This window comes from Toxorhynchites rutilus, chromosome 2 (genome assembly GCF_029784135.1).
Source record: "Toxorhynchites rutilus septentrionalis strain SRP chromosome 2, ASM2978413v1, whole genome shotgun sequence".
Lineage (NCBI taxonomy): Eukaryota > Metazoa > Arthropoda > Insecta > Diptera > Culicidae > Toxorhynchites > Toxorhynchites rutilus.
Window position 1 is genome coordinate 255,636,156 of NC_073745.1, and position 60,948 is coordinate 255,697,103.

The window sequence follows — 60,948 nt, forward strand, 5'->3', positions numbered from 1 at the left end:
AAATTACACCACATTGATATTGTTTCCCTGGATTTATCCAAGGCCTTCGATCGGGCATGGAGGTACCCAGTGCTGAAAAGCCTTTTCGACTGGGGGATTCGTGGGAGATTAGGTCTCTTCGTTAAAAGTTTTCTAGAAAACCGGTCTTTCAAAACCGTTATTAACAACCACCAATCTTCTCTAAAAATCCCAGAAAACGGCTTCCCACAAGGCTCAGCACTTTCACCAACCCTCTTCAACATTGCCATGCAATCTCTATTCGAGATTATCCCGGACCATATAAAGGTCATAGTCTATGCAGATGACATCACTCTTATCTCTACGAGCTGCTTCGGCTTAATTCAGAGAAAGAGGCTTCAAAAAACCTTAGACTCCATCCAAAACTGGGCTCTAAAAACAGGTTTTAAAATTTCCCCGGAGAAATCCAAACACATACATATCGGAAAAGCTCTCAGAAGGAGAACCTATCTTCAGCTCAACAAAATCCCGATCCCTACAATGAGGACATTGAAAATACTAGGGGTTACTTTCGACAAGAAACTCAACTTCCTATCACATTCCCAAAAGACCAAAATAGCCACCAGAAAGAAATTGAACATCATCAAGTCTATCGCAGGCAACCTAGCCTCTGGTCATAGAAAGACGTTGCTAAATGTTGTAAATGTTTGGTTGGTCCCACAAATCCTTTACGGAATAGGCACCTTCAGCCGTGGAGGGGACAGGGTGTTAAACACCATTCAACCAATTTACAATAAAGCAATTAGGCTCGCAATTGGCGCTTTTCCCACCAGTCCCACTCTTGCTGTAATGGCAGAAAGTGGGCAACTTCCCTTCACCCACCTGGTAACAAAAGCCATCACCAATAAAGCCATCCGTCACTTGTCACTCCCCGAAAGCGACCACAATGTCCCATTAATACATAGAGCTAAAACATGGTTCAAAAATCTCACGAACAAAGATCTTCCCGATATATGTGAACGTTCATCTGCGACGGGAAGAAATTGGAACGTCAAACCGCCGAACATTAACCTTGAACTTCTCAAGACAGTTCGAGCGGGAGACCCTTCTCCAAAAGTCAAAGCCTGCTTCAATAACCTCGTTGCATCCAATTTTCAAATCAACCACCAGGTATACACAGATGGTTCAGTCAGTGCCGATGGAGTTGGATGTGGAATCTTTGAGAGTAGATACACTGGTAGCTTTTCTCTTCCACCGCAATGCTCCATCTTCAGTGCGGAAGCTTTCGCCCTTTTAATAGCTACCCAAGAATGCACCCATGAGTTTCTTCCTACCACAATATTCTCAGACTCAGCTAGCTGTCTCCACGATCTTCTGAGTGGAAACAGCAAACACCCATGGATTAAGCAAACAGAAGAGGCTGCTTCAAATAAAAACATCTCCTTCTGCTGGGTTCCTGGTCACTCAGGAATCCGTGGAAACACAGCCGACGACATACTGGCCGGCAAGGGCAGCAAAATAGATCCCCCAGACATGCCCTGTCCTCCATCTGACATTGTCCGCTGGGTAAAACAGCAAGTCCGTGAAAGCTGGGACATAGGCTGGATAAACAGCCGTCCCACTCATCTTCATAAAATTAAAAATTCCACTCTCCCTTGGGATGACCGCCTCAATAGTAGGGAAAGGCAAGTCCTTACCCGTCTTCGAATTGGGCACACTAACTTCACCCACTCACACTTGTTCTGCAGAGCCGAAAAACCCCAATGTGCTTGCAACGAAGCTCCGGTTTCCGTTAGCCATCTTTTACTTGAATGTCAACATACCAAAGATGCTCGAGTCCGACACAACATAGGTCAGAGTCTCCGAGATATCCTCAGTAGAGACGAGACCCAAGAAACCAATTTAATTGCGTTTCTGAAAGAAACCGACTTCTTTGGTAAAATCTAAACCGAAATACTAAATACCTTGGAAAGTGCTTATTAAAGTTCGCCACTTCACAGTCATGTATGCTTGTTTATGTGTGTATACACATGTATGTACGGGTCGGAAGGAAGGTATTCATACATGTATATACACGCATTCAATAATATTAAATAACAAATAATATAATATATACTTTCATACCCACATCTATCTTCTATCCATTACATTATACTTTAATCAACTTCCTATTCCTACAGCCACACTCACCAAGGAGGATAAATTCATTAAATAAACCTCTCCATTTTTCAGCTATACTATATGCCATTAAATTCAAAACCACTATATTTTATTATCTATTCAAACTGTATTTCATTTCATTTCACCCCACCCCACACCCACTCCTCCCCTCTTTCCTTCCCATACCACTCCCACCCCCTCCCACTCCACTAATCCCACCCAAATCCTTTCCACTCCTTTCCTTCCTATCCTCCTGAGGAGGGCCGTTTTGTTTTTTGGCTTTGGAACACGCCTTTCACTAGGTCACTTGTGCTTCGTTACTGCTTTGGTCCTCGGATCAGTAAATTTTTACTTTTCTTTACAGCATATATTAAATATCTTATGAAGCATAGGATCCCTTCCTACCTTCTTCTTTAACCGAGAGTCGAGTGGACAGATCTGATGAGTGATTTTGTTTGGTTTCCCTTTCGCCAGTCCCCTCTGGGCTGGTTTTATTGTGGCTCTTCACTGGGCTAGAGGCGAATGAACTGCAAAGTTTAAAGCCTCTTAAAAACAAAGAAAGAAGAAAAGTGAGACACATTCATTTTTCGTGAGGAACGCAGAACTCTTTCCGTTAGGATGCCATTCAGCATCGGGAAAGTTCCGGAAAGTTCAATCATTGCTGGAAAATAATCTGCCAGTTCCTCTGGGAATTTTCAAAATATATTCATGTGAAAGAGTTTAATTGAATGTTTTCTATCCATGTTACACTGTGACCAAATATGTTTCAATCAAGTGCTATTAACAGGTGGTTATCGAGTTGGCATTAACCACTGGTGGGCTTCCAGTATCGAGGAAAATGTGGAAATATCTAATCGTTACTGAAAATAATCTGCCAGTTCCTTTGGGAATTTTCAAAATATATTCATGTGAAAGAGTTTAATTGAATGTTTTCTATCCATGTAACACTGTGACCAAATACATTTGGTTTTGTGGTTTTTCAATCAATCGCAATTAACAGGATAGCTTCAGAAGATTATTCTTCCCTATCAGTAGGATATTTCCGTATCCAATATTGTATGCGCCCGCAATCGATTATTGCTCAGTCGCCGAAAGTTCCGAGCTCAGAGAGTTCATTCCCCTCTAGTTTGCCTTCCAAATTGCCATCGTAAACCACACCTTCTCTCGATTCAATCACACACAAAAAGCATACTTAAGCGATATTCTGGTGGTGAGACACATTCATTTTTCGTGAGGACATCGACAAGACAACATCGTTGCCTAACGTGCTGGAGGAGGTGGACGGCGAAGGATCGACACATACACGCACAGAACTCTTTCCGTTAGGATGCCATTCAGCATCGGGAAAGTTCCGGAAAGATCTAATCATTGCTGGAAAATAATCTGCTAGTTCCTCTGGGAATTTTCAAAATATATTCATGTGAAAGAGTTTAATTGAATGTTTTCTATCCATGTAACACTGTGACCAAATATATTTCAATCAAGTGCTATGAACAGGTGGTTATCGAGTTGGCATTAACCACTGGTGGGCTTCCAGTATCGAGGAAAATGTGGAAATAACTAATCGTTACTGAAAATAATCTGCCAGTTCCTCTGGGAATTTTCAAAATATATTCATGTGAAAGAGTTTAATTGAATGTTTTCTATCCATGTAACACTGTGACCAAATATGTTTCAATCAAGTGCTATTAACAGATGGTTATCGAGTTAGCATTAACCACTGGTGGTCTTCCAGTATCGAGGAAAATGTGGTAATATCTAATCGTTACTGAAAATAATCTGCCAGTTCCTCTGGGAATTTAAAATTACATTCATGTGAAAGAGTTTATTTTAATGTTTTCTATCCATGAAACACTGTGACCAAATACATTTGGTTTTGTGATTTTTCAATCAATCGTAATTAACAGGATAGCTTCTGAAGATTATTCTTCCCCATCAGTAGGATATTTCCGTATCCAATATTGGATGCATAAAACCTTGTGGCTTCAACGTAACGCTCTCGTTTTCGAAGTTCTCCAAATATTCATTCATTCAGAATGAATTCAGATTCAACTTCAAACAAATGATCTCTAAATCAACGATAGTCCTACGTCACGCTTGCGGTTTTACCATAGATATAACCCACTTCCTGTTTTTTACTCGCTTGCGTTTCTGAAAATCGGAATGTTTGCCTAACACAGACTTCTAAACCATGGAGCCAGGGATATTGGCATAGCAAATTAGATGCAATTAGTGGGTGCTTTTGTACTCGTTTGTGTTTCTGCGAATTGGAATGTTTCCCTAACACAGACTTCTAAAACATGGAGCCTGGGGAAATTGGCATTGCAAAATATATGCAAACTACGAGTACTTTTACGCTCGCTTGCATTTTTTGCAAACTGGAATGTTTTTCCCAATACAGATGCCGAAACCAAGAAGTTCGGAAAATCGGCATTGCAGATACATTCAAGTCGGCAATACTTTTATACCCCCTAACGTTTTTACAATCCGAAATTCATTTTGCTATCACGGTCTACAAAAGCGGGTACAAATGCAACGCTTTGGCAAAATTATTCAAGACTGCATTGGAAGACTTCATATCACCAGCTCACTGAATTTCTACGCATACCGTTTGATGATTAGTCAAAATGTTGATAACTATTTGCTGCGATAACTACTACCATAATGCATGAATTGATTTAATTGAGATTCCGAGGTGGGATTATTACTAATTAAAGAAATACAATTGATTACTAAGCCAACGGCAGTCCTACGTCAACCTTGCGGTTATATAATAGGTATAACCCATCCATAGTTTTTTTTTTATTTTGATGAACCAACTAGACCAGTTGTTAGTAGGATTAGACTTTTTTGACGTGGGACTACGTCTAACCGGAATATATGGAGGGTAAAATGAAAACCTAAACACAGAACATGCAAGAAAAAATGAAAGATTTCGAATGCTTATAGCTCGAACATTTCGTACTGGATAGGAGAGATGTTTGCATCACTTGATAGGGAATATTTCTACGCATCTATCGCAACTAACAAAATGTTGTTTTTCATTAGATAAACAATTGAATAACTGTAAAATATTAGGCGTTATCTAAACGCCCTAACTGCATCGTTTTGATTGGCCCGATTTACGGTTTCCCTAACACAGCCATCAAAACCAAGCAGCCTAGGGGAAATCGGCATTGCAAATTCATACAAATCGGGGGTATTTTTGTTCCGATTGAAATGTGTTTCCCTAACACAGACTTCAAAACCGAGGTTTCTGGGGAAATCGGCTCTGCAAATAAATGCAAACTGCGAGTACTTTTGTCCTCGCTTGCCTTTGTGCAGAGTGGAATATGTCTGTCCTAACATGATCTTCTAAACTTAGGAACCTGGGAAAATCGTGCAGACACTAGAAGCGAATGAACTTCCCAGTTTCAAGCAAATTCGAGATTCGAGAAGTATGTACACTTTTGGGATGTAAACTTCAGAGGGAAATGTAAAATAAAATAATCGTTTGATAATTTTTTTTTTGTCTTTATTGGAAAGATTTTCAGCCTTAGGCTGGTTCATCAAACGTTTGATAATTCTTCCGTACATATATTTTGTTCTAGTCATCATACCAAACGTAAAAGGTCCGTCATTAAATTTACTTGTAACGAAGAACAATCAATCACAATAAATGAATTGACTTTACACGGCATTTGTTCATTTTTTTCACTCACAGAGCAAATATATTGAACTCAATTGAATTTGGAAACTGTTTCATTCAATCAAGAATTTAATCAATACAAACGAATGATTGCTAAGCTAAGGTAGTTCCACGTGAACCTTGCGGTTATATCATAGATATAACCCACTATTTTTTACTTAACAAGACTAGTGTCAAATGAATTATTATAAATTAAAAAATTATAGGAGGTTGTGTCCAAGATACGACCGCATTGTTGACGTAGAACTACGCTGTTATTTCATATAAGTCGCTTGTTTATACCTTCGGATATTATTCTATAATGCTGTGAAATTCTAGAAACAACTGCTTAGTAGAATAATCTATGAAATGATTTTTTCATTGTAGAATCAGTTGACGATAATTGATTGATGATTCATTCTTGCCCTCGTATGTCGCAATTTATTTCATATCAATGCATTGAAAATTTACCTCGAAGGCTATTCCGGTGGCCTTTTTCGAAATTGACATAGACTCGGCTACAGTCGATTATATACATGTTGCACCAGCACCATTATTCCATATATCATAACTACATCAATATATCTTTGGCGCCGCATGTAAACAACAGCAATGACAACACTTGCAAGTATCAAATATCATGCTACATGTTATTTAGTATTGCCTCAAAGGAATCGCACCTCTAGATATCGTTCGTACAAACTAAGCGTAAACCAAGCGCCAAACAAGCGTTCACCATAGCATGCATACAGAGCCATACATTGGTGGCTTGAAACTACTAGCAATATAAACATTTCTCATCATTTTGCGCTATTCTCAAAAGAAACGCTTCTGTTAATATTACTGGCCTCGAAAAGAGTTGCATTACTTTCTTATGCTCGAGATAAGCGCAGCTGTCTCCCTTAGTGGAGGAAGTTTTGCTACTGGCAAGCAAAACCTAATCACATACAAAATTCCAGAACATTTACTTTCTTGATGACTAAACAAGAGAAATAAACTCTTTTTGTTAATAACAACCTCGAAAACAGTAGCAATGCTTCATTATGATCAATATTAGCGCAAATGCAATCCTAGTTGAAGGCAGTTTTGCGACTGGCACGCGAACCCAAATAACTTATAACATTCCAGTAAGATATTCAAGATGCTTAGTATTCCCAAATAATTTTTTGGTGCACAATCTTAACGTCTGCTTCGCCATAATGTCAGTTTAATGCATCGATGCATTCTCAAAGGCACAAACGAAGCCCTTATGAAGACGGAAAATAAACAATGTTAACTGCTTGGAAAAAGACTGAATTATGCCACACAGCTTGTACTCTGCTGTAACACCCATCGATGCGAATTCGCTGATGAGTTTGTCGAGAGCGACCGCCTTCACCACCAGCGGGGGGAGCTTGATTTTGGTTGCTGTCTGGGCGTTTACATTTTCAACCGACGCGCCGAAATCGCCTACTTCGCTGTTGTTCGGTGCGGTGTCACATTCGCGAAGGCTCGGTTCAGTGCGAGCGCTTTTCACTGCACCAACACCGCGTGTATCATTAGATGACGCTTACCTCGAAATTTTATTGCCCCTGGCAATGCGTTCGTTTTTTGCAGGGCTCGAGCCTGCCTTCCTCTTCTTCTTGCTCATCGCACACTACGCGAAGCGTGCAATTTATGAGGCGGAAAGAAGAACACACGATACGAATAACGCGAAAAACGAACAGAAAAATCAAACGACGATTTCCAAATTGGATTACCACTGGTGGGGTCCAATCTTAGATCGAAACGCAGCGAAAGCAAAGTGAACTGGTTTACTCAACAGTCCGATGCCGAATGAAAGTTTGCCTTCTTCTTCTTTCTTTGTTTTTAAGAGGCTTTAAACTTTGCAGTTCATTCGCCTCTGTGCAAGTTTGCCTCAGCGAGATCCACTGTTTATACTCTAGGCAAGTATTCCCCTTCATTCTTCTTCTTTTCCTTTGTTCACGGAGACTTTAAATCCTACGATTTCCCCTCCGTTGGTCGTCGATATGTTGCTCGTTATTGATAGCTCTGTTCGGGAAAGCACTCAAATGGACAGAACAAAGGTATGGGAAAATAGAAGCACTTAAAGTTTTCATGAATTTTAACCATTTACTAACAAGGGGATTCTAATGTATGGCATATTAAACAAATCTTACGGAATTTCCGATTCGTTTAGTATGTAAATCGCCAAAATCCGTTCGCGGCAAAAATAGTTATTAACGTTAACTTTATTTCATAAAAACGTGACCTGTTTTCTGATTTGACCCCCCTAATGAAAGACGTAGTTCTACGTCAAAAAAATAAATCATTTTCTGTTTCAGCATACGGAACAATCCGTGTTCTTTACATCTACACCAGCCGGGTGCTATGATTGATGCTAGGATCGTTAGCAAAATCTCAAGCAGAACTGTCAGTGGGATACCCAATTCATATGAAAACAAAGGGAAAATGTCAGTGGGATACCCGATATGTTGGTTCCTGTCAGTTCAATGGGGGTTCTCTAAAGACGTCACCCACCTGATCTACACAGTGCCGCATAGCATGAAGTTTTAGCTATTGGCAACTCAAAAGTAATTACCCTCAATAGTCAATCGCCCCCTAACCCAGCAAACATTAAATCGCATAACGAGCGTATATATAACATCATATGCCCTAAAATTTGGTTGGCATATAATGCGCCTAACTGGCATATGCATGCAAAAGTGGAGGCCATATACATACATGGCAAATGCTTACCGAATTTGTTTGGATGAATATGCAACTTTGACCGGCTATAATAGCGATTATGTTGAATTGAATTGCGATCTAATAAGAATATAATCATGAATTGTCAAAGCACCAAATACGGCTTTTGCCATACTCATATACGATTTATTACAGACATAGAAAAAAAACAAATGGCTCAAAATATTTTCGTGAAATGTATATTATAGCCTCACGAATCGCCATTTTGATATATGAGTATTTATGATTGTAGAAATAACAATTGTTTGATTGACTTGGGTTGGGAGTGGAATATGAATGTTCGAAATGGCACAGATTGATGTTTGGTGAAAACTGCTGCGATGTGGCTTCGAATTCCGGTCGTCTGGATTATCATCCACCAGCTATCTTAAATTTAATTCAACAGCAGTTAAAACATTCGAGTGCGTCAGCATTTCATTGACATTTCAATATGATGTAATATATTCTTTATTAGGATCTAATATGATTTACTGTTTCATGATTTTCTTCAGCATGCAACACGATTTACTACAGTACTGAATCGATTTAAATTATACGCTTATACGACACACAAACTGCATCAGCGTAATTTACGCATATGATGCGGATTAAATATGTTTTACGACAATGTACATCATAAAATTGATGTTTTTAATACCGAATTGCGACTTAATTTGATAATGGCATATAAAATCGAGTTTTGACATTTTATGCGATTTCAAATATACACGATACATACTTTGATTGATATTATATGCGATTATGATTTATTCTGATTTATTGTAAGACTTGGCACGTGCAAAATTATACGATTTAATGTTTGCTGGGAAGTGCCTGAACGTGGACACTCCATATGCACCCATCATGCGATCTATCGTACACTTCATATGCAGGCTGACGAGATTGTGCTCCACCTAGCTTTCACCGCACGGTCAACCCTCTGCAGAGAAGTTGTTCCGCCATGTATTCGAGTCATGTGCGAGGGCGGTCCGATAAGTACTTAGCCTCATCGCCCGATGGTATCAGTATCGCAGAGAGATTACTTATCGTGTAGTACATTCTCATAAACGGCTACTGTCTGTAATTTTGACAGTAGCCGTTTATGAGAATCGGACTCGTAATTTTGTTTTGACCGTGTGTGGAAGCGGGCTTGTCCGCGGATTTTAGAAAAATGGAAATTCCGCCGTCGCCACGGGCAAATTGGTCGAATTGCACTACGAACTGCTGCCCCATTCACCGTATTCTCAAGATTTGGGCTCGTGCGACTTTTTTTTTTGATTCCAAAACTTGAAAAAGTCACTCGCCGGGCAGAAATTTAAGTGGAATGAGGAGGTCATCGCCGCCACTGATGCCTACTTAGCAGAACTCGAGAAAACGTTTTTTTCAGATGGATTAAAGAAGTTGGAGCATCGCTGGGTCAAGTGTATCGAACTAAAAGGAGACTATGTAGAGAAATAAATCGCAGCTTTTCCAAAATTTTTGTTTTTTTTTTGTAGGCCAAGTACTTATTGGACTGCCCTCGTATCATATCTTTCAAGCGGAGAGCGACCAACGGTGTACTCAAACTTAATGGTTTATTTTTCCACATAAGGCTTACAACCCTCTTCTCACTTCAGTACCTCACGCTCATTGATAGCAGAATGGTATTTTAGGAGTTCTTTCGGTTACCTTTTTAGGTTTTCCATAATTAAGTCAATAGTTTTGTTTCCTTGTGTGGACGATAGTTTGCGTTTATATAATCACATGACTTACCTCAGTGAATCCTGATACTTACCTTCCCCCTTCTGCCCAACAAGTCCTGAAAATGTTTATAATCGGTACGAGGACCCACTTGTGGGCGATATCCGAAAAACGGATATTTTCTTATCGTTTGTACCTTTGGGTACCTGGATCCAGTTGCATCGATGGTATCGATAACGCTAGCCTAGTCGGTAATTATCAGGATCGGCTTGGTTGACGGAATCGTGGCAGTCTCAAAAACGACAGCTTAAGGTCTGATGTGTATGATAATTTAATAAAACATGCCTATTGTTTAATGTTAACCTCTTAGCCTACGATTTAATTTTCAAAAGAGCGGACCAAATGCAAACGTTTCGAGCGGTCACGCATCGAGTAATTTCACTACTCTTCTGATAAACGTCCTAGCACCCTATGATATGGTAAAGGGTTAATGTCGTTCTGATTATGTTCGCGTAAGCCTAGGAGTTTCTTTCAAGGTATTTCTACTCGTTTTTTTTAAATTGAAAACTGCCAGTTCAAACTTTCTTAGTCCGCTATCAGTATCTGTTTAATGGTACACGATGCTTTAGTTATCCAATGAATATGGAATATTTTTTACTTCTAACGCGACATAACGTTCGGCGCTTTCTAGGCTCAATCTATCGCAGAAATATGCATTTATTTATCATGCTAAAGTCTCCGTTCCATGGTTAGACTGAAATGATATTGTAGAACGAAAAACTGAGCGTTGCGTCCACCACATCCGTGTTAAGAGTTTTGGGGAGATGCGGAATGTGTCGTTAGTTTCTAGGATTAAAATGCACTTTTATTCTTGTTCGTCTTAATGTATTGTATTACATCAACTTTGTAGTCCTGTCCTGCCTGCTAAGAATATCATTCCAGTGAACTAGTTCCTCCTTTAATACGTGGTTTGGTTTAGCTTGAATTTTGAGTTTCTTTCTATGTTTGAATAAATAGAATTAGCTGATTTTATTGCTGATTTTCTGCCTTAAGTTAGGTGTTTACTTCATCTGCATCTTCTTTTCTGTGTTGGTTTACTTTCGTTTTTTTTTGTTAATATTTTTCACTAAACTTAAGCCTAACCCATCAGAGCCTTCAGCTCATCGTAGAACACGAGCACAAGGGCGCCACCAGTGCCACGCAGGACGTTGGAGAATGCACCCTTGAAGAAGGCCTTCGAGCCCTCCGTCTTGCCGATCTTGTACCAGCAGTCGAGCGTATTCTTGTACATAATTTCGGACTTGGCACGGCCAGACTGCATCATCATGCGTCTTCTGACGGTATCGAACGGATACGAGATCACACCGGACGCCGTCGTTACAACCTGCGGGGAACGAGAAGAACGAAAGAGAGAAAATATTAATTTTCGAAGACGATTGAGTTATTGAGCGATTTTGTAGCTGAAATAAGATTATATTAACACCGATTCGCATTTATTATTGTGCATGTGACTGTCAGAACTGATTGTAGTCCTTGTAAGCAACTCAAATTAAGAGTTGTAAGACAGAAACGTAAATGAAGACACCCTGATAAGCAAAGCGATGTAAGCCGTTTGAATCCGTTTATCTTATTCCTTACTAATCGCGCATATCAACGATCTATATCATTGAAATACATATATATGTGTAGTGTTAGTGTAGGTGCTGTTTACTAAAATGCCACGGGATACATGTTGCCCCCGTGGTATCGAGGCTAACGAAACAAAAAGCTCTAAGCTCCAAAACTTCTTCAGTGTCGTCATATCTAGTGATGTCTAAATTTTTCATTTATTCGATTATCGATTAATCGTTGGGGCATTTTTCAATATTCGATTCATTCGAATAATTGTTTTCCAATATTCGATTAATCGAGCGAATATTTTTTTCTTGTAATAATCACGTATCACGTTGTCATTCTGGTCGCGTGGTCTATCGGGTTGCCGCTGTTAGATGGTTGGATGAAAAAATGACGGATAAAAAAATTATATAGCCTAATTCTTAACATAAAAATGCATTAACCTTGAGAAAAATACCTTCTTTCATTAATCGCGATTACAGTGGGAATTATTCGATGTATTCACGTTTTGATTTTAAATTATTCGATACAAAATTACTCGATTATAATTTCAGATATTCGATTATTTGAATTAATCGAGCGATTAACCGACGTCTCTAGTCATATCAATTGTACAAACAACACATGATATCATATCGTTTTAAGAGTCTCCTGATAATAAAACACCCAAAATATGTTTATTTTTCCAGAGATTATTTTCAGGGCTGCGGGAACAAGTCGGAATCGAAATTTGTTCTTGAAAATGAGGAAGGAAGCATAACATATTGATAAGGGACAATAGAGCGAAGCTTATCAAGCCATGTATTGTTATACAACACCTCTGCAGTGATTTGTGTGTTTGAGCTATATGGAAAAAATACAACGCATTTGAAGTTATCATACAGGAGTCGAATTTAAAAACGACGTCATAAACAACGTCATCATTTCGCTCCGAAAAAAAAGATAACGGCAAACAAAAATAAAACAGAGAACAGATGTTACGTTGTTGGCTTTCAAACGCGACCAAACACTCGAGCTATCCCCAGTTTTTGGCACGAGCAGCGAAGAAAAGGGATTTTAAAAATAACTCGCTAGAAGCAAACGAGTGGCGTTTCGAAATAGTTTACATTTTCGTTTAATTGTTTTGAAAATGCTGACATTTGAACTTCGCCATCGTAAGAATGCTAGTGATTCGATGATCTATCACCTCCGATGCAATTAGTTTAGGTCATGATGAATTTGGCTGCAACCACGGCAAAAGTAATACAAGCTTGGATAAATTATATTGATTTTCATTGCGCTCGCGGCGCACGCTCGCATATTACATGTTGTTTATCGTGAGAGAGAGAGTTCTGCGTGTTGGTGTGTTCATCGACTTGGGAAGAGAATGTGTTCATTTTCATAATTTGCAATTGAGGTTATGTTTTCGAATGGAGGCGTAGCATGGCAGTTTTTCATTAGGTTATGTAATTATGGGAATACTATTCGTTGACACAAATTTACGTACGATTTACGAAATTAGGGAACGATGTAAATATCAATTTAATCAAACTGAAATGTGCTATATTGCGGCAAGTGCTAATAGAAATGACCTTGAATTATTTTCTCGCCATTGATGTGACATGTTTGCACTCACAAGTCATGACGTCAAAACAAATACGGTACAAATCGCTGCAAATTCTCGACTAATTTGGATCATAAAAAAAACAAATTGTAATGCTGCCGCCAGATTCATCCCACTTTCAGTCTTATACTCGGCTATGGCATCTGTCGTGTTAACGATCTTCAATGTAAATAATGATAACTAGCACTTGATCTAAAGTTTTGACATGTTTGACAGGGAACGTGTTTCCTGATAATCACAAGTTTATGCGTACTGGAGAGCTGTAGCATGAGCTCCGGCTGTTTCCAACATGCATAAGTTTGCAAACATAAATCGATACTTGGCCTTATGTAATCATTTTGGAAAACTGAAAATTATCCCTTACCTGAGCAATGGCCCACGAGACGAAGATCGAGGTGTTCTTAGGATCGGGCAACATTCCCTTAGCAGTGTCGAAGCATCCGAAGTAGGCAGCACGATAGATAATGATACCCTGGACCGAGACGTTGAATCCACGGTACAGACCGATGACACCATCAGATTTGACGGTCTTCTTCAAACAATCGAGCAAGCCAGTGTATTCTCTCTGTCCACCACGGCCAACGTCAGCACCCAAACGAGTACGAGCGAAGTCCAGTGGGTAGACAAAGCACAAGGAGGTAGCACCAGCGGCGCCACCGGATCCCAGATTTCCAACGAAGTAACGCCAGAACTGGGTGTTCTTGTCAACACCACCCAGGAAGATCTGTTTGTAGACATCCTTGAAGGCGAAGTTCAGGGCCTGGGTCGGGAAGTACCGGATCACGTTGGCAAGGTTACCTCTCCAGAAAGCTCCGAAGCCTTGTTCCTTGGGGATACGAACAAAGCAATCGATGATACCTGTAAATTAATCGGAAAATTGCTGCGTTCAGAGATTTTCAAATTTATAAAATAGAGAATTATGTAATCAACCATAAACCTAAACCGTTATAAATCAAATTATTCGGAAACACAGTGAATAAAAAAAAAACTCAAAACTCTACAAACTTAATTTTCATTTCGTCTCGTTTTTCGCAAAAAGAATCCTTTAAGATATTTTTTTGCACATCGTATATAAAGATTTGATGTTAGTGATCTTAATTTTCTTTCACTTTGTCAAAATTTAACCGAATGGTTAATTGTACGATGAAATATTATTTTCCACTCAACGTTGTTTTAGCGAGAATTATCCGGTTTGGAAGGATTTCCCAGCCGTCACTATTCCACTGTTACATAACCCCTCTTTCAACTCATCACGTGAAATATTTTATCCCCCTGATTACCTAACAACCACACCCCTATTCTTCCAGCGATCCTGATTTTCGCGTGATAAATCTAGTTTGTTCCTCAATGTCCCAATTGCCACCTTATATCGGAACCCGACAAGTCACCTGGTACAGCACCCAGTTTTCATCCGAGCGACCAGAGAAAAAAAAAGATGGCGAAAGGCATATTGGACTACGTCAACCCCCACGATATGAAAGTGGCACTCACCTTTGTACTGCTTATCGGCGGCAATCTGCTTGGAAGCGGCCTGAACCTGCAGCAGCAGCTTGACTCGCTCGATTGGGGCCACAGCGGTCTTGGAAACAGCGGCGGAAATACCACCTGCCAGGAAATCCTTGGCGAAACCGTAGGGATCAGCCTTCTTGCCAGACATTTTTCTGTTCTTTTTTTTTGTTCACACAGACACCAGACGATGAGCGCAGAGGTACAAAGGCCGCGAGCTTCCTAACCGTACGGAGGGCACAATCCAAAGAGAATGAACTATCGCAGATTGAGCTAGTTGTAGCTGAGTCGCAAGTCCAGTACAGTTGTGGGTATTGGTTTCGTTTTTCGTTTTCTCAGCTGGTCAAATCGGAGAAAGATTGAAAAGAGGCTAAGCAGTCGTCCCCCTCACACTCACTGAAAAGTCTCGCAAATGAACGTTTTACATATAATAACAGTCGTCTTTCTCTTTCTGATTCATGCACATGGCCGCGATAAATGAGAGAGTACATTTGAGAGCAATGCAGCAATGTATTGCTCATAATTATTTGACAGCTCGACATAGCCTTGAAACAATGTTCATACGAAGGATTTTCTTGGCGAAAATTTTATTAAAAATGTATGTACAGGTATTCGCCTCTAATTCGACATCTTGCTAATTGGACAGATCTGCAATGCGATCCGAATAAAGCGCGATTCACATACAACATACACGTCACGTTGCGTCAATTATTCTTCCATGCAATTCCTGTTGAAGCATTCACATACACCTGCAACGGCAAGTCGAACCCAGCAAACATTAAATCGCAATCGCAGCGTATATATAACATCATATGCCCTAAAATTTGATTGGCATATAATGCGCCTAACTGGCATATGCATGCAAAAGTGGAGGCCATATACATACATGGCAAATGCTTACCGAATTTGTTTGGATGAATATGCAACTTTGACCGGCTATAATAGCGATTATGTTGAAATTGAATTGCGATCTAATATGAATATATTCATGAATTGTCAAAGCACCAAATACGACTTTTGCCATACTCATACACGATTTATTACAGACATAGAAAATAAAACAATGGCGCAAAATATTTTCGTGAAATGTTTATTATAGCCTCACGAATCGCCATTTTTATATATGAGTATTTATGTTTGTAGAAATATTAATTGTTTGATTGACTTGTGTTGGGAGTGGAATATGAATGTTTAAAATGGCACAGATTGATGTTTGGTGAAAACTGCTCCGATGTGGGTTCGAACTCTGGTCTGTAATATGTTCTTTATTAGGATCTAATCCCAGCAAACATTAAATCGTATAATTTTGCACGTGCTAAGGGTGCTCATACACTGTTTGACCGAAGCCAAATATTTGACTCTTTTTGACAGATAAAATTTGGTCAACGTGTACTGATCAAATATATTCTACACAAAACACGACAAGCAAATATTCAATTATTGGATGCCTAAAATATTTTTTCAGTCTGTTCTTCGAACCTGTCGGTACATGGTTAGGTTACCTTGAATATTTCAGTTGATTTTTTCCATGTTCAGTGTTTGATATTGTTTACTACTGTTGAAAATTGAAGAGTGGCAAACAAAATAGTGTTTGTACAAATATCAAATCAAACCTTATCTGTCAAAAAATATCAAATATTTGACCTCCGGGCAAACAGTGTACGGCCACCTTAAGTCTTACACGAAATCAGAATAAATCATAATCGCCTATAATATCAATCAAAGTATGTATCGTGTATATTTGAAATCGTATAAAATGTAAAAACTCGTTTTTATATATCATTATCAAATTAAGTCGCAATTCGGTATAATAAACATCAGTTTTATGATGTACATTGTCATAAAATATATTTAATCCACATCATATGCGTATATTACGCTGATGCAGTTTGTGTGTCGTATAAGCGTATAATTTAAATCGATTCAGTACTGCAGTAAATCGTGTTGCATGTTGAAAAAAATCATGAAACAGTCAATCATATTAGCTCCTAATAAAGAACATATTACATCATATTGAAATGTCAATGAAATGCTTTAACATTGACCAGTTTCATTTCATAACAGCAATGTCTGAACTAGAGATGGGCAAAACAGTTCACTTTGATGAACGGTTCACTCATTAACCGTTCATCTAAGTGAATCAGTTCTTTTGAACCGTTCTTTCGCTCTTTCGTTCAGCGATATTAATAACAACATAGAATGTTAGCAGGAACCCAACATCAATAGACAGCTATTAATTGATATCGTTCGATTGGACAGTGTACGTATGGGATTTATATTTTTGAAATTTAATGGAGAAAGATAAGCTGCTTCTTTAAAAGTCGCAAACTGTATGTGAAAATATGTTTATCGATCGACAAAAGTTTATGTAATAATTTGATGCGCACAACATATGTGCAATTTTTCAAATTCTCTTTTTGGACAACACACAGGTTCCATGTAAGATCATATTTTATAATTTTATAATACAAACAGTCACGGTAACACGTACACGCAATAGGCCAAACAATGAATTGAAAGCAACGAAAAAACTTTTTTCTCAACATGCCCTCACTATAATATTTTATGTTTACCTAATCCATGAATCGCCCCAGCTTCCCCCAGATTTTTCCGAATAATCAGTATATGATTGTTACGCGGAATTGAAAAAATACATGAAATTGAAAATATATAGTTTTGCTTTTAAAACTACGAAAATCTAATTTAATTTTCAACCCAAAATTGAGTATACATTAACAAAATAAACCATGAGTTACATGCATTTTGCTCATAAATGACAAATCGTTTTATTTTCCTTACAAGCGTTCTCGTTATATTTATCCATTCCGTCCAGCGCAAATCAGTTCAGCTGCACTAGTTTGTTCGCAAACAGTTCGGCCGCAAACACTTCTTTCTCAAACAGTTCGTTCCCAAACAGTTCACTCTCAATCAGTTCTTTGCCATACAGTTCACTCGCAAACAGTTCGTTCACAAACAGTTCACTCTCCAACAGTTCACTCTCAAACAGTTCACTCGCAAACCGTTCTTACGAAATCAGTTCGTTCACAAACAGTTCACTCGCAAACCGTTTTTACGGAATCAGTTCGTTCCTTTCGTTCACAAACCGTTCGCTCGCAGTTCGTGGGGAGAACTACCGTTCTTTGAAAAAGAACGACCGCTCGTTCACTCTTTTCAGCGAACTAGTTCTTTCGTACCGTTCGTGAACGGTTTGCCCATCTCTAGTCTGAACACATACGAAAGAATAAAGTAATTAAATTTAAAAAATTATAGGAGGTTGTGTCCCAGATACGACCGCATTGTTGACGTAGAACTACACTGTTATTTTATATAAGTCGCTTGTTTATACCTTCGGATATTATTCTATAACGCTGTGAAATTTTAGAAACTTGCAAGTATCAAATGTCATGCTACATGTTATTTAGTATTGCCTCAAAGGAATCGCACCTCTAGGCATCGTTCGTATAACGTAAACCAAGCGCCAAACAAGCGTTCGCTATAACGAACAGAAAAACCAAACGACGATATCCAAGTTGAATTACCATTGGTGGGGTCCAATCTTAGATCGAAGCGCAACGAAAGCAAAGTGAACTGGATTGCTCAACAGTCCGATGCCGAATGAAAGCTTGTCTCAGCGAGATCCACTGTTTATACTCTAGGCAAGTGTTCCCCTTCATTCTTCTACTTTTCCTTTGTTCACGGAGACTTTAAATCCTACGATTTCCCCTCCGTTGGTCGTCGATAAGTTGCTCGTTATTGACAGCTCTGTTCGGGAAAGCACACAAATGGACAGAACAAATGTATGGGAAAATGGAATGCTTAAAGTTTTCATGAAATTTAACCATTTACAAACCATTATATGTACGCATGTTATGCGATTTAATGTTTACTGGGTGGTGCCTCGGTTTGTCCAATTAGAAGTAAATCACTAAAATCAATATATGATGTAGAAATTTCCATCCAAATTTTAGCATTCGTGACTTCTAATACCATCGACATAACTGGTCGGTGTTCAGTCAGGCCGGACTAAGTAACATAATTATGATTTCAAGTAAATTGAACTCAAAGTTTGAGGCTGTGCACTTTTAGTAGCTTCCAATCATTGTCTCCTCTGCATTGTCTCCAATTGTTTTACAGCTCTTAGTTACTCTTCAGCAAGATCGTATAATGGTATTATTACAAGAAAAACTCTGTTTAGAGTCAATCAAGAGGGATTAACGATTGACTATGTGTACTTGGTCCAATCTGATTGAAGAGCAAAATATTTTCCGAAACATGTTCCACTATGACTGAACAATTTGATGTAGAAACCATATTATTTGTTCAATAGAACTTCCTCCACTAAACCTATACAATAAAACAAACCGGTTTTATGACTTGAAACAGTATTTTGCTTACCAAAAACAATCGATTAGTATGTATTTTCTAGTACAATTCTAGAATATCAAGAATTGTACTAGAAAATACATACTAATCGATTGTCTAATCGACAAACGGGTTAGCGTGATTCATCGTGCGTCGATCATGAAAAGTTTCGTAATTACAATTTTTTATTCTCTGGCATTTGGTCCACTCTGTCTGAACAAGATATCATAATATATTGAATCAACTTTCCAATAACTATTAATTGTCTGCAAAGCATATACATTGTGTTTCAATATGAGTTAAAATCGGAAAAACTGAAATGTCATATTTTCTACAGTACACTGGATTTTTTTCCCGTAATTTTGTTATGCGATTCTCTCGAAATTACGCGATTATCTTGAAATTACGCGATTTGGAACTGCCTATCGTCGATTTTTCCTGCGCGCACGCATCAATCGGATGAAAAAGAAGAATGATTTCGGGGGGAAACGTGAATGTTCGAAATTATTCAAAACAACACAAAATTATAGTTCACATATAATACAAACAAAACAAACCTTATGGAAATCCGAAATTCTCTGGAATAAGCGGTCGATTCACACGGGAGCAAAACAACAATTTAATTCTGCGATTTGCCGCAGCGTGAAATTGATATTTATAACAAAAACGCTCGGGCACGATGATAAAACACGATACAGGTTTTCAAGGATTTCAAAAATTGTTTGTTCAACTTTTTAAAATGTTTTTGAGTATACAGTAATTTATGTTTAATGCGACATGACAAGACACAATTCAGTGTCGCATTGGAGGCGATTTTGACCTGTAATTGGACACTGGCGATGGAAGTGGCACAGGGTCTGGTGTCACTCCCATCGGACAATCAATTCGTGGCCATAATTTGGGCCCCGAACTCGATGTTTACAAAAATGTCGAATTAGAGATAAAAATGTCCAATTAAACGTGTCGCATTCAGGGGTTACCGCAACAATATTAGGTACACTGGCAATATGAGGGATTTCACGTTTTAGTCATACCCCTTGTCGCATTACAGATCTGAAATTCAATTTAACGAGAAAATAATATGTTTTCCTTACAATATAGGCACAAAATAGAATCTGGCATCAATGTAAGCTCAGCATGATTTGAGGGGTGTTTAGTGTGACATACATAATTTCAGGCGAATTTTACTTTTTCCTTCGATGCTTTCAGATCAGCACACAGAAGAGAAGCAAGCGAAGTTGACATTTTCTAGACAAACAAATCGATATTTTAAAAGTTACTCAAAGCAGCAGAAAAATCTTTAACGCAATTTTGTATTTATTTTTAACTTATATAGTATTAAAAATATATATAGTTACGAATTTACAAGTTAACAATATTAGCGAAAAAGCAGATCATCCTAAAATATGAATAACAAAGCGAACAATGGTGAGTCACAGCGATTGCTACGATTGTGCAGTGGAAAAATGCTAGGAAACATGGTATTGTAAGATCGTATTTGGGAAAAAAATGGACTTTTCCCGGACATTTTGGATTTCAATAAGCAGATATTGGACGCGTTTTGATGAAATCTAACTTTTAAGAAAAATGGGAGTGGAACTTTCTGCATCAACCATGTAGTTTAATGCTATGTAGAAGAAATTTTGTACTTATATCTCATGGATAATCAATTTTTGATGAGATCCAAGGCAGAATGTACGGAATGCTTCATGTAATAATTTGTATGTTTTCCAAAACTTCGACATCACTACGTAATATTGTTGCAGATTACGTATTTACATTTTCATGTGCTGCATGGTTCCACTGAGTCTATACATTTTTGAGATATTACAACGATTTGATGTTATTATTTATCGTTTGTAAGCCCTAAACTAATGTTATTGTTTATAAATAAAATTATCTTCCTGTTGTAGGTTATCCATACGATGCGGCCCAATCAGCAGCGTACCAACAATATGTGAACAGCCAAGTAAGAATGAAAATATGAACAAATAAGTATATTGAGTATATGTACCACCTTAGATGTTGATCTAAAATGCATCGCTAAGATTAAGATTCAGATTTTTACCTAATTATTGATCGATTGATTCGTCATGCAAAAGCTTGAATTGGAAGTATTTTCCTCTGTAAACATCTCCCTTGTGTACACGAATTGCAGAGTAGATTATACCTTAACACTAAAAATACCACAAAATTTCGTTTGAGGATTTAAAATTTGGTTTAAATTTAAAATTGGTTTTTTAAAACGGCTCATGACAAATCAATAGTCAAATGTTTGGTATATTCAGTGTTAAATATATATTTACTTTCTCGGTTTCCTCTATTAAAATCATTCATCCTGTTCCTCTACAAGTTTATTTTTTGATAAATTTGCGCGATCAATAAGTACCAAACTACTTAATAACGTAGCTAATCTAGGATATAAAGTTATTGAATTGATGATAACTTTGACATCATGACATGATTATTTTAATGGGGAGTAAATGTGAGTATACCAATAGGATGTAAACAGCCCTAAAGTTGTGCGACTTGGGAGGTATCAGCGATTATTTTACAAAAACAGTCCCTTACCCGTCGTACGAAATTCTCAACATTGGAAGCTGCGGACTCCAAAGGTTCAAAATTCTTCAAAGAAGTTGATGACTTTTGGAGAGCATTGTATATTCTGTTTAGAAACATTCCTCTGAGAAAGGCAAATTACACGGCTGTAACGGGTTCAACTGTATTTCCCTTGAAGCTTTGTGATGTTCGCTGGGTGGAGAACGAACGTGTAGCGGGACGTGCAGTTGAAATGCAAGAGGAGAATAAGCTTAAGGAAAGTCTTCCAAACTTTAAACGGAGTTTTGCATCAGTTTTCCAGTCAAAGCTATTCGAGATTGTCACTGTGTATGATAGGCTGTTGGTACCGAAATTTACTTTTTGTATTACGACAGCATCGACAGTTAAATCGAGTTTCAATCGAGCGATCGTCGGGTGCAGACGTGTCCTTCTGTTGCTCCGCGCATAGTTTCTTTTGAGATTGAGATTGGTTTCTGTTTGATATTTTGATACTGTTTAAACAAATATGTTTTCATTACGGTCTTTAAACGTAGTACAACGTTAAATGTTTCTTAAAATATAGTCGTAAATAGTGCATGAAATTGTAGAATTGTTTTTTTTCGGTTTCGGTCACGGTGTGGATCAAAAGCTTGAACAGCGCACTGAGCGAGATGTGCGCGTTTGGGCAGTGATAAAAATATTTTGAGTGTACGAGAGGGTGTGCTCCCTGCTTTAATGATTCCGAAGCCAGTGAAATTTTCTATAATTTTTATCTAAATCATCAAAATGATTGATTATAAATCTGTTCAGTGATGTATTAAACGAAGCCAGTCTTGTGCTTCGTATAGGATGGTGTAAACGCTACGGTTGTCGTTGTGTTCTCGGTCGTCGGGCGCTCGACTTAGTGTTGTTATGGTCTCTTTCCGACGCGTGTATGCGCTATTACAGCGAGCATCTTGCTTTTCTTTTTTCTGATAGGGCATGAGAACGCATGAGTGTTCGTTTTTCCTGTACGAGTAGGTAGTTGTAATGTCGTTGTGACTGTATCACACCGAAAGAATCGTCGACAGGGGTGGACTGAGTGGATAGCTGCATCGGTTGTGTTTTTTTTGCATCTATTCTCTCATACGAAGAAGCCGCGGCGATTGTGCATGTGTTGTATGGGTATGCTATGTTTGTATCCACATAGAGAAACACAATCCGCGAGAAACTGTAGACAGAGGAGATGGAAAAGAGAAGAGAATCTAGAGACCAATAAGTGTTGCCATGTGCAAAGCGTAAATAACTATAGGGAAAGGAATGTTCCTCGAGCATGCAGTAGCGTCAGCTAAGTTTTATTTCTTTCATACATATATACTATATAAATTCCGTTGCTGTATAATTCTCGTGTAACTTTTGAGAAGGACCTGTCTACATTGGTCGGTTCTCTTCATCGGCATTCTCTTTCGTTAATAACTTTGCGATTTCCCGATGTGTTCCAAGATCAGGAGTGTAGAAGATATCCTCTCTTATCAAATAACGTAACAAAACTGGCGTCAAATATGTCTGCAAGGCCGTGGTTATTGGGAGAGAGAGAGTCAGTGAGGAGAGTCGATCAGTGTGGATGGGTCTTTTTTTTTATTTTTTTTTTATGCGAGAATTGTTTAATTTCTAATTCTTCAATTCTTCTATTATTTCATTTCTTAATTCTGTGAATATTATTTCCTTGGATGCTTTTATTACTTCCTCATTGACCTTTAGCGAACGAATGGTTGTGACAAGCGATAGGCAATACTTTGAATATTAAATTTGTAACCATTTTTGCAAAATAAAACATTAATTTTTGAAAAAGAGGAAGTTACCGGTACTCCTATTAGATCGAGATCTTTTAAAGGAGTTTTTTATGACCTTCTCAGGTCAGGAAAAATATCTATGTACTACGCACGAAGAATAACGAAATGCATGACCGGTCCGATAAGAATGTATATTTTTTTCAAATCTCATTTCGCCGAATAGTTGAGAGTTTGCATTTTTAAAATCATATCACTTACCACAGTGAATCCTGATTTTTCTTAACCATTCCCACTAACAACTATCCCTTCCATGATAAACGCTAGGGAACCACGCTATAGAGGCGACCCCTCTGGCCTTCGGGCGGCGAATATCATACTAACATTCCTTCCCATCCCCTGGTGACTGTAAGGACGTGGCCGGCGTCGTTATTGACCATTTAAAGCTCGAATCACCGAAAATTGCACAACGAGAATGATTTGCTAGTCCCAAGCGTCATTCTGTGTGTTCTTTGTGCAATTTGGTAGGTTCAAATCAATCACGGAGAGCAACTACGAATTGTACAGTCTACCCAAGCTCAAGCTCAAGCTACGACAGCATCGACAGTTAAATCGTTTTTGCATGAATATCAGACAGAGGCACGTTCTTCCATTCTTTTCTAACGGGACTTGTATGAGAAAAGTATGAAGCCCGAACGACTAAAAGTGGAATCCGAATCATTTGTTGAACTTGAACTCACATAAACCAATTTGCTGCTACCAGAAAGTATTGAAATTGAATTTGCAACGAAATCCGCAATGTCCGCAAGGGATTCCGTCAAAATTTCCGAAAAAGATCTTTTAATATTTCGTATCAACTGTCGTGAGTTCTACTGCAGATTTTTAAAGAAATTGTTCATACAATCACCCTTGACATATTTGATCACTCGTTACTTAACGTGTATTAACCCGAATATGATTTTCAACATTCGGGATAAAGCGAAGAAACTGATGGAGTTATGCTTGGAAGTATTCGTCGATGAACAACATTTGTTTGACGCTTGTGCAGATAAACTAAAGAATGAGTATGGACAATTTTGTTCAAAGTCTTCTGTTACATTTTTTTATCAGCATATCAAAGATTGGACAATTTTTGAATGGAACTTATCGCTCAGTCGAAGAAGTAGCTTTCAAATTTGACATATTCTTTTATCTCCGTCAATCAACGGATCGATGTAACGAAATCGCTCATCCATTACGGGTGCAATGTTCACTCAAGATACGTAGAGTCATTTAAGGGGGGACCCCGATCTGGAATTTGGAAAAAATAGTTTTTGACGTAGAACTACGTCTTTCATTAAGGGTGCCAAATCAGAAAACAGGTCTCGTTTTTCTGAAATGAAGTTAACGTTAATAACTATTTTTGCCGAACGGATTTTGGATTTACATACCAAACGAATCGGAAATTCCCTAAGATTTGTTTGATATTCTATACATCATAATCGCCTGGTGTGTAAATGGTAAATGGGAAAACTATAAGCGTTTCCTTTTTCCCATACATTTGTTCTGCTGATTTGTGTGTTTTCCCGAACAGAGCTGTCAATAACGAGAAACTTATCGACGAGCAACGAAGGGGAAATCTAGAGGCGAACGAACTGAAAAGTAAACCCTCTTAAAGCCAAAAAAGAAGAATAAGAAAGGAAAATCGTAAGATTTAAAGTCTCCGTGAATAAAGGAAAGGAAGAAGAATGAAGGGGAATATTTGCCTAGGGCATAAACAGTGCATCTCGCTGAGGCAAACTTTCAGTCTCGTTCTGTTTTCAAAGCAATGAACATCGCTTGTTCTTCAATCTGTTGCTGAGAAACACACTGTTCAATTTTTTGTCATATGCGGGAGTTGGAAGCAATAAAGTAAAAATTATTTCGCAATTCGGATTTCAATCAATTTTCAACTAACGACGCAATGTTACTAAATTTTCATTTTTCAGAGTCGGGAATTTCGTGAAAACATGAGAGAGAGGGGAGAGAGAGAGGAAAGAGAAAGAGAGAGAGAGAAAGAGAGAAAAGGGAGAGAGAGAAAGAGAGAAAAGGGAGAGAGAGAGAGAGGAAAGAGAGAAAAGGGAGAGAGAGAGAGGAGAGAGAGAAAGAGAGAAAAGGGAGAGAGAGAGAGAGGAGAGAGAGAAAGAGAGAAAAGGGAGAGAGAGAGAGGAGAGAGAGAAAGAGAGAAAAGGGAGAGAGAGAGAGGAGAGAGAGAAAGAGAGAAAAGGGAGAGAGAGAGAGAGAGGAGAGAGAAAAGGGAGAGAGAGAGAGAAAGAGAGAAAAGGGAGAGAGAGAGAAAGAGAGAAAAGGGAGAGAGAGAGAAAGAGAGAAAAGGGAGAGAGAGAGAAAGAGAGAAAAGGGAGAGAGAGAGAAAGAGAGAAAAGGGAGATAGAGAGGAGAGAGAGATTTGATAAAGAGGAGTGAAAGAGAGAAGAAAGTTGATAGAGGAGACAAATAGAGAGAGAGAGAGTTATGTTAGGTGTGACGCTAACCATTCGGCCACTAGGGCACATTATAGACATTTTTATAATCAGTTGTTCAATTTTATGGGCTGTTTTGTTCCACAGTCTTTCGTCAGGCTTCAAAATCGTATCCTCCCAAAACATGCTTGCTTACTCGTCGAAATCTGGTCAAGGTATTTTTCATGTTGGCCATAGAGTCGAAACTCTTGCCCTTGAGTAATTTTGCAGGAACCTAAACTTGTAATAATCTGATAGTGCAATATCCGGTTGGTTCAGTTTAGCTCCTAATTAGACTCCAAAACAATTTGTGACTGCAAAATGATGCCGAAGGTGTTATTTTTACAACAATTAAGAACGTAATGATAATGAACATTGTAAATGCCCAACCACTCAGTTGAGACGTATACCTTCCATTAGATTCCAGCTCACGCACAGATTCCCCCATCCTACAACTCGGTGGTAACGAGCATGACACCAGCCGGTTATCCGCCCTATCCACCGGGGATGGTTCAGCAACCGTTCTACACCAACAGCTGGAGTATGAATCCGTCCGCGCCACAGGCCGCCCCGATGCAATTTGCTCACTCTCATCTTCCACCGCCACCACCGTACGCAGCGGCTACCCAGTCGATGTCCGGTATTCCTTCGCAGACCGTGCACCCAACGATGTATCAGTATTCGATCGCAACTCAACCGCAAGCACAGCCACAACAAGTGTATCAGACCCCCATATATCCCATACAGGTGCGTTGATTGTTGATTAATTATATCAAACTTCCTTGACTCTCTCATCGGCTGTTTCTCCTTTTCCGCGGCGTTAGGGAGCAATATATGATGCGGGTGCACGTTTCGGAAAAACGGGCGGTTCTGCCACTATTCCGCCTCCACCGCCGGGAATCGCTCCAACTGCGGCCCAGATTGCCGCTATGCAAGGTCAGCAGGTAGCGATGACGAAGAAGAAAAACAATTTCGTTCACGGAGGTAATGGAGCTGGATTTACGTTTTGGTAAATTCCTGTGCGCACAACATGCGTTTATTGACCCACACGCGAATATTAGTTACTAAGTGAAACAAATCCAAAAAACCAGTGATTTAAATTTCGTCATTATTATTTGGTGATGCAAGCTGCCATTTGAGAGCCGTCGGTATGTTCCAATTTAGTTGTAATATTTAGTTTTCTTGTTTTATTTGTTGTTTACTACCGTGGCGTGATTAAGCCTGCTCATCACTTGAAGACGAAATATAACACACACAAAATTAACATACATTTGAGAACTAAAACGAAGCGAATTGTAACGAATTGGAAGTTAGCGAAACGAAACAAATATATTACTACAAAAGTGTTATTAAATAATTATTAATCGCGGTGAGGCACAAAGGCCGTAGAGTTTTGACCCGTTGCATCGTACCAGTTTAACGGAACGCAACAGTAATCAATTAAATTGAATAATATAGGTAATTATTATTCACATTATACTAGAAACAGCCCATTATAGGCTGACCGATACCTATATTAAACGAATGAGTTACAAATAAACACAAAAAACACATTAAACAGATAGAAGAAATTGCGATTTCAACTAGTCGCATAAGACAAGGGATACACAAATCACAAATTAGTTTAGACAAAACGACGAAGGAGCAAACAATATTTGTATTACCATCAAAAATGGAAAGTAACAATAGGGTCTGAATAACAGGTGCAAACCATACAGAATGCCATAAGAACTGCAGGTACACACATATAAATATATAACAGTTTCCACAGTGCAGTTTCTGCTTTGTTTACACATAAAACACCTGTGAGCATATTCCTCAACAATATAGAAAATAGAAAATGCTAATGCGATTATCAGTTCCAATGAGTTAGAAAGCAACCCAAAGCAATCGTTTATCTCATGTGCGTATACTGAATCAGAGAAAATGAGTATCTATCAAGCAATCGAGAACACACTTGTTGATGGTGCAGTCGCCCATAACGGCAACCAGGCTAAGGAATATTTCTGCGGATGATTGGTCGGGTCAATGAATACGGTGAAAGCGTCTATGGCACTCCAAAAATGTTAAATGGTATTTTCTTTATCAGTTCTGTGATGCTTACTTCGGATAAAATTTTGAACCTACATATGTTATTATTTTACATAAAATTAAGCACAGGCGCAGTAATTATATTTGTATTTTTTTGTTTACAGAACTGCTTCGTACGCCTTATTCAATTTGTTTAACCATTGGGGTTCATTAAATTGATTGTTAATTTTCAATCGGACAACATTCAGCTCAATTTTTGAATAGTTAATAACAGAATATTTTCACAAAATATGATTCTACGTTCTACATAATTTCGTGGGTCTCGTTCTTACATTATTATTCCATATTTCATTTACCCGCCTCAAAGATAATCTAGATTTATTGAAATTAGTGTAAACCAACCGAATAAATACAAAGAATAGCTCATGCTCCAATGAAAGCAAACCAAATATTTTACTTGTGTTCTTACTTGGTGAATTGATTCTTATCTTATTATTCCATGTCATTCCATGTGCTTCATCCGCGGAGTCGAAGTTTGTTGAACCATAGAGGATTTGTAGAACGACATCCGATGACGATGAGTCTCCAAATTCCAGTATTATTTCATGTTGTGTTAGGCTCCTTTTGAATACAACGAGGGACTCTGTTAAGCCGGCGCCAAATGATGCTTCGAACATTCGACACTCGATGACATTCGATACACCGCTACACAATTCGTCCGAATCTATCTTTGACAGATTGGTTTGTTTACAAGCTTTAGATGAAGGAACTATGAAATTGATTCATAGGGCCCTATTATAGAAATCGAGTCGAGGATTCGATACAATCACTATCACTATCACACCGAGTAAAATCTGGAATTATAGAAATCGAGGAAAACAGCTCGATTCGTTACTCAGTGTTGATTGATAGCGCAAGTGATTGGTCGGTCTTTTCACTGCTTCGTTAAATTGTTGTGCTTCTGTATAGCGTCCTATTGTCGCTGTTTTAACGTTTCAATTTGTATCGTGCACAATTGTTCGTTTTGTAGTGTTTTTTCACAAGGCACCCCGCAGGTCGTGGAAGTGAAAACCACCGTTTGAGTGTTCGTCGCGTTCAATTATCGTTGTTTGTTCGCTGTTCAACTGTCGTCTTTTTTCGACCGAACATTGTTCTAATTCGTGTAATAGACAATCAAGCGACAGTATAGTGAGAAGCTCAGACGGTTGACGTAATAGAGGAAGGGCTTCCCCCTGTAGCGTGGTTGTTTTTGTGTTGCACGTATTTACTGTGGTTGGTAGTGAGTAAGCGGCAGATGGGCCGCCGCAATGGCGGGTACCCCCGGCCCCGCATCCAGTGTGTGGGGCCACAATGGCGGGGGAAAACACCGCACTATTGACGGTAGCTTTTCGGGAGCAACCGTACCGGCGTTTATGGACCCCGGCGGTAATCACGGAGAGTTTATCGTGCTGCGGATCACGGGCATGGATGACAATGGCAAGGACAAGGCGCTCCCTATCGCGCCCTTCCTCATCCGTAAGTCTATTGAAAACTGGGCAGGGGAAATTGAAGGTGCTTTTCCCGAAGGAGGCAGCATACACGCTGAAGGTGCGTAGCAAAAACAGGCGGAGAGATTACTGGAATTGAAAAAGTTAGCCGACGAAACACGGGTGAGAGTCACTTACCACCAGTATCTCAATTGTTCAAAGTGCGTTGTAAGTTGTGGACAGACCATCAACATGTCCGAGGAGGAAATCGTGAGCTACCTCCAGGATCAAAATACAACAAGCGCGAGAAGAATACAGCGGCTAACCGGCCCAACCACTTTTGAGAACACTCCAACTGTAGTGCGTACACTCCGGAATTTATTAATTTCGGCTATTTGCGTGTCAGGACGAAACCTTACTACCCCTCACCCATGCAATGCTTTAAATGCTGGGCGTTCAGTCACACTAAAGTGAAATGCAGGCAAGAGACGGCAACATGCGGGAACTGTTCGGAAAATCACGAGATTCCTGCGGAGGGACCTAAATGCCAGCAGCTCTTGTTCTGCAGAAAATGTACATCCAGCGAACACAGCCTCGCCTCCCGTTCCTGCCCAGAATATCGGAAGGAGAACACGATACAGAAAATATAGATCGAACGCGACATAGACTACAGAGCCGCTAGATTGATTTTTGAAGCAAACAATTGCCGACAACGAAGCTACGCCGACGTCACCAGAGAGGTAAATGGGCCACGGATACGGAGGATTCGGATCGGAGAAACAACGATCTCTTAAAAACAATTGCTGAAAAGGACCTCATCATCGCCAACATAGCCGCTTCCATAGAATCGCAACTCACTAAAGCCGCAAAAAACGCAGCGATGATCAAGTCGTTGGTCGATAGAATGGACTAGATGGCCAACACTCTAGCGGCGATGGAACAGCGTTTGATCCAGAGGGAGGAAACCATCGTTTCTCATCAGAACAAGATCACCGTCGCTAGTTCGTTGTTGACCAGAACCGGTATCACCGATGCATCCAGTGCAGTGCAGCCTAACAAACCAAGTCCTCCGTTTCCGAGGAATAGTCCCAATTCGCCAACCAGAACCACTCGAACACCAAAAACTATCTCAGAAAAAACAGCAGCACAAAGCCCAGACTATCGCTTCGACGCCGATTCCGATTCTGATTCCGAAGAACCCAACGCCATTTTCAAGGATAATCCTTCTCCGCCCACGCCAGTACATCGCCCCACCAAGCCAATAAACAACGCAACCGCTTCCACAGCGCCCCCGAAAAAACGCAAACCGGAATCCCAGCTTACCCAGCAAACATTAAATCACATAACAAGCGTATATATAACATTATATGCCCTAAAATTTGGAGGCCATATACATACATGGCAAATGCTTACCGAATTTGTTTGGATGAATATGCCACTTTGACCGGCTATAATAGCAATTATGTTGAAATTGAATTGCGATCTAATATGAATATATTCATGAATTGTCAAAGCACCAAATACGACTTTTGTCATACTCATATACGATTTATTACAGACATAGAAAAAAACAAATGGCGCAAAATATTTTCGTGAAATGTTTATTATAGCCTCACGAATCGCCATTGTTATATATGAGTATTTATGTTTGTAGAAATAATAAGTGTTTGATTGATTGGTGTTGGGAGTGGAATATGAATGTTTAAAATGGCACAGATTGATGTTTGGTGAAAACTGCTCCGATGTGGGTTCGAACTCCGTTCGTCTGGATTATTATCCACCAACTATCTCGCGCGGCTATCTGAAATTTAATTCAACAGCGATTGAAACTTTCGAGTGCATCAGCATTTCATTGACATTTAAATATGATGTAATATCCCAGCAAACATTAAATCACATAACAAGCGTATATATAACATTATATGCTCTAAATTTTGGTTGGCATATAATGCGCCTAACTGGCATATGCATGCAAAAGTGGAGGCCATATACATACATGGTAAATGCTTACCGAATTAGTTTGGATGAATATGCAACTTTGATCGGCTATAATAGCGATTATGTTGAAATTGAATTGCGATCTAATATGAATATATTCATGAATTGTCAACGCACCTAATACGACTTTTGCCATACTCATATACGATTTATTACAGACATAGAAAAAAAAACAAATGGCGCAAAATATTTTCGTAAAATGTTTATTATAGCCTCACGAATCTATTTTTATATATGAGTATTTATATTTGTAGATATAATAATTATTCAATTTACTTGTGTTGGGATTGGAATATAAATGTTTAAAATGGCACAGATTGATGTTTGGTGAAAACTGCTCCGATATGGGTTCGAACTCCGGTTGTCTGGATTATCATCCACACGCTATCTCGCGCTGAAATTTAATTCAACAGCGGTTAAAACTCATACATATGATTCGATATGATATAACCTAATACATTCTATGCAGTAGGATCAGGAATGACCGATGCCGATTTTATTATTCAACTATGTTCCAAAGAAAAAGATCTTTGATTTCCCTATCATAGAAACGAAATATATAATATCAATGAAACTATCTCAATTTTAAATTATTTTTATTACAATTTTCACTGTACAATTTGTTTTCACAATCATATCCAACTAAATTGTGATTAATATTATAATAAATATAATAGATCAATGTGGCAACCTTGCAAAGCGATGCGATGCAATGTGCCAAATTCGATTTGGTATATATTTAAGATTAGCGTTCAATGGCGTAGTTCACTTCATTTTGCTGAATGTTTCATTAGAAGGGATGTTTGCCGTTGTTACTTTCATCGAACATCAGCAATTTCGAGTGCATTTCATCATTTTCGAGTGCATCAGCATTTCATTGACATTTCAATATTGTTGGGGCGAAAAAAACGACGATTTCTGTTTCGGACACCGGGTTCTTAGCAGCAATAAACACAGTTATTATTGGTTTAGCGCAGCTTTAAACTGCAAAATATATTTAATCAAATATGGCTTCCGTGGTGACATTTATAAAATGACTTTCACATTCGGTGTTCTCACGTACATGAATTTTAGGTGAAGAAATTCAACTCTTATTCTAGTTAAACAAATTCACTGATATGTTATACTGAATAAACAAATCTTATGTTTCTAAAAGTCTAACTTTAAATCTACGAAAAATATCCTTTAGCAGTCACCTTTTCACGTTTGAACGTCAACGTTTTTTCGCGTTCGTTGGCGGAAGTAGTTTTTCTCTTTTTCTTCTTTTCGCTGACAGCTCTCACCCCGTGCGTTCGTCGATGACATTTGACGTCAAGTTGAGTTAGGGTGACCATTTGGAATGCATACTTGGAACAGTGCACCCAGCGGCAACATTCTCCCCCCTCCCCCCCGTAACACTGGCCATCGGTCCCAGTTTTACTTTCATACTCAACCTCCAATACAGCCAACTTCGATCCTGTCTTCTCAACATCCCTCTGGCAGTTTGTGCAATGGCTTGCCGAACTTCACCATCCTTCGCCGTAACAACCTCCTCAACACGTCCACGTATCCAACCATTCCTATGGGTAACATCGACAATCAGGACTACCCAGAAAACATTAAATCGTATAACTTTGCACATGATAAGTCACATATAATTTCGTATCAAATCACAATCGCATAAAATATCAATCAAAATATCGATCATATATATCTAAAATCGCATAAAATGCAAAAACACGATTTTTCATGTCATCGATGGATTGAGTGGTAACGTTGTCGTATCAAATCGCATATCAGTCCAAAAAGCATCGCATATCGTTATATACGGCTTTATATGCGTACAAAATATGGCATATACGTATATCGCCTCCACTTTTGTGTGTATATGCTAGTTATCTGCATCATATATCATACAAATGTGTCTTGGTTGTATGTATATCGCCTCCAATTATAGCTATTCATACGACTTAATGTTTGCTGGGTAGATCCCCTTCAGCTACTGGCTTCACATCACCAAACCATTTCATCCGTCTTGTCAATATTGGGAGGTATTCCCGGATCCATCTTTTCCAGAAAACATCTAATTGGTACTGAATCTGGTTCCAGGAGTTTTTAACCGCAGATACTGGATCACTGAACGGTACAGTTGGCTGACGAACACCTCTTGAGTTTCCCATCAGAAAGTGATTCGGCGTAAGTGCTTCCCCTTCATCGTCGTCTAAAGGTAGATACGTTAACGGTCGACTGTTCACAATACTCTCGGCTTCCACAATCAACGTTTCTAACCCTTCATCATCAAGCTTTCGATCGTTGTTGTACGCAACCTGCATGGCCGACTTTATGGATCGAGCCTTTCTTTCCCACGCGCCACCCATGTGAGGTGCTCCTGGTGGTATAAACATCCATTTAGTATCTGTGTTGGTGAAAGTTGATGCAAGTTCGTTGTGTATTGCATTAATCTGCTTTCGTAACAAATTCTCAGCGCCTTGAAAATTGGTGCCGTTATCGGTATAAATCTCGGCTGGCGCACCACGACGACCGACAAAACGACGAATGCACTTTACGCATGATGATGTAGACAGATTGTAGGCAACCTCTACATGGACGGCGCGAGTAGTTAAACAGGTGAACAAACATATCCAACGTTTTTCCGTACTTCGACCTACTTTCACTAACAAGGGACCGAACAGATCAATACCGACGTACGTAAATGGTCGGGTGAATGACGATAGACGAGCAACAGTAAGTGGTGCCATTTTACACCATTGACATGCTGCGGCTACTTGTTTCACGATCGTCCTCAGTTGAGCAATATGGTAGAACTGACGAATTTCGTTCACCACTGTTTCCGAGTTCCCGTGACGAAAGATTCGGTGAAATTCATCAACAACCATCTTGGTTACTGGATGTTTCTTCGGGAGTATTATCGGAAACTTGGCATCGAACGTAGTATGTGGTGCAGCTCCGGTTCTTCCACCGACCCGTATAACCTTATATTCATCTATTACGGGCGTTAACTGGTATAAGGCACTCGTTCTGTGTAGCTCCATTTGACTTCGTGACAGCAAGTCCATTTCATCAGGATACTCTTCCCACTGAACCATTCGTATTAGTGTATTCTTCGCTTTTATCAATTCGTCTTGGCTTAAATAAGACACATCTGTTCTTTCCTTTCGACTTTTTTTTTTTTTTCGACTTCTATAAACCGATGCACGTAAGCGACTGTCCCTAACAATCGACGCCACTTCGAAAACCTAGTGAAGTCCACTATGGCAGTTGGAATTGCTGAACTTTGAACCACAAAACACGAGCGCAATTCCTCTTCCGGTTGATCCAATGACTTAGCCTGCTTTGGCCACTCTTTTTCGGACAGACGTAGAAATTTCGGACCTCTGAACCATTCACTTTCGACTTCGGGGCACAGGCTCTTTCCCCATTTCGTCGCTGCATCCGCTGGGTTGAGTTTACTGGGAACCCATCGCCAATCTGGTTTGTAGCGACGGTGATCTGCTCGCAACCATGCCAAAACTGTCGCGAAATCACTCCAGAGAAATCGTTGTTTCACTTCGATGCTGTGACCTTCTTGTACAAAGGACATCAAGCGACTTCCAAGAACTGCTGCTTGTAGCTCTAGGCGTGGATTTGAAAGTGGTTTAAGTGGTGCGACCTTCGTCTTAGCGGCAACTATTGTACATTCGACATTACCTTCCGCATCTTCTATTCTAAAGTAAGCTACAGCAGCGAATGCGGCTTCACTCGCATCAACGAAAATGTGGAGTTGAAGTTTGTCATAGGTTTACTTGGTCGCATTCAATAAATAGCATCGAGGAATCCTTATGGTACTAATGCTGAGGAACATTCCAGTCCACTTGATCCATCGTTCAAATATGTCTTCTGGCACCTTTTCGTCCCATTTCAATCCAGCACGCCACGTATCCTGCAGTAATATCTTCCCTTGTACGAGGAATACGCTAAGGAGTCCCAAGGGGTCAAATATTCCCAATAAACATTTTAGCATTTGCCGCTTGGTTGGTCTATTACCGCTATCAATTATCTGCTGTACCTCATCCTTCATATTAATCGCAAATTTCAGTTTATCTTCAGTCGTCAGCCACAACATTCCCAACACTCGTTCACTACTGACCGTTGGATTCGAGCAGAGGTTCTTGCTATCCAAAGTTTCCTTCTCCTGTAATTCGCTGAGCAACGAAGTGCTGTTTGAAAGCCAATTTCTGAGATGAAATCCACCCTGTTGATGTATTAACCTCACTTCCTTAGATACCAGCTCTGCTTCCTCTTCGCTCCCAAAACTATCGAGATAGTCATCCACGTAGTGGTTTTTCAATATTCCTTCAACCGCTCGTGGGAAGCGATCAGCGAATTCTGCGTCCATCATAAATATTTGTTCTGACGGATCGTTACGGAATAAAAATCGTTGAGCATGGCGATCTACTTCTCGAATCTTCATTTGGTGAAACATCTCTCTGATGTCGGCAGAAACTCCCACCCAAAACTGTCGAAAACGAAATAGCACATCTGGAAGCGACGTTAGTTGATCTGGGCCTTTCAGTAGCATGGAATTCAAGGATATTCCATCCACTGTGGCTGCCGCATCCCACACTAGACGTACTTTGCCGGGTTTCCGTGGATTTGTCACTACTCCCAGTGGTAGATACTACACTCGTTTTGGATTGGCTCGATCTAGTTCTTCTTGAGTTGCGCGATGTGCGTAGCCTTTCAATACATACTCAGTGATCTGCCTTTTGAGATTGGACGTGAGTTCTTCTTCTTCAATGGCACTAACGTTCCTAGAGGAACTTCACCGTCTCAACGTAGTATTACTTGCGTCATTTTTATTAGTACTTAGTTGAGATTTCTATGCCAAATAACACGCCTTGAATGCATTCTGAGTGGCAAGCTCTAGAATACGCGTGATCACAGTGCAAGTCGAAGGAAATTACTTTGACGAAAAATTCCCCCGACCAGAACGGGAATCGAACCCGAACACCCGGCATGTTAGTTATGACGCTAACCACTCGGCCAAGGGAGCACACGGACGCGAGTTCTGGATCTCTAATCATCTTGCGTTCCAGGCATTCGAAACGCTTGACCGCCATCTTGTGACTATCTGGGAGCTCTACGTCATCATATCTCCACAATAGACCTGTTTCGAACTTTTCACCAACTCGTATGGTCGTTTGCTCCATGATTTTCTTAGCGCGTTTTTCTTCTTCAGACTCTGGTACGGGTGCTGGTTTCACACCTGCATCTTCCATAGTGAAATAATCTCTCAATGCGTTGTAGAGCTTCTGATCACTTGCGCATTCACATGTATGAAAATTTAGCGTATGCGTTGACTCCTTACTGCTACCACCAAAAATGTTCCATCCTAACCTCGTTTTTACAGCGATGGGCTCGCCTTTTTGGCCTTCTTTCACTTGCAGAGGTATCGTAAGGTTCACATTGTTAACTCCAATTAACAGACGAGGAACAGCCTTCTCGTAGCTTACAACTGGCAGACCCTGGAGATAACAATAGCGTTGCGCCAAATCTTCATAACTGAGGCTCTGTTCCGGCAAAGTGAGCTCTTTCACGGTGCGAAGATCGTTGAGGTAGAACTGTTTTTGCCTATTAACTCCTCTAATCGAAACTTGAACTTGTTTTGAATCCGGCTCGACTCTGGTGACGTTCCCTGTCCATTTTAAACACAATGGTTTCGTCCATCCATCCATACCCAACTGTTCCAGCAGGTCACTCTCGATCAGCGACAAATCTGACCCATCGTCCAAGAAGGCAAACGTTTCGATGGATCCACGTGGTCCTGAGATAATGACCGGAACGATTCGGAATAGAAGAGTTTGTTTGTAGCGTTGATGAACGTGATTCTGCACCGTTGATAAACTTTGAACAGGCTGACCGTTGGAATGGTTTGAATGTAATAGCGGATGATGACGGTACTGACATCCTTCTATCACGCATTATTTCGCATTTCTGCAGCTCCTCCTACCGTGTGCGTTTAGACAACACAGGCATAAACCGTTAGTTTGTGCAAACTTCCATCTATCATTCACGGAATACGCTTTGAACATCATACACTCAGCTATTCGATGATCTGATTTCTTACAGCAAATACACACTCGTACCTTGTGGCTCACTGGTTCACTATGCGGCTCTGCTTCTCTGGTGTGAGTGTTGACTGCACCCTTCTGACGTTGCTTCTGTTGACCACTATTGCCTGCACCAACGTACATAGTTATTCTGCTTACCGCTGTAACAACCCCGTACATAAAATCGCTGAATGTCTTGAGGTTGATAATCGTTTGCTGTTGCATGTGCTGTGCATCTTGATGTGTGGAGGTAATTTTTCAACCATTTCCATCAACAGAGTTGGGTTGGAAAGGTGATCTGTTAGTCCGGCAGCTTCCAAATGGTCGCACAGAGTGCGTACTGCCATTCCGAAGTCAATAATGGTCTCCAACTTATCAGCCTTAGGCGGTGCAACACTTCGTACCTTTTGCAGTAAAGCATGTATTAATAATTCGGGCCGACTATACAACAAACGCAGGGTGTCAATAACATGCGGCACCGATTCAGGAAGAAGCAACCTACTTTTTACGGATTCGTAGGCGTGACCCTTCAAACATCGTTGGAGACGCGCCAGATTCTCAGTACTGAAGTACCCACAAGTCATCGTGGTGTTGGTAAAGCTACTTATAAAGATCGGCCAGTCCTCTGGATTACCGGAGAAAAGCGGTAAGTCGCGAGCCATCACTTGTCTGGCGGCTAACTGCGAGGGGGAAGGACCTGATACTTGGTAGGTATTCGGTTGGATATTATGTTGATTGTTGGCTCGAGGAGCACATTCAAGCTGGCTAGGTATCGTTAAAGGAACCTTTAATGTGGGATGACCTAGGGGACTAGGCTCAGTCCTAATATGTTTTGTCAAACTCATATCATATATCGGATAAATTGAATCGAAATTGGTTATTGGTTCTCGATATACATTTTTTGGTTGAGTAGCAAATTTCTGGTTCACAATGGGACTAACTAATGGCTTACCTGCTGGCATTACGGGGGACACAGAGGGAAAGAGTTTACTTACAGTAGTTGTTCCATCAACATTCAACTTCGGAATCGTTTTGGAAATCGCGCCAGTATATCGCTGCTGATTTCCACAGGGCTGCAAACTATTCGTTACTCCGTCATTCGGCTGCGTCAGAATGTGCTGTCCACCTGCACGACTCGTACTTTCTCGATCAATAATGTTGACTTTGTCAGTTTTGCCTTCCACTGAAAACTGATCTCCTCCGGCCGCTTCATTACCAGTTGTGCAATTATCCGGTTGTTGTTCCACCCATTTCTTCACACGTTGCAGGCTTTCCCTTCGGCTCACGCGGCTGCGGTTGATCGCTTTGTCCTGCTCCTCCTCCAGTTGTTGCTCGAGTAGCATATACTTCTCCTCCATCAGCTTCTTGTCCAAATCGATTGCCTTTTCCAACGCGCGCTGCTGTAGGGCGCGCTCCTCCTCCAGCTTCTGCAATCTCAGAGCGATGCGAGCAGAATTGTTGCTAGATTTTGTGCGCACAACGCATGTGCCACCAATCATCGCACTGATCACACTGCACGAAATTATCATACGTAACGGGGCGCGAGCAATTCACGCAACCTCCCGTCTGATTCTTTGCCGGGGTGCGGTATAATTCATGCTCATTCTCGCGATTTTCACTCATTACGAATGTTTTAAAGATTTGTTGGGGCGAAAAAACGACGATTTCTGTTTCGGACACCGGGTTCTTAGCAGCAATAAACACAGTTATTCTTGGTTTAGCGCAGGTTTAAACTGCAAAATATATTTAATCAAATATGGCTTCCGTGGTGACATTTATAAAATGACTTACACATTCGGTGTTCTCACGTACATGAATTTTAGGTGAAGAAATTCAACTCTTATTCTAGTTAAACAAATTCACTGATATGTTATACTGAATAAACAAATCTTATGTTTCTAAAAGTCTAACTTTAAATCTACGAAAAATATCCTTTAGCAGTCACCTTTTCACGTTTGAACGTGTACGTTTTTTCGCGTTCGTTGGCGGAAGCAAGGTGCCTCTATATGTACCAGGTGAAACAATCATATGAAATGCACTTTCAGCCATATTGGAAATGCTGTCGGTATTGTTTACAAACAGCATCAGAACGCTGCCGGCGGCTCTCTACAAACTGCTACAACGCTTATTCGAACGATGCCTACTATGTTCGGGTTTCGCGAATTTATATGAAAAAGATGATTTTGTAGAATTTCATTCTCATATCCACTACTCTCGCATGTGAAAATGCAAAAATGGCGTATCCTAGCAATAACAAAACAAACAACCCCCGCTCCTCAAACCGTAATCCCCTTCTTATTGAAGTGATGATGTTGCTTCACCTGTTATACATTGATATAAGCGCCTTGGGCGGAAGTAGTTTTTCTCTTTTTCTTCTTTTCGCTGACAGCTCTCACCCCGTGCGTTCGTCGATGACATTTGACGTCAAGTTGAGTTAGGGTGACCATTTGGAACGCATACTTGGAACAGTGCACCCAGCGGCAACAAATATGATGTAATATGTTCTTTATTAGGATCTAATATGATTTACTGTTTCATGATTTTCTTCAGCATGCAACACGATTTACTACAGTACTGAATCGATTTGAATTATACACTTATACGATACACAAACTGCATCAGCGTAATATACGCTTATGATGCTGATTAAATATATTTTACGACAATGTACATCATAAAATTGATGTTTATTATACCGAATTGCGACTTAATTTGATAATGGTATATAAAATCGAGTTTTTACATTTTATGCGATTTCAAATATACAAGATACATACTTTGATTGATATTATATGCGATAATGATTTATTATGATTTCTTGTAAGACTTAGCACGTGCAAAATTATACGATTTAATGTTTGCTGGGATGTTCTTTCCCAGCAAACATTAAATCGTATAACTTTGCACATGATAAGTCACATATAATTTCGTATTAAATCACAATCGCATAAAATATCAATCAAAATATCGATCATATATATCTAAAATCGCATAAAATGCAAAAACACGATTTTCCATGTCATCGATGGATTGAGTGGTAACGTTGTCATATCAAATCGCATATCAGTCCAAAAAGCATCGCATATCGTTATATACGGCTTTATATGCGTACAAAATATGGCATATACGTATATCGCCTCCACTTTTGTGTGTATATGCTAGTTATCTGCATCATATATCATACAAATGTGTCTTGGTTGTATGTATATCGCCTCCAATTATAGCTATTCATACGACTTAATGTTTGCTGGGTTGTTAGGATCTAATATGATTTAATGTTTCATGATTTTCTTCAGCATGCAACACGATTTACTACAGTACTGAATCGATTTAAATTATACGCTTATAAGACACACAAACTGCATCAGCATAATATACGCATATGATGCAGATTAAATATATTTTACGACAATGTGCATCATAAAATTGATGTTTATTATACCGAATTGCGACTTAATTTGATAATGATATATAAAATCGAGTTTTTACATTTTATACGATTTCAAATATACACGATACATACTTTGATTGATATTATATACGATTATGATTTATTCGGATTTCTTGTAAGACTTGGCACGTGCAAAATTATACGATTTAATGTTTGCTGGGTAGTCAATCGCCAAAAACATCCATCGAAGTCCGCTGCCTGCAGATAAACAATCCACGTTGCCGCCAGAAGCTCATCGGAACACCTCCTTTTTTGGCCCTCGGCCTTCGACAAAATCGAATAAATAAAACATTTTCCTAATATGCATAACCAAGATCAACACATCTTCATACACATCGTTCAACACAGTGGTGTTCAGCTCTGCGGGAGGGATAGTCGGGGCCCCGCCGATGCGGACGATATAACCCAACAGGTATCGTCGGACAATCTCCGGCATACCTCGCCGCGATCTGAAGATGAGACATGCAGCAGAGTTCGGGACGCACAAGGGCGGAAACGCTCGTTCCCCGATGGACTACGCGGGACTTCAACCATCATGCATCATGCCCTAAGTACCATCATTGTCATCGCCGAAGTATTGAATTCTGAGTTCGTTTCCCACGAGGTCGGTTACTCCGATAACACCGAACACCTTTTTCTAACTGTCGGGTCGCAGGAGCAACTGTTGGTCGGAGAATTGATCATCAACCGAATCGATCGGCTCAAAGATGCCGATATTTACTTGAACTTTATGAACCACAAACAGCGGATCCATTATGAAGATCCTTGTTCCTTCCCCTTCACGTTTGGAGGAACAAGAACGGTCGGCATCTTCAAACGGCGCGGGTTTCCCTTCTCTGGCCTGATGCCATGGCAGGTGAACATCCTCGCTGAAGATCCGAAGAGAAGCACGCCATCGAGCAACGAAGCAAAACATAAATCAAATGTTATAAGTGTTATTGTAATGCTGTTTTTAAACTGTTTAACATGTAATGTAATGTTTTTATACGTCTCACGACACTGTCTATGCCGTTTCTTTTATAGAGACGAACCAGCCCAGGAGGCTGAAAATCTCTTTAATAAAGAATAAAAAAAATCAATTCGTTACTCTGCTCGAATGTCAGTGGCCCTGCTGAAATATTTTGAAACGAATTTGAAATGTTTCACAACGCACTATAGAAAGGATGCCAAATCTTTTTTTGAGACATCTGCTATGAAAATAATAAATATTTATATTCCCAAAAGTGTTAATATGGTTATCTTTGATACTCCAACACAAATATCGAAATTCGAATTTTTCACTGTTATTAATTAAAAGTAAGCAACTGAATATAATTCATGGAAGTATAAAGGGCTATAAAATAACATAAAAACGTATTAATCGATTGTGGTTTCGTTGGAGTAAGAATCAGAACATAGCATAACTGCATGCTCGAAACAAACATATTTTTGACGTGGGACTACGTCTAACCGGAGTATATGGGGGGTACAATGAAAACCTAAACACAACATGCAGGAAAAATTGAAAGATTCCGAATGCTTCTAACTCGAACATTTCTTACTGGATCGGAAAGATGTTTGCATCAATTGATAGGGAATGTTTCTACGCTTCTATCGCAATTAATAAAATGTTATTTTTCATTAGATGAACAATTGAATAACTTAAAATGTTAAGCGTTATCTAAACGCCCTAACTGCCTCATTTTGATTGGCCAATTTCGGGCAGTACTGGGGCGCTTTCGGACAACGAAAAAAAAAATTAAAATTTTATGTTTATCAGCAATTATTTCCGTTTCCTCTTATTTCCAGCATATTCTGCATTTTCCTGTTTATCAGTATTTGACTGAAAGGAAACTGCTTGCTATGAGAGTCAGTAATAATTCGTGATTTTGCTTTCTTCCGTTTTCGAGTGGTGGTTTTCCGCGGTGAAGTTTCTCGAAAAGGTTCAACATTTTTCGGGGACAAAGTTGTCAAAGTAAAATCTATCTGTGCTGTATACGCAATTTTTTGCAGCATTGTTGTATTACCCGATGAGTCTGTTGCTACCTCCGCTCCAGCAGGTGAAATCATTTGAGCATTCAAAATCCTTGTCCGAAAAAACCATTCTTGAGAATGGATAGCAACCTGTCATTTTGAATCCAGCTAGGATATTACTAAGATTGAAAGAATGCCGATACAACTATACCTGAACGGTCATGTATAGAAATAGTTTTCCCAGGATGGTTGAGTAGCCAATCGTTCTGGGAAACTGAGAGCTTTTGCTTGAAAGGGCTCATAACTGAAACATCCAGCAGTTGTAAGCGATTTGTGACATAAGGTGGAAAAGATACATGAATTGTGCAATTTTATCGGCAATATTTCATTGTTTCCAAAGTACAATGACTTTTTGATTGATTTATGATATTTTGAAATTGATTCGTTTACGTTGCTTTTTGCTACCTTTTTCAAATGTTCCAGAACATTGAGAAACAGTTTTCCCGTTATGTAACCGTTAGTTGGGAAATTAGCAAAGACAATGGATCCAGTTGGACCACCTGTGAACTAGAATCATGAAAACGTTCTATTCGAAACTAGTTCGATAGTTCTTTCCATCTCATCTTCGTTGATGCTGGTTTCAACGGTTTCCTTTCTGAAGTTTCGAACCATCATTAGGTCTGAGAATCAGACTAAATTGATGTTTGTTAGTAAACAACAATCAGACACAAATTTTATGAGGTATTAAACAGTGTCCGAATGTGCCCCGTGAACGGCGTGTGAATGTGCCCCACCATCATCCGAAGACAAATCATAATTTTATCTAATAAATAGACCTTTATTTTCCCATTGAATGCAGTTTTTTTCATTTCATATTAGTTACTAACTGAGGTAGTGTACTTAAATTTCTTAATCGTTCACAAAGGAATTAGGGAAATGCTTACAACTTCCAGCTCAAAAGTTTCGAAACGTGTATGAAAAAGGGCACTGTGTTGTTTTCGTAACGATCAGGAGATGTCAAACCATATGACAGCTGTTGGTGGGAGGGCTGTTAACTTACTTATATTTTTAATTTAGTTGAAAATTGTACCACTTAATTTTAACAAGCGTTGTCCGAAACTGCCCCCCTTTCCCCTACAGTCTGAAATATTTTTTTTTACATTTCAAATATCACTTATTTCAAGAAAAAATGTAACCTTTCAACGTTAAAGTGAAATTTAAATGGTGAGGTAAAAATGTGATTTTTAAAATTTTTGCTTGAATTTTCACCAGTGAAATTAGGAATGATAGAAGTTCGGTCTCAAAAAACAAATTGTAGAGCGAATAGAGAGCTTTAATTTGATTGATAGAAACAATCTAGTTCAATATGAATTTTTAGGATAATATTAATAATAGCACATTAAAAATTCCTAACATTCAAGTTTTCACTTCCAAATGGATTTAATCCACTAATTTAGATGTTCCACACAGTGCTCCCGTGGCCGAGTGGTTAGCGTCCCACATTATCATACCGGGGGTTCGGGCTAGATTCCCGTTCTGGCCGGGAGACTTTTCGTCAAACAAATTCCTTCCGACTTGCACTGTGGTCACGCGTATTCTAGAACTTGCCACTCCAGAATACATTCAAGGCGTGTTATTCGTGTTAATCTCAACTAAGTAGTACTAATAAAAATGACGCAAGTACTTACGTTGAGAAGGCGAAAATTTCACTGGGAACGTTCATGCCATCCAAGAAGAAGAAGAAGATATTCCAATTATATCCTGTACTACAATTTTCTCACCTTTCAAATAGAAGCAACAGAATCGTCTTCTGTAGCGTACTTTTGAATGTAGAGCTAGTTCGAGGCAACAGAGTCTGAAACAAAAAAAAAGTTCTAGAACTCTGTCATTGTTAGAATTCGAACATATGCGTAGAAGGATTTTTTTTCATCAAATCCTGAGAGATTCTGGATAAATTTATTTCTTTTATGTGAGAAAGATGTTTTCTGACTTTAAGGGGTGAATCAAAAATGAATTCTTTTATATTCAAATAACGAAAAATATATGCATAAAAAAGAATAAAAAATGTTTTTCGACTCGATTATATACAGTAAAAAAATGCTGGACTGTATATCATCGAGTCCGCGCTATATGTTATGAAATCTTTCGTCATCCTTCACGCAACTTGAAAATTCCATCATCGCAGCACTTCTTTGTTTTCTCTTTCGTCAAAAGACTGCGCAACGTGCCTTTGTTGATATCCAATGAATCGAAATTCGTGTCCTTTAATTATCTTTTTCACCGGCTCGAACAAATGATAATCTGGAGATACAATATCTGAAACAAAGAAAGACTTTCTCCTGGTGGAGACAACGAAAATATTCCAGCAGAAAACTTTTAAACTTTCACAAATCATTTGGTCAGCTCAAAGATTTTTTTTCCACTCCGGTAAAATATAATTTTGAGAAATGAAATCGAAGGATACTTTCAATTGAAAGCAATGATCATCCTTTTACATGTGAAACTGAAAGTGACACATAGCCCATTCAAATGGTAATAAATAGGGCAGTTTCCTTTTTCGTGTAAAAGCGTCTTCTTCAAAGGAAACGACAGCAAAACGAAAACGAAAAAGAAGCATTGATGTTTCAGTATGCGTAGTGAATACACACAATTGAAATTGAGCGAAGAGAAATGAAGAAGTAAAAAATAGTTTTCATCTTTTAGTTTCGAAATTGTCGAGCCCTGATCATTAGTGAGGGCATGAACTTTTTGGGCAACGCAATAGAAGCGTATTCCAGAATGAAGTAGAGCATAACTGCTAACAACACTTCTCGAGAAATCCATTGCGTGTGTCCATAGAAGAATTTGTTGTTTGTATTCCATTTTCGCGAAGCGTTTTTTTTATTTATTTATTAGGCTCATTAGCATTTTAGCTGTAACAGAGCCGGGTGTTAATCGTGTACATGTACATATGTTTATGTTTCTATAAATTGTAAATTGCACAGTAGTTAGTAGTAGCCATTTAGGCGTTAAGTTTTTTGTTCCATTACATTATGGTAAATTACACAGTAGTAGCCATTTAGGCGTAAGGGTATTCTTTCTCTTCTTCCATTGTTCAGCAGACCGAACAGCGGAGACAGTTGATATTGATCATTGTTGGGTTATTTATAGAACAGCAGCCCGATGTTTCTTGCAGAGCAGAGCAGTTGTATGGATGAATCGATCTTTGTTCCACCGTGGATCGATTTCCATCGCTGATGATGGTTGCGTGGACGTAGTTATCCTATAACAACACAAAGATGGTCAATTGAGGGCCCTGAGTTTGAACTCACGATCGATCGCTTGGTAAGCGAACGCGTAACCAAGTGGCTACGAAGACCTCCTTCGCGAAGTCTTGGCAGTTTTCAAAAAATGAAAGCGAAACGGTTTTTTCATCAAGAGCGGAAGTTAAACCGAAAATCCCATCTAAGACTTGTATTTTCAATAATACAACGTTCTAACATACTTTTACGGTGCCTTCATCCTGCCATTTCGTCGTTATCCTCTTAAACTAATGAAAATAAATCGGTCCCTCTCGGTTGATTTACGTTACTATCAAAATACACATTTTAACAAAGAAGTTCAACGATATGACAAAATATGGCTTTTCGAACGGGAAGCACTATCAGTTAGCTCAACCTTGATAAATACCGATAAATTTCTCGGAAATGCAGAATAAATTTTATTTATTGTTAAATACAGATGTGGTTTTTTTTTCAAATTATGCATTTAACGTATCCACGTGAACCTATCCATACCCCCTCCCCCCTCACCGTGAACAAGTGTGGACATTTTCGCAACCCTTACCCCCTCTAAAGTTGTCCACGTGGCATGTGGACAGCCCCTAATGAGATTTATGGGATTATTCAAGTATTCAAATATTACGTAACGCACTGAAAAAGGGAGGAGGGGATGGCTTGTGGAAACTTGTTTAGAAATAAATCAGTGTTTTCGGACCGATTAAGTCAGCGCGCAAAAAAGTTTGTTTCGATTTCACGGAACAAGGAAAAGAAAACAAAGGCGGATTGCGTTAAAGCATTCCAATATTCTCGTAATGGCTGTCATAAGGTGGGTTGATAGATAATGTTCACTATATATATTTTTTTATCATGTTAATCCTTCATTCCTAGTAAAAAGTTATGATTTCCGTTTTAATTTACCCCGAATTCCAACTTGCCCCGGTGTACTCTATATAGTTATATTGGCTGCTTAACACCTTCCAGCGTAACCTTGAAGAGCAAATAGAAAAGTCCATGGCCTTGTCGAGGTCCTCTGCGAGTCTGACAGACCATCCGAGATCCGCACTCGTGTAATCACACCATTCATCTTCGCCTGAATATATCCGGTCAGCTTCTCGAGTAAACTGTGCTCGTCCATGATCTTCCAAAACTGTCGTAAGTTGGTAAGTATAATATGCATCGTTTAATTGATCTGTTGTCAAACAACCAGACATGAATCCAACCTGATATCTTCCCACAAATTTGTCTAGTATTAACGATAATTTGACCGGTCCATCTCCCCCAGTGATTTCGTGCCATAATGGGCAAAGACCGACCAAGGTCCGACCAGAAGCCCACATCCTCCTTCGTGTGATATTTCGTGATGAAGACAGCAACTTCTGGTAGGCACTTTGTACTGTATATTTCTCCGTTCACCTCAAGCATCGAAGAAAAGAACAGCGGCTTGGACATTCCCTTTTTATTGATGGCCAGCCACAGAAGGGCATTCTATGGGAACTTGGTGTAGGAGATATATTTTCGAGGCACCTACGGGTGGTTCAAATCAGACATCCGTTCGACGCTCTTGCCTTTCCCTAGAATGGAGAGGTTGTTGTAAAAGCCGGATCGGCTATATCCAGCGAACATGAAGTGCCTCACGATGTCCAACTTCTTCCCTTCGCTTTGAACAAACCATCGATTGACTGCTCATCATGGCTGGTTCAAATAAACTGAGAGAGCGTCGAAGTATTGTTTGTAGAAACTTAAATAAAAGTAGGATTGAAGAAAGAAAATTGTGCATTGACTTATCGAGCTTGATTCTCTAATACACTTCACGGTGGAAACGAAATGAACGGCACGCCATTGAACTACGTTTTACGAGTTAGTGAAGCGTCAAAGACAATAATGGGGTTCCAGGCAGAATGTTATTATTGAATGGCGTTAACGTTCGCAATAGAACTTTTGCCGTCTCAACGCATGCGTTAACTAGCGTCATTTGTTAATGCTTAGTTAAGATTTATTAAGCCAAATAACACGCCTTGAATGTATTCCGAGGGGCAAGCTCTAAAATACGCGTGACCACAGTGCAAGTCGAAGTGAATTTCTTTGACGGAAATTCCCCCTGCCAGAACGGGAATCGAACCCGAACACCCGGCACGACAATGCGAGACGCTAACCACTAACCACTGTCCGAGTGGTTAGGCAGAATGTGCACTTTTCAAATAGAAATTATCAATGAAAATTAACATCTCCGTTTCAAATTAGTGTTCATTGTGAATGGAAAACATTGTTTTCTTTATGTGATAAAATAATCTCATGCAAAAATTTTATCCAAAGATAATTTGATGAGTTTTAGTGGAAAAATAATTTTGTATCCAGATGTCGACACCGTATCGTAGTCATCGCGGATACACTTCATTTCGTTTGCACCGTGAAGTGTATTCGAGAATCAGGCCCATCGTTTGTAATTTTTTTTATCGACATCCGAAATCAGTCCTTTTTTTATTGCATAGCAGTTCGGCCGAAAAGTTCCTGAGGTTGACTACTAGATGGTGCCGCTTGAAAAAATCTATTTGATTATCACAAAGCACCATCTTTAAATGGATATATGTCAAAATTTGACAGCAATCGGTCGATTGGTTCATGGGTTACAGCATTGAGAGTGAAGCAACTTTTGTTATTGTAAAAAAAATGGAAAAATCCGAATTTCGTGTATTGATAAAGCATTGCTTTTTGATAGAGAAAAATATACTGCAAACCAAAGCATGGCTTGACAAACGTTATCCGGACTCTGCCCCAGCTATTGCAACTGTGGAATATTACCGAAATTACCAAATTACCGAAACTGAGGAAATTTTGTGGAAAAATCGAAAGAGTACTATAAAAATAGTATCGAAAAGTTGCAAGATCGCTATAATAGCTGTATTGCCCTCGAAGGCAATTATGTTGAATAATAAAATTGAATGCGAAGCCCGCTTGGTCGTCAAGGACTTCTTGTACGTCAAAGGTATCGACTACAATGAATCCTACGGCACGGTCCGGTACCCTACGGGCCCTATAATATAAATCGAATCAAGAAGTCGATACAATCACTATCACTATCACACCGATAAAAATTTCGTATTTTGTGAATCGAGATAATCTCCTATCAAGTTCGAATTCATGTATTGCAAATTGCATATAATTAAGCGTTTCTGAATCTCAAGCACCAATCCTGTTTCCTCCACACTATCGGTCCTTCATTCGATTCCAATGATGCCGACATCGGTAGTTAATTTAGGAATGTTTGTTTTATAGTTCTTTCGAAATGTTCGCACAATTACTCGTTCATCATCAGAAGACAGGATACGTTTGTGTCTTCTACTCGGGAGATTTTCCATGATTCCCTCGTATTTCCACTTGTTTATGATTTTCTTTACTGTATAGTGGGTTCTTCCAAGTATAGTTGCTATTTTCTGCAATGTCTTTCCCCGACAATTCATACTTATTATCAATGTACGTGTAACAATATCTATTTCTTTCCTCTAACTTGCCATTTTGATAAAAACTTTTTCAAACATCAATGAAAAACAAAAACCAACATTGCCCAAGCTATGGTTAAGTGTTGACACCAATCACTTATGAAAAAAAGTACACTCAATTTTGCGATTGACTGTATAATAGTAAAATAGAACCAAATAGCAAAATTCCTACGACTCGATTTCTATAACAGGGCAATTCGGTACCTGATTTCGATGGTTCCCATGACTGATGAACCTTAAGATTCAAGATTCCAACTGATTCAAGATTCCAACTGATTCAGCTTGATGCTTGATCAGTTGGGAGGATTCGTGGATCCAGCTTCATCCAGGAAGGTTTGTCGGTTGAGGAAAGCACTAAATGGACTCAAGCAATCCAGTAGGTTGTAGAACCAGAAGTTAAACGCTGAGCCTCAACGCATCAGTTTGGAGCGATCCGTCTATTGCACGTGTGTGCACTTCAAGAGTCAACGTGGTCAACCAGTTCCGCCAGAATCCGAGAAATGCGCGTTAAGTAGCAACGAATTCAGCGGCATCTCAAGGCAAGCAGGTCGATGAGACAAACCTACTCAAAGTAATCAGATGAATGTTTCGTCTGTTACAGTGACGCTGATTGGAGAGATAAATCCGACACTCGTCGATCAATCACCGCATACGTCTTCAAGCAAGCTGGTGCTGCGATTTTATGCAGCTACCAGAAATAGACTACAGTTGCGCTGTCTATCATGGATTTGGAATACATGGCTGTTTAAGGATCGTCCCTATAAGATTTGTGGAAGCGTGGAATAGAAATCGCCATCATTTTGTTCGACAAAAGCAGGAGAAGCATATAATCGGATTGCTTACTAAGGCGTTCCCAGTTGTAGAAGATAGAAAGAATACTCTTGGATTCCAATAATTTACGATTAAGGGGGTATTCTAGTGTAGAGGCACGAACTTCGAACGTTTTTTTGAACTCGTAACAAATAAAGATTATTTTCACCATCCATTATTTCATTATTATTCATTTATCTTTTAACAATACAGTAGAACCCCGATTATCCGCGAAATAGTCGGGCCAGGTCATCGCGTATAACGAAAATCACGGATAACGCAATACACTCATACCTCGCTATACGGCCGCTCTTTATACGGCATTTCAATATAACGGCCCTCTTCAATTAAGGCATGTTTTCGATTTACGGTCTAAAATGTTTCGCTATAACGGCAAAAAAGCTATTTTCGACGTCGATATACAACTGATTCTTTATACGGCTTTTCGCTTTGCGGCCAAGGTTCGTGGAACGTATCTAGGCCGTAAAGCGAGGTATGGGTGTATAGGACTAAAAACGAGGTACGAACACGAAAGAAAGATATTTTAGCATGAATGTGTCTCATCAATACAGAAATGATTAAACTATTAATCCGGTGGGTGGGTTGGGTTTAGGGTGTGTTGAGACTAGTGATATATTCGTGTGAAGAAATATGATGAGATTTATAGAAATCGCATCAACCATTTACACTAGCGCGAATTTATATAATGAATATATTCATATTTTTGGTGAATTTATTCACCTGAAGTAGAACTGCATCCAACTTCAGTGATTTCTCACTAGTGAGAAATTCACCAGCGTTTACATATGCCTGAATTTCTTCTATTCATCCTATACATTTATACCTCGGAGAAGTGTATCATATATATTCTCACCCGTTTACACCTATTTTCACTTGAATAAATCCATCTATAGCTATTGATCTCCCTAATGTAAACCCGCCATAAGGTCGTGTACATCAGTGATCAGATAATCACCCTTATTCCGGTTCACGATCGGGTTTGAAATTAGCACAATGTTGCATTCTGTAACCCGAACGAAATCGACTTGTGCATTCTAAAATCCATCCAAGATTCAAACCAAATCGACATATGCAAAAATGGCAACAATGGCTTGACGCGAAACAAATGTCAAAATAGGTCAAAATAATTCGTTCGTATTCATGAAGCGATTTACTCCCTATCATATTAAGATGCCAGAGTGCTGTTTTAATTTGTTGAAATATAAATGAAAATTATTGCTTGGTGTTGTTCAAATACTTCGAATATGTATTTCTCACCCGAACTGAACTATTTCTTATAATTTCCTGGCATTGGCCGGACTTGCGTACTCTGGAATCATTCCAAGAGGAGTGCAATCAGTAACGAATGTATGGAAGAAATACAGAAATGCATTGCACAGCAGCGCATAGCCAAACCACAAAAGAACTGAGCAAAAAGAAATAAAAAATACACACACTCAACACCAACAAGAAGTTTTCAAGAAATACAAATGTTCGATTTTTACTTTCAAGATGATTACCATTTAAGCTGAATGTGATCAAAACAGCGTGATGTCCTTCTTTTATAGGTATGTAATAGCAAAAATGGAGAGGCTCAAAATATCTTTCTTTATGTTCAAATCAATCGGGTTGCTACAAAAAACTAAAGTTATATTTGAAAATTCGTGTTTTACATATTAAACTTGTAGAATCTTATCAATAAATGGACTTAACTGAAGCGATTTCTTTAAAAGTACTAATACTTGCTCTTCCTTCAAATTACCGCCCACATCTAGGAAGTTTGCTGGGTTGCCTCCGATCAACTTGATAAAGTCCATTATTGCCATTACCAAGCCGGCTCCGTTCACCATACAACCAATTTTACCCTCCATGGCGATATAGTTGAGGTTGTATAGCTTGCTTCCACCTCCTTCGGGTTGGCATCTTCGTCCATCGCGAAAATGTCTCTCAGTCGAAACTCGACGATGTCATCAAAATTTAATTTGGCATAAACGGAAATCATTCGTCCGTCATAGACTCCTGCTCCTTTAAATTCCAGGAAACGGCTAACATCCCCGCGACTGGAAGAATATATAGAAAAATAACAATAAAAAACATTCATCTTTTCGCCCAATACGATCGATACTTACAGCTCGGAGATATGGACGGCTCTCTTTAAACCATTAGTGATCTTTGCCTCGGCCGCCATTACATGTGTTGCGCTCGCAAACGCATAAAATGGATATATATTTACTGAAATCCTCAACAAATAACATACGTAAACAGCTTCACGAATATGGATAAATTTTTTTGACGTTTGTTTCAAGTCAAGGCACTGTTGCCCCTTTGCGTATGTCGATTGGGTTTGAATCTCGGACGGATTGTAAAATCTAGAAGTCGATCTCGTTCGGGTTGCAGAATGTAAAAGTCGATCCCGAACGGATTGGGAAATCCAATCGCCGATCGTGAACCGGAATAGAGGTGAATGTGAAAGCAAGACTCTACCACTCACTAATGCCGGATTTACATACAATCATCCACAATGAGCGCGATTTTTTTCCTTCAATCGCGATTTTTACTCGTCAACCAATCAGAGCAAAGCGCGAAATCACCCATGACGAAAAAAGATAGAGCTCTCCAAGCTTTGGCTGCGAAAATCGCGTTGCTTTGATAGGAGACACTATATACATCAGACAGGTGTAACAAAATATGCTTGATGGGTGGAACGATATATCGAAAGAAATGTTCAGCTCTGTACATATGAAACGCTTCATAAAGTGAGAGCTGAATCGATCACTTATTGCAAGCGTATTGCTGCATAATCATAATTATTTTTACACATTTTTGTTAATATTTGATTGAATTCGTTAGTTTTTCAATTATTAATTATTTGGAGTTTTATACTTCCATTCACATTTCTAGCGATATGATTTTGTTCCACCAATCTAGTACGATCTTGTCCATAACAAATAATGACAGTATGATTAGAGGGATGCAGGTTTGACAGACAGATTATGACAAATTATCGCGCAATATCGCTAAGCATTGTAAAGAGCTTCATTGAAAAATATCGCGAGTGAGTATTTCGCATGCGATTAAAAGCCTGCATTGTAAAGGAAGCATAACAAATTTCGGGAAGGTTTATAGAATGACTAGGGAACTCACTTTCGCGGATATTCGAGGTTCTACTGTATAAAGGTGGCCGTACACTGTTTGCCCGGAGGTCAAATATTTGATATTTTTTGACAGATAAGGTTTGATTTGATATTTGTACAAACACTATTTTGTTTGCCACTCTTCAATTTTAAACAGTAGTAAACAATATCAAACACCGAACATGGAAAAAAATCAACTGAAATATCCAAGGTAACCTAACCATGTACCGACAGGTTCGAAGAACAAACTGAAAAAATATTGTAGGCATCCAATAATTGAATATTTGCTTGTCGTGTTTTGTGTAGAATATATTTGATCAGTACACGTTGACCAAATTTTATCTGTTAAAAAGAGTCAAATATTTGGCTTCGGTCAAACAGTGTATGAGCACCCTAAGAAGAACTAATTGTAAAAAAATTATAACAATTACAAGCTGGTGAAGTGCGTTCACTCCCTCTTCGCTATTATGTGTGGTGTATGCCTAAAGCCGGGTTCAGACGGTGCGAGTAAGCATACGAGACGGTCTAGTCAGTTACTGCAGTGCAACTACTCACACCGTGTGAACACATCATGCCAGTTAGTGTCATGCGAGATCCGGCGTGCGAGCTACTTCAAAGTTTTTTGATTTTACTCGCACTCGCATCCCTCACAACGTCAAAAACAAAATTTAGCGTTCGAATCAGGGATGCCAAATGTAAAGACATGTCTCGATTTTTAAGATATTTCAAAATATGCGAAGATATTTTTAGACTTGAAAATTATTGGAAAAACAAATAAAAACCTCATAGTTTCTAAACGAAATCGTTGTTATTTTGTTTTACATGCTTTCTTTTTTAAATAGTTTTCTTTAGAATCTCCAATATAGAATCATTATCGGACACAATTTTCATTCAAAATTCACTCACAACTTGCAAAAAAAGTATTGTTCCACCTGTAAATCTACTATCATTTTCATTTCACAATTGGTGCTGGCAAGACGAAATAAATAAAATTCAAAAAAAATCTTTTAGACTGCGATTTATAGCATCACATACTTTCGGAATTATCTTAGCTATGGATGCTTTCGAGATTCTAAAAAAATATCTCCAACAATCTGAACGATATTCCAGAAGAAAGGCACATCAATGTCGTTTTTTAATTTCACTCTTGCTGGTATAGCATCCCTCATGAGTGTATCTTGGCGTTGTATTTTTGGACCAATGAAATCCAACAGTGTTTCCACTTATTCCACTTATTCAGGTGTTTTTCTCAACACTGCTCTGTACTCTAGAGGATCATCATCATAGAGTTCCTTCAATATTGTATTTGTTGCTCCTTTTCTTTGCATCCAATTCATGGTCCAAATCCTCTTGCCTTTCTGCTTTTTCGGATAGTACCTTCAGTTCGAAGAAATTCAGCACAAATTATTTTTATACACGATCAGCATGTATTTCGTGATAAAATTGTGTAATGATAAATGTAACTGAAAACCTGAGATAAAAACTGCCAATAGAGAAGTCGATTTCGGATCAATCATCTGTCAAATTCGGATCTGATAGCTGTTTCTAACTATTGGATGGATATTTGAAAAATCATCTGGCATCCCTGGTAAGCCAATGATGTAGTACCTAGTTTCTCATCAGCAGCTCACACTGTGTGAACGGACAAGGCAAGTCAACCAATTGTCAAGCGAGTTTACCGGCCCAGTAGCTGCTCACTGTCAGGTCAGCTACTAGCAACGTATAAATGGGCCTTAATGGCGAAGTATTTGTTTATGTAGGGTGTAGAGGATGGGAATTGTGTAAATAAAAATGATTTAATTAGCAAATGAAAATGATTACTATGTGTCTCGTCATACTCAAAAGATAAAGAATAAATTATTATAAAATATAAGTTGAAACATCAAAATGATAATTAATACGTACGTAATTAGAATATTTGGAAGCCCCTCGGCGCTCGTCTGAAATCAAACGAATGTCGTTGAGCGGCACAAGTCCGAAACGTTCGGGATTCTCTTGGCTACATTCGCAGCGTACTGACGTGCATCGAGGAGATACTCGGTGAAAAAAAATGGACGGTTACGACATAGGGGTGTTTTCCTCAGTCGACGCCACTGCGTACTAGATTAGATGCATCACAAAAATTGTTATAACCCTTTAAATAATGGGATTTTTTTAAAAGGGTATATTCTTGAATGTCTAAACTTCTACGTTTCAAGTTGAACCCCAAGATACTTCAATGTCAGATAATGACTGATTGTTATGCTCAAAATTGAAGCATTGGTTGTGCTGCTCTATGCTTCCTGATATCATATTTATTTTCTTCGTTGTCAAAAATCCCAAAAACTAAATGGATTGTACATCTCTCGGCCGAAGCTGCCGGAATATTTGAAGCTGCCACTATACCGTCAAGCAAATCGATCCTGATAGTTACCGACTCGGCTAGCGTCATCGATGCCGTTGGCGCGGCTATAACTAGGCACCCATGGATACAAGCTATCAGGAGGTATCTGCTGCCGGATACAGTCCTCATGTGGGTCCCCGGACATAGTGGCATAGCCGGCAATGAAGCGGCCGACCGTTTTGCTGGAATCGGTCACCTTGGACAACTTTTGACGCGCAAAGTACCGCTAGACGACATCAGACTATGGATCGCCAACACATTCAAAACTTTTTGGGCGGAAAAATGGTCCGTTGAAGCGACGTTGTTCCTCCGGAGAATCAAAGGATCCATCACCAGATTCGAAGACGTCAAAACGATGAGAGAGCAACGAATCTTGTCCAGGTTAAGAACCGGCCACTGCAACATGTCACACAACTTCAACAGAGGACCCTTTCATCCCCTTTGTGACTTGTGCGAGGTTCGCAATTCAGTCGAACGCATCCTCTGTATTTGCCCAAAGTATGAGAACCTCCGGAACTCACACGGGATCAGCGGGAGCATTCGAGATGTGCTTGGCGACGACCCTTCACAAACTACTACACTGCTCTGTTTTTTGAAAGATGCCGATCTGTACTTTAAAATTTGACCAAAAAACTTGTGATTAAATCGAAGATCCTTGTTCCTTCCCCTTCGCGATAAGGGGAACAAGAACAGTCGGCATCTTCGAGTGGCGCGGATTCCCCATCTGTGGCCTGGGGCCATGGCAAGCGGACATCCTCGTCAAACCAGGGGGAAAAAAAGCTCAAATGCGTAGAAATTCTTGTGACGAAATCTGTTTTTGTTTTATTGTTAATTGCTTGTCCGTATGTGCATGTAAAATGGATAGTAAGCGCACTTTGCGGCATGGTTTCGGCCGTTTTTACTGAGACGAACCAGCCCAGGAGGCTGAAAGTCTCAAAAATAAAGAAAAAAAAAATGGATTGTACATCGCTACCGGTTTGCTATACTCATACCACATCCACAGTAAGATTTATTTTATGTGCTATTAACCCTCTAAAACCCCAATTTTTTATTTGCGTGAAAAAAACTATAGTAGATCATATTTTTGATGAGAAAATCGGAAAACCGGCATTTTTTTAAATGCATGGATTTTTTTATTTATACCACAAAACTTGTAATTTTTGTGGGTTGGGCATCTGGACCAAAAAATAATTTTTTCATTTAAACTACTCATTGTAGTTATTCCTTATGATGGAAAGCATAAAAAAAATTCTGGTTTGGCTGCTGCCGGTGTACATTGATGTCGCATTTAAGGTATATGACTTGCGTGCATCTCGGGTTTTTTCAAGTCCTCTTTTCGGAGTATCTGGAAAATGATCCATTCTATCATGCCTGACATCAGAGGGTGGAACATACGCTTGCTTCGAAGTGGATGGTTTCTTTGTGGTGATCATACGTGGGCGACCGGGAGTTTTGCAAAACATCTGGGCTTGATAGGATTTCGTAACCTCAGTCCGAAAGTTCGGTAAATGGATAATTAAATTAGGATTCCAAAAAAAACCGATTTTTTATCTTTTTCAATTCAGTAGTAGTTCGGATCAGTTCTGTCAGCGCATCCAGTGAACTTTCCAGGTCCTACAAGTAGTCCTGACCAAGCAAACCATTTGTCATGACAATTGTCATGCGAAAATGCGAAAACAGAATAGAAACTGAGAGAGGTTGGCGTCGACATCATGCCTCATACCGTATGTTTGTATTCTGTTTTCGCATTTACGTATGACAATTGTCATGACAAATGGTTTGCTTGGTCCTGACATATTTGACCGTCTTCAATCTCAGCTTTTTACTGGTATCATTTTTTTTGTTCATCAATTTCCTGGTTATTGTAGTAACAAACAGATAAAAACACAAAAATAGACTCAATTTCTGCAAACAGCTGTATCCGATGTTAATTTTCAGTAGGTTACACTTCAGCAGGAGTCGGATTTGTTTCGCTCACCTGCCCATAATCAAAATCGATATGATATAATAAATAAACTTGCCCAACAATTTTTCCACCAATGAAATGTTCAAAAAATGTGTTTCCTTTCGTTTGGAGTACGCGACCGAAATCGAAATATTTTGTTTTCCTCTTTTATCTCGAATTACTAATAGCAGAAACCAGCCAACATAAAACCAATGTGTTTGTATGATAGTTGAAAGAATTTTGAAGACGGACTTGCGTGGGTGAACATTGAAAATAATGGGCCTGATTACGAACGTCACTTTACGGTGAAAACGGAATGAAATGCATACAATTCCTTTCGTTCTCACCGTAAAGTGACGTTCGTGATCAAGCCCAATGTCTGCATAGTAAAAAAAAAATCGTGAAGCCCTTCTAAAGGCAGGTTTAGGTTGTAGAGGGTTAAAATGTGATTCGAACCTAAGCTATTGCACGGAAATCGAGAGAAAAAAATAACGAAGATGATACACTCAACCGAATTTTATTGCAAAAAAAAAATCGAGTTGTAGTAATAGAATACACTGAATCGAAACCTACACAAAACGTTTCTATTCGGTTCCAATGGTTCCAATAGGTAGTTCTTTCTCATCTGGTGCCTTTTTCTCTTCGATTGGTGTACCTGGTCTCATACTGTTCTCAGTTGGCAACGGTTTTGCTATAACGTTGATTGGGAGTGAATCTTCAAGATTGTCGGGTTCTTCGTCGTGCACAATCGTAATATTGTTTTCAACGATCGGTGGATCAATCATCATCTCTTGATCTTCTGTCTCAGCGGCCGTTGCCGTAGTGCTGGAGGACTGCGATCTAAATGGCGAATACTTTTCCTCCTTTACCAATTCCAGCATCTCTTTTTTGATCTCCGAGTGGAGTTCCTCATCGCCCTCCGATTCGGATTCGTACTTTTTCTTAGTGAAACTTTTTTGTGCCGGAAGTACCACATGCAAATAACAGGTTGAATCCTCGAAGATGTTGGCAAGAGCTTCCTGACAAACAACGCCACTTTTTTCAACGGCACAAGATTTGAAGAGCACTTGCTTTTTGTCTTCGAGAATATGTTTCCGACAAAATTTGCAGCATGGCAATGTTCTTTCTCCACATTTTACACCTCCCTCGGTAAATGCACATTTTGCATAGGAAGCGGCTTTCTGATGAAGTCCTTCCGTTGCTTTCGCTCGCTTCTCCAAATATTTTCTGTGCAATATTGCTTCCATCCCGTACTTCCGATGATAATGGTTTAATGCCTTCAATTTTTCGTACATTTTACGTTCTTTTGGTGATTTCTTCACTTGATCATGAATGCTGCAGTATTGCTCGCGTTCTCTACGTAACTCGTGGAGGTATCGGCGGCGCTTTTCCTTCAATACGTGTTGCAATCGATGGAATTGATCGGTATAGAGTTCTTGTAACCGAGTTAGCTTTTCTTTGGTGATTATCATGGCCTCTTCGGCAGTGTAAACACCAGCATGCTTCAGTAAATCTTCATTTTGTGAGTCCACACTTTCATTATCCGAATTGTCCATATCATAGCCACGCCAAGTGTTTCCAACAGTTGTGGTTTCATCGTCTGAACTGCTGTCGGAAGCATAATCTAAGACTACACGGGTTGAATCATTAATTGCCGCTACATCGATGTCAGCTGCAATGAAAGGAAAATGTATGAAGACTACTCTTTCTCTCTAATTTCATTAATGCTTACTATAAGGATCCACAGATGGAGTCACAACATCAAGCTCTTCATCCTCATCATCTTCGTGGACGGTTATCTTCAGCGCAGAGCAATTGGCTGGTTGTTTCGATTTGTCCACCTTGACGTGGTGCGCTAGATTATGCAGCAAAGTTTCGGTTGTCTCTATGGGTGTAAGCTTGCCGATAGTCGACTTTGTTTTCGTTAGCTGTGTTAACCGGCTGTGTTCGAAACAATAATTTGTACCATAATCCTTCTTGTGGTCTTGTTTTGGTGCCGGTTCTAAGCATCGTTTACCGTTGGATGCGAAGAAAAATGCGCATTGTTTATAAGGTGCTCGAGAATCCTGCAGAATATGTCGTTTACAATAGTTGTACTGCTCCAAACGCGGTAGCGAACATTCATATGGAGCGTTTGAGCAAGCTTTTGATTTTTTCTCGATCTCCATATGAATCTGGTTGCGCAGTGCCTTCTCCTGATCAATGATGTTTGTTATTTTCGGTGTTGCTTGCGAGGATATCGTCGTTCCTGCTGCCGATGCCGTGATTATTGTATTATTTTGATACGGACGAAATCTTTGCTGACTTCGGGGATTGCTCATCTTCCCTAGACTCTTCTACAGCGAATAAATATTGTGAAAAAGTGAAAACGCACATGCAAACAGAGAGCGGAATACTTACAAGTCTCGCTTGTTCTTGTTCTTGCATTTTCCTATCAGAAAATCTCCAACAACAGCAAATAACTTGGGATATGTACTAAAACACTGAAATAAATCGTCAGATGTTTCGATGCAAAAATATTGAACATTGTGAACGGGGCCCTGGCATCCCTATCCCAGCCAGCACAAATTCGGGACATCGAAGCTGTGTTTGACAGCGATTTTAAATCAAGCAAATATATTGTGCGTCTATTCCCTAACTGGACACGACGGTTAGAGATAGTCGCGCTTCAAACGGTTGTAAAAATAGTCACGTTTACTGTTGACAGATAATTAGGTCAAGAATGACAAATCTGATTATCGTCTTTTACGTTCATTATTTTGCGAGTATTTTCATGAAATTTTAAAGATTGCATGAAAAATTCAATTCTTGAAAACGTATGTAACTTTGTTTGATAATCATGTTTCGAAAAAAATCCTGTCTTTTATCTC

The 60,948-nt window shown here is 39.3% G+C and overlaps 4 protein-coding genes and 2 long non-coding RNA genes across 6 annotated transcripts; 2 read left to right on the top strand and 4 right to left on the bottom strand.

The window, feature by feature from the left end:
• Positions 1-11,035: 11,035 nt before the first annotated feature.
• LOC129769438 (ADP,ATP carrier protein 1) lies at positions 11,036-15,181 on the bottom strand. Its single transcript, XM_055771717.1, has 3 exons — positions 14,901-15,181; positions 13,774-14,267; positions 11,036-11,576 (listed from the first exon to the last, which is right to left on the bottom strand). Exons 1-3 carry the CDS (start codon positions 15,064-15,066, stop codon positions 11,331-11,333), a joined length of 906 nt encoding a protein of 301 aa, XP_055627692.1. The 5' UTR covers positions 15,067-15,181; the 3' UTR covers positions 11,036-11,330.
• Positions 15,182-20,477: 5,296 nt separating this feature from the next.
• On the top strand, positions 20,478-27,919 carry LOC129769254 (DAZ-associated protein 2). Its single transcript, XM_055771375.1, has 4 exons — positions 20,478-20,705; positions 21,191-21,246; positions 26,482-26,808; positions 26,886-27,919. Exons 1-4 carry the CDS (start codon positions 20,684-20,686, stop codon positions 27,072-27,074), a joined length of 594 nt encoding a protein of 197 aa, XP_055627350.1. The 5' UTR covers positions 20,478-20,683; the 3' UTR covers positions 27,075-27,919.
• A 5,586-nt stretch (positions 27,920-33,505) lies between these two features.
• LOC129766828 (uncharacterized) lies at positions 33,506-34,642 on the bottom strand. Its single transcript, XM_055767426.1, has one exon. It carries the CDS (start codon positions 34,640-34,642, stop codon positions 33,506-33,508), a length of 1,137 nt encoding a protein of 378 aa, XP_055623401.1.
• An 11,956-nt stretch (positions 34,643-46,598) lies between these two features.
• LOC129769255 (uncharacterized) lies at positions 46,599-48,118 on the top strand. The gene is made up of 3 exons (XR_008741846.1): positions 46,599-47,135; positions 47,291-47,469; positions 47,592-48,118. It is a non-coding gene; the product is annotated as an uncharacterized LOC129769255 (long non-coding RNA).
• A 4,127-nt stretch (positions 48,119-52,245) lies between these two features.
• On the bottom strand, positions 52,246-53,002 carry LOC129771895 (uncharacterized). Its single transcript, XR_008742498.1, has 2 exons — positions 52,746-53,002; positions 52,246-52,676 (listed from the first exon to the last, which is right to left on the bottom strand). It is a non-coding gene; the product is annotated as an uncharacterized LOC129771895 (long non-coding RNA).
• A 5,607-nt stretch (positions 53,003-58,609) lies between these two features.
• LOC129765084 (KAT8 regulatory NSL complex subunit 2) lies at positions 58,610-60,561 on the bottom strand. Its single transcript, XM_055764938.1, has 3 exons — positions 60,479-60,561; positions 59,811-60,414; positions 58,610-59,750 (listed from the first exon to the last, which is right to left on the bottom strand). The coding sequence occupies exons 1-3, from the start codon at positions 60,503-60,505 to the stop codon at positions 58,663-58,665; spliced, it is 1,719 nt and encodes a 572-aa protein (XP_055620913.1). The 5' UTR covers positions 60,506-60,561; the 3' UTR covers positions 58,610-58,662.
• Between the last annotated feature and the right edge of the window lie 387 nt (positions 60,562-60,948).

What these genes read in the sequence shown, in the direction of transcription:
- LOC129769438 (XM_055771717.1), bottom strand. Translation starts at nt 15,066, where the DNA reads ATGTCTGGCAAGAAGGCTGATCCCTACGGTTTCGCCAAGGATTTCCTG. An exon ending in CGCCGATAAGCAGTACAAAG is followed by an intron (nt 14,268 to 14,900) that starts GTGAGTGCCACT and finishes ATTAATTTACAG; the next exon opens with GTATCATCGATTGCTTTGTT. An exon ending in TCTCGTGGGCCATTGCTCAG is followed by an intron (nt 11,577 to 13,773) that starts GTAAGGGATAAT and finishes CGTTCCCCGCAG; the next exon opens with GTTGTAACGACGGCGTCCGG.
- LOC129769254 (XM_055771375.1), top strand. Translation starts at nt 20,684, where the DNA reads ATGAATAACAAAGCGAACAATG. An exon ending in GAATAACAAAGCGAACAATG is followed by an intron (nt 20,706 to 21,190) that starts GTGAGTCACAGC and finishes TTCCTGTTGTAG; the next exon opens with GTTATCCATACGATGCGGCC. An exon ending in AACAATATGTGAACAGCCAA is followed by an intron (nt 21,247 to 26,481) that starts GTAAGAATGAAA and finishes ACCTTCCATTAG; the next exon opens with ATTCCAGCTCACGCACAGAT.
- LOC129766828 (XM_055767426.1), bottom strand. Translation starts at nt 34,642, where the DNA reads ATGGTTCAGTGGGAAGAGTATCCTGATGAAATGGACTTGCTGTCACGA.
- LOC129765084 (XM_055764938.1), bottom strand. Translation starts at nt 60,505, where the DNA reads ATGCAAGAACAAGAACAAGCGAGACTT. An exon ending in AACAAGAACAAGCGAGACTT is followed by an intron (nt 60,415 to 60,478) that starts GTAAGTATTCCG and finishes TATTCGCTGTAG; the next exon opens with AAGAGTCTAGGGAAGATGAG. An exon ending in TCCATCTGTGGATCCTTATA is followed by an intron (nt 59,751 to 59,810) that starts GTAAGCATTAAT and finishes CTTTCATTGCAG; the next exon opens with CTGACATCGATGTAGCGGCA.